Genomic DNA, 72,089 nt, shown 5'->3' with positions numbered 1-72,089 from the left:
AGTCTATAGTCACCTACTATGTGTTATGATCTGGCAACCCCGAAGTGACAATAATCGGGACCACTCCCGGTGATGACCATAGTTTGAGGAGTTCATGTATTCACTATGTGCTAATGCTTTGTTCTGGTTCTCTATTAAAAGGAGGCCTTAATATCCCTTAGTTTCCATTAGGACCCCGCTGCCACGGGAGAGTAGGACAAAAGATGTCATGCAAGTTCTTTTCCATAAGCACGTATGACTATATTCGGAATACATGCCTACATTAAATTGATGAATTGGAGCTAGTTCTATGTCACCCTATGTTATGACTGTTACATGATGGACCGCATCCGGCATAATTAGCCATCGCCGATCCAATGCCTACGAGAGTTCCATATACTGGTTTACGCTTATTTACTTTTCCGTTGCTACTGTTACCATCACTACAAAACACCAAAAATATTACTTTTGCTTTCATTACTCTTTTGTTACCATTACCACTACTATCATATTACTTTGCTACTAACTACTTTGCTGCAGATATTAAGTTATCCAGGTGTGGTTGAATTGACAACTCATCTGATAATACTTGAGAATATTCTTTGGCTCCCCTTGTGTCGAATCAATAAATTTGGGTTGAATACTCTACCCTCGAAAGCTGTTGTGATCCCCTGCACTTGTGGGTTATCAAGACCAATTTCGGGCGCCGTTGCCGGGGAGCATAGCTCTATTCTTTGAGTTAATTGGGATTTATATCTGCTGGTCACTATGAAGAACTTGAAAGACGAGAAAAAAAAATTATCCCTCAACTACGAGGGGAGGTAAGGAACTGCCATCTAGCTCTGCACTTGATTCACCTTATGTTTTGAGTAAACTTGCGACACCTAAACCTTCTTCTGCTATTCGTTCTGATACGTCGCATGTTATTGATGATGCCACTTCTGCTATGCATGATACTTATGATGAAGCTACTTCTATGCTTGATACTACTGTGCCCCTTAGTGAATTTCTTGATGAACAAATTGCTAGGGCTAGAGAGGAAGAAATTATTGAAACTGATATTGTTGATGAAAGTGATGATGAAGATAGGCCTGTTATTCCTGAGGGTTATGTTTTTGATAAAGAAGCTTCTGCAGCTATTTTAGCTTGCAAAGATAGTTATGAAGTCAAGAGGCTATTAATTAAATGGAACAAGGAATCTCTTAGAGATAGAATGAAACCTGGCCCTGCTTTTGCTACTTCACCTATCTGTGTTGCTCATAAGGATTATGAATTCTCTGTTGATCCCGATATAATTACTTTGGTTGAATCTGATCCTTTTCATGGCTATGAATCTGAAACTGTTGTGGCACATCTTACTAAATTAAATGATATAGCTACCCTGTTCACTAATGATGAGAGATCTCGCTACTTTTATATCCTTAAAATATTTCCGTTCTCATTAAAGGGTGATGCTAAGATATGGTTTAATTCTCTTGATCCTGGTTGTATGCTTAGTCCCCAGGATATGATTTATTACTTCTCTGCTAAATATTTCCCTGCTCATAAGAAACAAGCTGCTTTAAAGGAAATATACAACTTTGTGCAAATTGAAGAAGAGAGTCTCCCACAAGCTTGGGGGAGGCTTCTTAAGTTACTTAATGCTTTGCCTGATCATCCTCTTAAGAAAAATGAAATACTTGATATCTTCTATAATGGACTAACCGATGCTTCCAGAGATTACCTGGATAGTTGTGCTGGTTCTCTTTTCAGGGAAAGAACACCGGATGAAGCTGAAATTCTATTGAATAATATGTTGGCAAATGAAAATAATTGGGCACCTCCTGAGCCAGCTCCTGCTCCAATTACTGAGCCTATTCCTAAACCAACTCCAAAGAAGAGAGGTGTTCTATTTCTCAGTCCCGAAGATATGCAAGAGGCAAAGAAATCTATGAAAGAAAAAGGTATTAAGGCTGAAGATGTTAAGAATTTACCTCCTATTGAAGAAATACATGGGCTTAATTTACCGCCTGTTGAAGAAACATATGATCTTAATCCATTACCTATTGAAGAACCTCCTGGTCTTGATAACCCGACACAGGTAGTAAAGGTAAATTCTCTTTACAGATTTGATGGAGGTGATATTCCTCACTATAAGTCTGCTAGACAATGCTTTGATGAGTTTGATAATTTAATTGTCAAACAAGAAAATTTTAATTCTTATTTTGGTAGACAATTGAAATACGATGCCGATATGATTAAACACTTGGGTGATTATATGGCTAATATTAGAGGTGAACTTAAACTTGTTAGCAAACATGCTTCTATGGTTACCACTCAAGTAGAACAAGTACTTAAAGCTCAAAACGATTTGCTTAATGAAATGAATAGTAAGAAAAATGATTATGCTGTTAGAGTGGCTACTAGAACTGGTAGAATGACTCAGGAACCTCTGTATCCTAAAGGCCACCCTAAGAGAATTGAGCAAGATTCTTAGAGAAATAATATTGATACACCTAGTTCTTCTAAAAAGAAGAAAAAGAAAAATGATAGGACTTTGCATGCTTCTAGTGAACCTATTGCTGAACCACCTGAGAATCCAAATGATATATCTATGTCTGATGCTGAAACACAATTTGGTAATGAACATGAACCTAGTGAAAATATTAATGATGATGTTCATGATGATGCTCCACCTAGTAATGATAATGATGTAGAAGTTGAACCTACTATTGATCTTGATAACCCACAATCAAAGAATCAACGTTATGATAAGAAAGACTTTGTTGCTAGGAAACATGGAAAAGAAAGAGAACCTTGGGTTTAGAAACCCATGCCTTTTCCTCCCAAACCATCCCAGAAAAAGGATGGTAAGGATTTTGAGCGCTTTGCTGAAATGATTAGACCTATCTTTTTGCGTATGCGATTAACTGATATGCTCAAAATGAATCCTTATGCTAAGTATATGAAAGATATTGTTACAAATAAAAGAAAGATACCGGAAGCTAGAATTTCCACCATGCTTGCTAATTACACTTTTAAGGGTGGAATACCAAAGAAACTTGGAGATCCATGAGTACCTACTATAGCATGCTCCATTAAAAGAAACTATGTTAAAACTGCTTTATGCGATCTTGGAGCCGGTGTTAGTGTTATGCCTCTCTCTTTATATCGTAGACTTGATGTAACACCCATGATGCGGCTATATCTACCACGTGTCGGAGCACGACTTAGAGGCATAACCGCATTGTAGGCAATGTCGCAAGAGGGGTAATCTTTACACATCCCATGTACTGAATAAGAAAAGAGGTACATAGTTGGCTTACAATCGCCACGTCACACAATAGCATAAATATAACATTATAATCATCCAGATACAAACAAGGTCCAACTATGGAACTAAAATAAAGACAACCCCAAATGCACAATGTCCCCATCACCCCAACTGGGCTCCACTACTGATCGTCTGGAAAGGAAACGTAGTATCGTCCTGAGTCCTCATCGAACTCCCACTTGAGCTCAGTCGCATCTCCTGGAATGACATCATCGGCACCTGCATCTGGTTTTGGAAGTAATCTGTGAGTCACAGGGACTCAGCAATCTCACACCCTCGCGATCAAGACTATTTAAACTTATGGGTAGGTAAAAGGTATGAGGTGGAGCTGCAGCAAGCACTAGCATATATGGTGGCTGACATACGCAAATGAGAGCGAGAAGAGAAAGCAAGGCACGGTCGAAAATCTATGATCAAGAAGTGATCCTAGAACAACCTACGTTCAAGCATAACACGAGACCGTGTTCTCTTCCCGGACTCCGCCGAAAAGAGACCATCACGGCTACACACGTTGTTGATTCATTTTAATTAAGTTAAGTTTTAGGTTTTCTACAACCGGACATTAACAAATTCCCATCTTCCCATAACCGCGGGCATGGCTTTCAAAAGTTCAAATCCCTGCAGGGGTGTCCCAACTTAGCCCATCACAAGCTCTCATGGTCAATGAAGGATATTCCTTCTCCCAGGACGACCCGATCAGACTCGGAATCCCGGTTACAAGACATCTCGACAATGGTAAAACAAGTCCAGCAAGACCACCTGCTGTGCCAAAAAATCCCGATAGGAGCTGCACATATCTCGTTCTCAGGGCACACCGGATAAGCTAAGCGTACGGGAGCCAACGTAACCCAAGTTGCCAAGGGACGGCCCCGCACGGTGCTCTGGGTTGGACCAACACTTAGAGAAGCACTGGCCCGGGGGTTTAAAATAAAGATGACCCTTGAGTCTTCGAAACCCAAGGGAAAAAGGCTAGGTGGCAAATGGTAAAACCAAGGTTGGGCCTTGCTGGAGGAGTTTTATTCAAGGCGAACTGTCAAGGGGTTCCCATTATAACCCAACCGTGTAAGGGACGCAAAATCAAGGAACATAACACCGGTATGACGGAAACTAGGGTGGCAAGAGTGGAACAAAACACCAGGCATAAGGCCGAGCCTTCCACCCTTTACCAAGTGTATAGATGCATTAAAGTAAACAAGTTATAATAATGATATCCCAACAATAATCATGTTCCAACAAGGAACAAACTCCAATCTTCACCTGCAACTAGCAACGCTATAAGAGGGGCTGAGCTAGCTGTAACATAGCCAAACAATGGTTTGCTAGGACAAGGTGGGTTTGAGGTTTGACATGGCAATATGGGAGGCATGATAAAGCATGTGGTAGGTATCGTAGCATAGGCATAGAAATAGAGCGAGCAACTAGCAAGCAAAGATAGAAGTGACTTCGAGGGTATGGTCATCTTGCCTGCAAAGTTCTCCGAGTTGACGTAAGATTGATCCTCGTAAACGTTCTCAATGGGTTCCTCAATCATGTACTCGTCTCTCGGCTCTACCCAAGCAAGAACACAAGCAAAGGGATACACAATCAACCACGGTGCAATGCGCAAGCAACATGATGCAAAACATGTCATGATATGCGGGATGTGATATGCAATGCATATGCATGCTTCGGAAAGGAAAGATAGAACGAGGCCTCAACTTGGAAAACCAAGAGTGCCTCTGGAAATATGAGTTGATTTCAGTAAAAATCGATATAAAGATCACCGGAATCGGATGCACGGTTTGCAAATGGCAAGCAAAACAATGATGGCACAAAGCTGCATTTAACAGCACGAGGCCATCTAAATGCATCAAGAAAAATAAGCTACTGCACTCTAACATAGCAACAAAGCACATGGCAGTGATCCACTCAAGATGCTTGAAAAAAGACGAACACTGAGCTACGGCTAAATCACACGATAGCAGGTTCAAACAAGCATGGCAAAAGTGCAAAACATATCAGGTTCACAGACTTAGTGAAATAACCAACATGTCATGATTTACCATCAGGAAGCAATGTTTAGAGCAAGATAACAACATGCTACAGGAACATATCATGGCAAAGCAAGGCATGGCATGAAACTACACAAAGCATATAACAAAAGTCCCTTACTGACCATAAGCCAAAAGGGATCAGAAAATACAATGGCACCCATGTGAACATAGCAAGTTTCGTTAACAGATTCAGACTTAGCAGAAAACTGGAACATGGCAAAACAGAAATACGTAGGCATGTTTACGAGCTCGATGCACTCACCACAAGGCATTGCATGACAAACTAAGCATACACCCAGCAAGTAGACATGATAAATAAGCTAACCATGGCAATAACACACTCATAGCATGCATGGAACAACTACTACAACCTCGGCAAAATTGATTAACACGTAAACAATCTGCCAGGAACATTTTATAGCAAAAGTAGAGCTAGATTGAGTCATGCTAGGGTGCTCCATAATTGCAAACAAAGACATGGATGGATAGAGCTTAACAATATCTCAAAATCATCCTCACTGAACATGCTCAAAAGAGGCATGGATCACTCTGTAGCAACATGAATACATGGCATAAAAATATCATCAGGGAAATGACTTAGAAGAATTCTAAGTCCCTGAAATCAGCAACATTACGAGAGCTACTTTGCATGCTTGTGCTAGTCACCACAATGATCACAAAAATACATGGCATACACCCCTGTAAATATTGCATGGCATACAACAAAACACATGTAGGGCTCAAGATAATAGGAGGCACACATTAAACATGGCAAAAATGACAAATGTCCATAATATGTTAAGAATCTGAAACTAACATCACATAGCACTCTTGCAACAGCATTTAGGGCATCAAGATGAACTCAAATGAACATGGTGCAATGGAATTAAATGAAGTGCGCATCCAGACGAACAATTTGGTATGCTACACGCCCAAAACGGAGCCACGGATGCAAAGTTATGATGCGATGAAAACTGCTAAAAATACTGGGAACTTGGGCAGAAAACGAGTCAACCTCTAGGGTTCGTCCCAGAACTAGATCGGCACGCGAACCGAGGCATGGCTCGAGCTCGCCGGAGAGGAACAATGTCCGCCGGAGAAGAGGGGGGCCGGCAAGGGGGCGCCGGATCCGTCCTTGCCGCGGTCGGATCTGGCCGGGGCGGCGCGGTTGGGTCGAGGCGGCGGTGCGGCGTGGTCGAGGCGGCGGCGGCCAGACGAGGAGGCGGCGGTCGCTGGGCGGCAAGGAGGCGGCGCGAGGCGGCGGGGCGCGCGCGCGGGCTCGGGTGGGGGCTGCCCTGGGCTTGGGTGGGCCGGCGGCGATGTGGGCGCGGGAGGCCACGTGGCGGCGCTGGATTGGTGCGGAGCGGCGGCGGCGATGTGTCCGGCATGGACCGGATGTGTCAGGTGCGCGGAGGGGAACGGGGCTAGGGTTTTGGGTGGTGTTTGATCCGGGATTTCGGGGGAGATGCCTATTTATACATAGAAGGAGTTAGGAGGCTCCAAATTGAGCACGGTTTTCGGCCACACAATCGTGATCGAACGACCGAGAGGATGGAGGGGGTTTGGATGGGTTTTGGGCCACTTTGGAGAGGTGTTGGGCTGCAACACACACGAGGCCTTTACGGTTCCTCAGTTAACCGTTGGAGTATCAAACGAAGTCCAAATGGCACGAAACTTGACATGCGGTCTACCGGTAGTATACCAAGGCCGCTTGGCAAGTCTCGGTCCAATCCGAGAACGTTTAACACCCGCACATGAAAAGAGGCAAAAGGGGACACTGGAGGACATAGGAGCGCCGAAATGCAAAACGGACAACGGGGAAAATGCTCGGATGCAAGAGACAAACACGTATGCAAATGCGATGCACATGATGACATGATATGAGTTGCATGACAAAGACAAAATGCACAACGAAGACAAAACCCAACAACAAGGAAATATCATAACTTAGTGCCGAAAATGGCAAGAGTTGGAATACAAATATGGCAGGTTACATATGGGGCGTTACAACACTCCACCACTACGAAAGGATCTCGTCCCGAGATCTAGGACTGGAAAAACTCCGGATATTCGGAACGGAGGTGGTCCTCACGTTCCCAGGTGGCTTCACGGCAGAATGATGTGACCACTTCACTTTCAGGAATTTAATAGACTTGTTGCGAGTCTTGCGCTCAGTTTCTTCAAGAATAGCAACGGGATGCTCATGATAAGACATGTCTTCTTGGAGATCAATCTTTTCAAAGTTGACGGTGCGGTCAGGAGTCTTGAAACACTTTCGGAGCTGAGACATGTGAAGCACGTCGTGCACGTTTGCAAAGTTGGATGGAAGCTCAAGTTGATAGGCGAGATCGCCTCTTTTGCCAATGATCTTGAAAGGACCCATGTATCTAGGGGCAAGCTTCCCTATGATACCGAAGTGACAAGTACCTTTCATTGGAGAGACACAGAGGTAGACATGGTCTCCGATCTCGAAAGCCAACTCACGATGCTTGCTATCATAGTAATGGCGCGATTGCGCGGCTTTGAGATTTTCACGAATGACTTTGCACATTTCTTCAGCCTCTGTGATCAAGTCATTGCCAAGAAGTTGGCGTTCACCAGTCTCTGACTAGTTAAGAGGAGTACGGCTCTTTCTGCCATAGAGAATCTCGAATGGGGCCATGCCCGAACTCACTTGGAAGCTGTGTTGTTGTAGGAGAACTCGGCATATGGAAGACAATCTTCCCACTTCATACCGAAAGAAATGACACAAGCCCTGAGCATATCTTCAAGAATTTGATTGACTCGCTCGACTTGGCCACTGGTTTGAGGATGAAAAGCTATGCTGAAACAAATGTTGGTGCCCATGGCCTTCTGGAAGGAATCCCAAAACTTAGAGGTAAAGATGCTTCCACGATCTGAAGATATCAACTGCGGAATGCCGTGCAGAGAGACAATCCTGGAGGTATATAGCTCCGCCAACTGAGTTCGATGATAGATTCTTTGATAGGAAGAAAATGAGCCACTTTAGTGAGCTTGTAGATGACAACGAAGATAGCATCATTGCCACGCTTGGACTTGGGAAATCCAGTCACAAAGTCCATCTCAATATGGTCAAACTTCCATTCTGGAATGGAAAGAGATTGGAGGAGACCAGCTGGTCATTGGTGTTCTGCTTTCACTCTTCTGCAGACATCACATTCATTCACGAACTGAGCAATCTCACGCTTCATTCGAGTCCACCAATACGACTGCTTGAGGTCATGATACATCTTTGTACTTCCAAGGTGAATAGAGAGGAGTGAATTGTGAGCCTCGTTCATAATGACTTTACGAAGGTCACCCTTAGGAACAACAATGCGATCCTCGAAGAATAGAGTATCCTTGTCATCAAGGCGATAGCACTTGTACTTGGGTTGGCTCTTGGCAATCCCAATCTTCAACTTTTTCACCATAGCATCAAGAAGTTGAGCCTCACAAATCTGATCTTCCAAAGTAGGGGAGACTTGGAGGTTGTCAAGGAATCCTTGAGGAACAACTTGGAGATTAAGTTTGCGGAAAGCTTCACAGAGCTCTGGTTGGTAGGGCTTGAGAATCAAACTGTTGCAGTAAGCCTTCCTACTCAATGCATCAGCAATGGCATTGGCCTTGCTTGGTGTATATTCAATACTCGGATATACTCTTGAATCATTTTGACCCAACGAGTCTGCCTGAGGTTGAGGTTGGGCTGAGTGAAGATGTACTTGAGACTCTTATGATCAGTGAAGATGTCCACTTTCCTTCCCAACAAGAGATGTCTCCATGTTAAAAGAGCATGGACAACTGCCGCCAACTCGAGGTCATGAGTGGGGTAGTTCTTTTCGTTGGGCTTCAACTGGCGAGAGGTATAGGCCACAACTTTCTTCTCTTGCATTAACACAACATTGAGACATTGAAGGGAAGCATCACAGAAAACCTCGAATGGTTTGGATTCATCAGGAGGAGTCAGAACTGGAGCTGTGACTAACTTCTCTTTGAGGGTGTTGAAAGCGATGTCACATTCAGGCGACCAGACATACATCACATGCTTCTGGAGAAGGTTGGAAAGAGGCTTCGCGATCTTAGAGAAATTCTCAACGAACCTTCGACCATAGCTTGCGAACCCAAGGAAGCTGCGAAGTTGCTTCACATTCTGAGGTGGTTCCCAATTCACAATTGCAGACACCTTCTCAGGATTAACAGCTATGCCCTTGGAAGAGATGATATGCCCAAGGTAGAGAACCTCATCGAGCCAAAACTCGCTCTTTGAAAACTTCGCATAGAACTGATTTTCTCTGAGTTTATCCAGCACCAATCTCAAGTGCTTGGCATGATCCTCCTTGTTCTTGGAAAAGACCAAAATGTCATCGAGATAGACCAAGACGAAGTCATTTGTGTGTGGGTTGAATATGAAGTTCATCATGCGAGAGAATGTTGGAGGAGCGTTTACAAGTCCGAAAGACATGACAGTGTATTCATATGAAGCATAGCTTGTTTCTGAATGCTGTCTTGGGGATGTCTTGTTCACGAATGCGAATCTGATGATAGCCCATACGGAGGTCAAGCTTGGAGAATACTTGAGCACCTTTGAGTTGTTCAAAAAGCTCGTTGATGTTGGGAAGTGGGTACTTGTTCTTTATGGTCTTCTTGTTCAATGGACGGTAGTCGACACAAAGTCGGTCCGTTCCATCCTTCTTCTTGACAAAAAGAACACCACAACCCCATGGAGAAGAACTTGGTCGGGTGAGACCCATACGCTCTTGAATATCGAGTTGTTTCTTCAGCTCCTTCAACTCTTCTGGTCCAAGCTTGTAAGGACGTTCACAAACAGGTTCCGTGCCAGGTTCAAGATCAATGACGAATTCAACTGGCCGGTGAGGAGGCATTCCTGGAAGCTCTTCTGGAAAGACGTCTTGATATTCACAAACGACTGGAATATGAGAGATGGCATCCAACTCGCCCTTCTCATTAAGAGAAAATAGTCGAATGGTATCATCACGAGCGGCAAAGACGATCACATCCTCAGATGAGTGTGTCAATTGAATCTGCCTGGCAGCACAATCAAGCTGAGCCTTGTGCTTAGAAAGCCAGTCCATTCCGAGAATTAGATCAATATCCGAGTCACCAAGGACCATTGGAGAAGACAGAAACTTTTAGTCGCCCATCGTGATAGAAACATCCGGGACCATCATGGTAGCCCTCATAGACTTGGCCGGAGAAACCACTCCCATAGGTTTACCCAACATTTCCGAAACGAAGTCATGCTTTGAAACAAATGATCTTGACATGAAACAATGCGATGCACCAGTATCGAAAAGGACTTTTGCAGGAGTAGAGTTAACTGGAACGTTACCCATAATCACTTCTGATGAGTCCTCTGCCTGAGCTGCGTTCATCAAGTTGACCTTAGCATGCTTGGGATTATTGCTTGACCACTGCGGTGCTGGAAGATCTCACAGGAGGAGGAGGAGGAAGACGCCTCTGGTTAAAACATTTGTTTGCATAGTGACCCTTCTGCTGACACTTGTTGCACTTGACCTCTGAGAGCGGACGGTGATACGGAGCACTTGATCTTGGAGCATGAGACGAAGTCTTGTTCTGAAAGCCTAGGTTGGGTGGGTGGGAAGATCCATTGCCACCTTTGCTCTTCTACTGATAAGGCTGACAGAGCGGAGGAGGAGGAGGCAACCAATACTTTTGCTACTTAGCTGCCACTTGAGTTGAAGAAGAAGACGGAGTTGCATCCCTGACTCTCTTCTTGGAAGCATCGCACTTGAGCTGAGCAGTCTCTTGCTTCTGTGCCACGTTGTAGAACTCATCGTACTTCTTTGGCTCAAAAAGCATGAGAGCTAGTTGCAGATCTTCTGTGAGGCCACCTCTGAACTGATAAATTATGCTCTTCTCGTGAGGGACGTCTTGCTTAGCGAAACGAGCGAGCTTCTGGAACATGATGTTGTATTGGTAAACAGACAAGCTGCCTTGCTTCAGATTGCGGAACTCCTCACGCTTGCTCTCAACAACACTCTGAGGAATGTGGTGAGCTTTGAAGTCTTGGCGGAATTCATCCCAGGTAATCACACGACCTCCCTGGAATCTTTGTATTGCTGATACCACTCTGCAGCTTGGTCTTTGAGTTGGAACGAAGAAAACTTGACAAAGTCCTCAGGCCTGACGTTGCTGCACTCGAAATGTTTGTAGATATCCACGAGCCAATCATCAGCGTGTGTTGCCTCGACATAGTTACTGAAGGTCTTTGGCTAGTTTGCGAAGAACTGGTTGAGTGTAGCAAACTGATTCTGATTGTTGCCATGGCCTTGATTTCCTTGGTTGCGCTCTTACAAGAGTTGCATAAGCATATCCGTGTTGGCGTTGGTAGCGGACATCACAGCTTGCCATGCCTCCGGAGGTGGAGGTGGTGGTGGCGGATCCGGATTCTGACGCGTTGGAGGAGCCATCCTGAAGAGGGTGACATCCGTTCGCATCTTGAAAGACATATGTTCAAGCTGAATCAAATGGATCGAAATTGCAACATATAGTCTTAACATCCGAACAAGAATGAATGAATGAATTCCAAATTAAATGGTCACACTTCCATAAATTGAGAAGCCAGTTAGATAGAGGTAGAAGAATAAAACAACAAGGTACAGATATGAATAAATACTTGGTAAGGATTACCCAATCACAAACCAAATCTGCGGAAGAAATACTAGAGCTACATGAATTCCCACCTATGAAACTCCCGAAATTTTCCGGTTATGCAATCAGGTGTTGGGGATACAGGGGAAGCATAATATCTCACCCAAAACTAGCAAATCCTACATCCAGCTATATCCATCCTTCAACGCATAACCAAGAAACCTTCGGAAATCATTTACCTCAACCTTCGAAAAGCATCCGTTATACGAGTTATGGCAATACTCCCAAACTCCTGCCCCGGTACTTGGTGGCGTCGAGGTTATCTCACCAACAACTGCATAAAAGAGATTTTCGATGTCAGCGAAACTCGGGTATTCCAGAACTGCAACGATAAAATTGTGACGAGAACACCTCGGAGCTCAACTCCCCGGGACACTGCCACAACCCCTAAATGTCAGGAGGCACCAAGAACAATGTTCTTGCCACAAAAGCATCGGAACGATTCCAAGATACCCGCGTGATCCTAAAATTTTTTTAGTGAAATTTGAGAAGAGAAGAGTCAAAACTCTACGTCAGGATGCCTCACCAGAGCGACGAAGGGACCGAGGAGTAAAAGAATCCTACTCTCCGATATATATAATCCTATAAGACTCAAAACATTTTTCTAGACTCAACAACGCCAACGATTCAATCAAGCAGGGGCTCCTAAGTCGGGGAAGGCTCTGATTACCAACTTCCCGTGCACACCCGGGAGCAACTTCCCGGTCGGTCACCCATCCTAAAATTACTCCAAGCTGAGCACGCTTAACTTTGGAGTTCTATCCGAATGGGCTTCCGGAAAAGAAGGAATTCCTTATTGATATGAGTAGTCTATCATCCCTCTTAATCCAGGCTATCACATACACGGGCCACAGGAACGTTCCCTCTTGGCACATACGTTTGTGCATCCAGTCCGGTACATGTGCCATGCCGGGTGCCACGACGAGTCACAAACATCATGAACAACATGACCGCGCACCTGTCTGCAAACATCCGTGTAACCGCGAGGGTTGGCTCTAATACCAACTTGTAACACCCACGATGCGACTATATCTCCCATGTGTCAGAGCATGACTTAGAGGCATAACCGCATTGTAGGCAATGTCGCAAGAGGGGTAATCTTTACACATCCCATGTACTGAATAAGAAAAGAGGTACATAGTTGGCTTACAATCGCCACGTCACACAATAGCATAAATATAACATTACAATCATCCAGATACAAACAAGGTCCGACTACGGAACCAAAATAAAGACAACCCCAAATGCACAATGTCCCCATCGCCCCAACTGGGCTCCACTACTGATCGTCTGGAAAGGAAACGTAGTATCGTCCTGAGTCCTCATCGAACTCCCACTTGAGCTCAGTCGCATCTCCTGGAATGACATCATCGGTACCTGCATATGGTTTTGGAAGTAATCTGTGAGTCACAGGGACTCAGCAATCTCACACCCTCGCGATCAAGACTATTTAAGCTTATGGGTAGGTAAAAGGTATGAGGTGGAGCTGTAGCAAGCACTAGCATATATGGTGGCTAACATACGCAAATGAGAGCGAGAAGAGAAAGCAAGGCACGGTCGAGAATCTATGATCAAGAAGTGATCCTAGAACAACCTACGTTCAAGCATAACACGAGACCGTGTTCTCTTCCCAGACTCCGCTGAAAAGAGACCATCACGGCTACACACGCTGTTGATTCATTTTAATTAAGTTAAGTTTCAGGTTTTCTACAACCGGACATTAACAAATTCCCCATCTGCCCATAACCGCGGGCACGGCTTTCAAAAGTTCAAATCACGAGCTCTCACGGTTAATGAAGGATATTCCTTCTCCCAGGACGACCCGATCAGACTCGGAATCCTGATTACAAGACATCTCGACAATGGTAAAACAAGTCCAGCAAGACCACCCGCTGTGCTGACAAATCCCGATAGGAGCTGCACATATCTCGTTCTCAGGGCACACCGGATAAGCTAAGCGTACGGGAGCCAACATAATCCAAGTTGCCAAGGGACGGCCTCGCACGGTGCTCTGGGTTGGACCAACACTTAGAGAAGCACTGGCCCGGGGGTTTAAAATAAAGATGACCCTTGAGTCCGCGAAACCCAAGGGAAAAAGGCTAGGTGGCAAATGGTAAAACCAAGGTTGGGCCTTGCTGGAGGAGTTTTATTCAAGGCGAACTGTCAAGGGGTTCCCATTATAACCCAACCGTGTAAGAGACGCAAAATCAAGGAACATAACACCGGTATGACAGAAACTAGGGCGGCAAGAGTGGAACAAAACACCAGGCATAAGGCCGAGCCTTCCACCCTTTACCAAGTGTATAGATGCATTAAAGTAAACAAGTTATAATAATGATATCCCAACAATAATCATGTTCCTGTTGGGAACGTAGTAATTTCAAAAAATTTCCTACGCACACGCAAGATCATGGTGATGCATAGCAACGAGAGGGGAGAGTGTTGTCCATGTACCCTCGTAGACCGATAGCGGAAGCGTTATAGCAACGCGGTTGATGTAGTCATACGTCTTCACGGCCCGACCGATCAAGCACCGAAACTACGGCACCTCCGAGTTCTTGCACACGTTCAGCTCGATGACGATCCCCCGACTCCGATCCAGCAGAATGTCGGGGAAGAGTTCCGTCAGCACGACGTCGTGGTGACGATCTTGATGTTCTACCATCGCAGGGCTTCGCCTAAGCACCGCTACAATATTATCGAGGATTATGGTGGAGGAGGGCACCGCACACGGCTAATATATCTCAAGGATCAATTGTTGTGTCTTTGGGGTGCCCTCTGCACCCGTATATAAAGGAGCAAGGGAGGAGGGGGCCGGCCCTAGGAGGGGGTGTGCCAAGTGTGGAGTCCTACTAGGACTCCCTAGTCCTGGTAGGATTCCACCTCCCATATGGAATAGGAAAAGAGGAAGGGAAAAGGAGAAGAAAGGAAGGGGGAACCCCCCTTCCCTAGTCCAATTCGGACCAGACCAAGGGGAGGGGTGCGGCCACCCTTGAGGCCCTTTTCCTTCTTTCCCGTATGGCCCAATAAGGCCCAATACGTATTCCGTAACTCTCCGGTACTCCGAAAAATCCCGAATCACTCGGAACCTTTCTGATGTCCGAATATAGTCGTCCAATATATCAATCTTTACGTCTCGACCATTTTGAGACTCCTCGTCATGTCCCCAATCTCATCCGGGACTCCGAACTCCTTCGGTACATCAAAACTCATAAACTCATAATATAACTGTCATCGAAACCTTAAGCGTGCGGACCCTACGGGTTCGAGAACAATGTAGACATGACCGAGACACGTCTCTGGTCAATAACCAATAGCAAAACTTGGATGCTCATATTGCCTCCCACATATTCTAGGAAGATCTTTATCGGTCAGACCGCATAACAACATACGTTGTTCCATTTGTCATCGGTATGTTACTTGCCCGAGATTCGATCGTCGGTATCTCAATACCTAGTTCAATCTCGTTACCGGCAAGTCTCTTTACTCGTTCCGTAATACTCATCTCGCAACTAACTCATTAGTTGCAATGCTTGCAAGGCTTATGTGATGTGCATTACCGAGAGGGCCCAGAGATACCTCTCCGACAATCGGAGTGACAAATCCTAATCTCAAAATACGCCAACCCAACATGTACCTTTGGAGACACCTGTAGAGCTCCTTTATAATCACCCAGTTACGTTGTGACGTTTGGTAGCACACAAAGTGTTCCTCCGGCAAACGGGAGTTGCATAATCTCATAGCCATAGGAACATGTATAAGTCATGAAGAAAGCAATAGCAACATACTAAACGACCGGGTGCTAAGCTAATGGAATGGGTCATGTAAATCACATCATTCTCCTAATGATGTGATCCCATTAATCAAATGACAACACATGTCTATGGTTAGGAAACATAACCATCTTTGATTAATGAGCTAGTCAAGTAGAGGCATACTAGTGACACTTTGTTTTTCTATGTATTCACACATGTATTATGTTTCCGGTTAATACAATTCTAGCATGAATAATAAACATTTATCATGAAATAAGGAAATAAATAATAACTTTATTATTGCCTCTAGGGCATATTTCCTTCAGTCTCCCACTTGCACTAGAGTCAATAATCTAGATCACATCGCCTTGTGATTTAAAATCAATAGTTCACATCACCATGTGATTAACACCCATAGTTCACATCGTCATGTGACCTACACTCAAAGGGTTTACTAGAGCCAGTAATCTAGTTCACATCTATATGTGATTAACACCCAAAGAGTACTAAGGTGTGATCATGTTTTGCTTGTGAGAGAAGCTTAGTCAACGAGTCTGCCAAAATTCAGATCTGTATGTATTTTGCAAATTTCTATGTCTACAATGCTTTGCACGGAGCTACTTTAGCTAATTGCTCCCACTTTCAATATGTATCCAGATGAAGACTTAGAGTCATCCAAATCAGTGCCAAAAACTTGTATCGATGTAATCCTTTTACGATGAACCTTTTGTCACCTCCATAATCAAGAAACATATCCTTATTCCACTAAGGATAATTTTGACCGATGTCCAGTGATCTACTCCTAGATCACTATTGTACTCCCTTGCCAAAAATAGTGTAGGGTATACAATAGATCTAGTACATAGCATGGCATACTTTATAGAACCTATGGTTGAGGCATAGGGAATGACTTCCATTCTCTTTCTATCTTCTGCCGTCGTCGGGCTTTGAGTCTTACTCAATTTCACACCTTGTAACACAGGCAAGAACTCTTTCTTTGACTGTTCCATTTTGAACTACTTCAAAATCTTGTCAAGGTATGTACTCATTGAAAAAACTTATCAAGCGTCTTGATCTATCTCTATAGATCTTGATGCTCAATATGTAAGCAGCTTCACCGAGGTCTTTTTAAAAAAAACTCCTTTCAAACACTTCTTTATGCTTTACAGAATAATTCTACATTATTTCCGATCAACAATATGTCACTCACATATACTTATCAGAAATGTTGTAGTGCTCCCACTCACTTTCTTGTAAATACAGGCTTCACCGCAAGTCTGTATAAAACTATATGCTTTGATCAACTTATCAAAGCATATATTCCAACTCCGAGATGCTTGCACCAGTCCACAGATGGATCGCTGGAGCTTGCATATGTTGTTAACACTTTTAGGATTGACAAAACCTTCTGGTTGCATCATATACAACTCTTCTTTAAGAAATCCATTAAGGAATGCAGCTTTGTTTATCCATTTGCCAGATTTCATAAAATGCGGCAATTGCTAACATGATTCGGACAGACTTAAGCATAGATAGAGTGAGAAACTCTCATCATAGTCAACATCTTGAACTTGTCGAAAACCTTTTTGCGACAATTCTAGCTTTGTAGATAGTAACACTACTATCAGCGTCCGTCTTCCTCTTGAAGATCCATTTATTTTCAATTGCTTGCCAATCATCAGGCGAGTCAACCAAAGTCCATACTTTGTTTTCATACATGGATCCCATCTCAGATTTCATGGCTTCAAGCCATTTTGCGGAATCTGGGCTCACCATCACTTCTTCATAGTTCGCAGGTTCATCATGATCTAGTAGCATGATTTCCAGAACAGGATTACCGTACCACTCTGGTGTGGATCTTACTCTGGTTGATCTACGAGGTTCAGTAATAACTTGATCTGAAGTTTTATGATCATCATCATTAACTTCCTCACTAATTGGTGTAGGTGTCACAGAAACCGTTTTCTGTGATGAATTACTTTCCAATAAGGGAGCAGGTACAATTACCTCATCAAGTTCTACTTTCCTCCCACTCACTTCTTTCGAGAGAAACTCCTTCTCTAGAAAGGATCCATTCTAAGCAACGAATATCTTGCCTTCGGATCTGTGATAGAAGGTGTACCCAACTGTCTCCTTTGGGTATCCTATGAAGACACATTTCTCCGATTTGGGTTTGAGCTTATCAGGATGAAACTTTTTCACATAAGCATCACAACCCCAAACTTTAAGAAACGACAACTTTGGTTTCTTGTTAAACCACAGTTCATTTAGTGTCGTATCAACGGATTTAGATGGTGCCCTATTTAACGTGAATGCAGCTGTCTCTAATGCATAACCCCAAAACGATAGTGGTAAATTGGTAAGAAACATCATAGATTGCACTATATCCAATAAAGTATGGTTATGACGTTCGGACACACCATTACGCTCTCGTTTTCCGGGTGGCGTGAGTTGTGAAACTATTCCGCATTGTTTCAAATGTACACCAAAGTCGTAACTCAAATATTCTCCTCCACAATCAGATCATAGGAATTTTATTTTCTTGTTACGATGATTTTCAACTTCACTCTGAAATTCTTTGAACTTTTCAAATGTTTCAGATTTATGTTTCATTAAGTAGATATACCCATATCTTCTTAAGTCATCTGTGAAGGTGAGAAAATAACGATATCCGCCACGAGCCTCAACATTCATCGGACCACATACATTTGTATGTATGATTTCTAATAAATCTGTTGCTCTCTCCATAGTACCGGAGAACGGTGTTTTGGTCATCTTGCCCATAAGACACGGTTCGCAAGTACCAAGTGATTCATAATCAAGTGGTTCCAAAATTCCATCAGTATGGAGTTTCTTCATGCGCTTTACACCGATATGACCTAAACGACAGTTCCATAAATAAGTTGCACTATCATTATCAACTCTGCATCTTTTGGCTTCAACATTATGAATATGTGTATCACTACGATCGAGATCCAACGAACTATTTTCATTGGGTGTGTAACCATATAAGGTTTTATTCATGTAAACAGAACAACAATTTATTCTCTTACTTAAATGAATAACCATATTACAATAAACATGATCAAATCATATTCATGCTCAACGCAAACACCAAATAACACTTATTTAGGTTCAACACTAATCCCAAAAGTATAGGGAGTGTGCGATGATGATCATATCAATCTTGGAACCACTTCCAACGCACATCGTTACTTCACCCTTAACTAGTCTCTGTTTATTCTGCAACTCCCGTTTCGAGTTACTAATCTTAGCAACTGAACTAGTATCAAATAGTGAGGGGTTGCTATAAACACTAGTAAAGCACACATCAATAACATGTATATCAAATATACTTATGTTCACTTTGCCATCCTTCTTATCCGCCAATCACTTGGGGTAGTTCCGCTTCCAGTGACCAGTCCCTTTGCAGTAGAAGCACTTAGTCTCAGGCTTAGGACCAGACTTGGGCTTCTTCACTTGAGCAGCAACTTGCTTGCCGTTCTTCTTGAAGTTCCCCTTCTTCCTTTTGCCCTTTTCTTGAAACTAGTGGTCTTGTCTACCATCAACACTTGATGTTTTTCTTGATTTCTACCTTCGTCGATTTTAGCATCACGAAGAGCTTGGGAATCGTTTCCGTTATCCCTTGCATATTATAGTTCATCACGAAGTTCTACTAACTTGGTGATGGTGACTAGAGAATTCTGTCAATCACTATTTTATCTGGAAGATTAACTCCCACTTGATTCAAGCGATTGTAGTACCCAGACAATCTGAGCACATGCTCACTAGTTGAGCAATTCTCCTCCATCTTTTAGCTATAGAACTTGTTGGAGGCTTCATATCTCTCAACTCGGGTATTTGCTTGAAATATTAACTTCAACTCCTGGAACATCTCATATGGTCCATGACGTTCAAAAAGTCTTTGAAGTCCCGATTCTAAGCCGTTAAGCATGGTGCACTAAACTATCAAGTTGTCATCATATTGAGCTAGCCAAACGTTCATAACGTCTGCATCTGCTCCTGCAATAGGCCTGTCACCTAGAGGTGCATCAAGGACATAATTCTTCTGTGCAGCAATGAGGATAAACCTCATATCACGGATCCAATCCGCATCATTGCTACTAACATCTTTCAACACAATTTTCTCTAGGAACATATCAAAATAAACATAGGGAAGCAACAACGCGAGCTATTGATCTACAACTCGATTTGCAAAATACTACCAGGACTAAGTTCATGATAAATTTAAGTTCAATTAATCATATTACTTAAGAACTCCCACTTAGACAGACATCTCTCTAGTCATCTAAGTGATCACGTGATCCAAATCAACTAAACCATGTCCGATCATCACGTGAGATGGAGTAGTTTTCAATGGTGAACATCACTATGTTGATCATATCTACTATATGATTCACGTTCGACCTTTCGGTCTCCATGTTCCAAGGCCATATCTATATATGCTAGGCTCGTCAAGTTTAACATGAGTATTCCGCGTGTGCAACTGTTTTGCACCCGTTGTATTTGAACGTAGAGCCTATCACACCCGATCATCACGTGGTGTCTCAGCACGAAGAACTTTCGCAACGGTGCATACTCAGGGAGAACACTTCTTGATAATTAGTGTGAGATCATCTTAAAATGCTACCGTCGAACTAAGCAAAAATAAGATGTATAAAAGATAAACATCATATGCAATCAAAATATGTGACATGATATGGCCATCATCATCTTGCGCCTTTGATCTCCATCTCCAAAGTACTGTCATGATCTATATCATCAGCGACGTGACACCATGATCTCCATCATCTTGATCTATATCAATGTGTCGTCACATGGTCGTCTCGCCAACAATTTCTCTTGCAACTATTGCTATCGTATAGCGATAAAGTAAAGCAATTATTGGGCACTTGCATCTTATGCAATAGAGAGACAACCATAAGGATTTTTCCAGTTGCCGATAACTTCACCAAAACATGATCATCTCATACAACAACTTATATCTCATCACGTCTTGACCATATCACATCACAACATGCCCTGCAAAAACAAGTTAGACATCCTCTACTTTGTTGTTGCAAGTTTTAGGTGGCTGCTACTGGGCTTAGCAAGAACCGTTCTTACCTACGCATCAAAACCACAACGATAGTTTGTCAAGTTGGTGCTGTTTTAACCTTCGCAAGGACGGGGCGTAGCCACACTTGGTTCAACTAAAGTTGGAGAAACTGACACCCGCCAGCCACCTGTGTGCAAAGCACGTCGGTAGAACCAGTCTCGCGTAAGCGTACGTGTAATGTCGAACCGGGCCGCTTCATCCAACAATACCGCCGAACCAAAGTATGGCATGCTGGTAAGCAGTATGACTTATATCGCCCACAACTCACTTGTGTTCTACTCATGCATATAACATCAACACATAAAACCTGGCTCTGATACCACTGTTGGGAACGTAGTAATTTCAAAATATTTCCTACGCACACGCAAGATCATGGTGATGCATAGCAACGAGAGGGGAGAGTGTTGTCCACGTACCCTCGTAGACCGATAGCGGAAGCATTATAACAACACGGTTGATGTAGTCGTACGTCTTCACGGCCCGACCGATCAAGCACCGAAACTACGGCACCTCCGAGTTCTTGCACACGTTCAGCTCGATGACGATCCCCCGACTCCGATCCAGCAGAATGTCGGGGAAGAGTTCCGTCAGCACGACGTCGTGGTGACGATCTTGATGTTCTACCGTCGCAGGGCTTCGCCTAAGCACCGCTACAATATTATCGAGGATTATGGTGGAGGAGGGCACCGCACACGGCTAATATATCTCAAGGATCAATTGTTGTGTCTTTGGGGTGCCCTCTGCACCCGTATATAAAGGAGCAAGGGAGGAGGGGGCCGGCCCTAGGAGGGGGTGTGCCAAGTGTGGAGTCCTACTAGGACTCCCTAGTCCTGGTAGGATTCCACCTCCCATATGGAATAGGAAAAGAGGAAGGGAAAAGGAGAAGGAAGGAAGGGGGAACCCCCCTTCCCTAGTCCAATTCGGACCAGACCAAGGGGAGGGGTGCGGCCACCCTTGAGGCCCTTTTCCTTCTTTCCCGTATGGCCCAATAAGGCCCAATACGTATTCCGTAACTCTCCGGTACTCCGAAAAATCCCGAATCACTCGGAACCTTTCTGATGTCCGAATATAGTCGTCCAATATATCAATCTTTACGTCTCGACCATTTTGAGACTCCTCGTCATGTCCCCAATCTCATCCGGGACTCCGAACTCCTTCGGTACATCAAAACTCATAAACTCATAATATAACTGTCATCGAAACCTTAAGCGTGCGGACCCTACGGGTTCGAGAACAATGTAGACATGACCGAGACACGTCTCTGGTCAATAACCAATAGCAAAACTTGGATGCTCATATTGCCTCCCACATATTCTAGGAAGATCTTTATCGGTCAGACCGCATAACAACATACGTTGTTCCATTTGTCATCGGTATGTTACTTGCCCGAGATTCGATCGTCGGTATCTCAATACCTAGTTCAATCTCGTTACCGGCAAGTCTCTTTACTCGTTCCGTAATACATCATCTCGCAACTAACTCATTAGTTGCAATGCTTGCAAGGCTTATGTGATGTGCATTACCGAGAGGGCCCAGAGATACCTCTCCGACAATCGGAGTGACAAATCCTAATCTCGAAATACGCCAACCCAACATGTACCTTTGGAGACACCTGTAGAGCTCCTTTATAATCACCCAGTTACATTGTGACGTTTGGTAGCACACAAAGTGTTCCTCCGGTAAACGGGAGTTGCATAATCTCAAAGTCATAGGAACATGTATAAGTCATGAAGAAAGCAATAGCAACATACTAAACGATCGGGTGCTAAGCTAATGGAATGGGTCATGTGAATCACATCATTCTCCTAATGATGTGATCCCGCTAATCAAATGACAACACATGTCTATGGTTAGGAAACATAACCATCTTTGATTAACGAGCTAGTCAAGTAGAGGCATACTAGTGACACTTTGTTTGTCTATGTATTCACACATGTATTATGTTTCCAGTTAATACAATTCTAGCATGAATAATAAACATTTATCATGAAATAAGGAAATAAATAATAACTTTATTATTGCCTCTGGGGCATATTTCCTTCAGTTCCAACAAGGAACAAACTCCAATCTTCACCTACAACTAGCAACGCTATAAGAGGGGCTAAGGAAGCGGTAACATAGCCAAACAATGGTTTGCTAGGACAAGGTGGGTTAGAGGTTCGACATGGCAATATGGGAGGCATGATAAAGCATGTGGTAGGTATCATAGCATAGGCATAGCAATAGAGCGAGCAACTAGCAAGCAAAGATAGAAGTGACTTCGAGGGCATGGTCATCTTGCCTGCAAAGTTCTCCGAGTTGACGTAAGATTGATCCTCGTGAACATTCTCAACGGGTTCCTCGATCACGTACTCGTCTCTCGGCTCTACCCAAGCAAGAACACAAGCAAAGGGAGACACAATCAACCACGATGCAATGCGCAAGCAACATGATGCAAAACATGGCATGATATGCGGGATGTGATATGCAATGCATATGCATGCTTCGGAAAGGAAAGATTGAACCAGGCCTCAACATGGAAAACCAAGAGTGCCCCTGGAAATATGAGTTGATTTCAGTCGAAATCGATATAAAGATCACCGGAATCGGATGCACGGTTTGCAAATGGCAAGCAAAACAATGATGGCACAAAGCTGCGTTTAACATCACGAGGCCATCTAAATGCATCAGGAAAAATATGCTACTGCACTCTAACATAGCAACAAAGCACATGGCAGTGATCCACTCAAGATGCTTGACAAAAGATGAACACTGAGCTACGGCTAAATCACACAATAGCAGGTTCAAACAAGCATGGCAAAATTGCAAAACATATTAGGTTCACAGACTTTGTGAAATAACCAAAATGTCAGGATTTAACATCAGGAAGCAATGTTTAGAGCAAGATAACAACATGCTACAGGAACATATCATGGCAAAGCAAGGCATGGAATGAAACTACACAAAGCATATAACAAAAGTCCCCTACTGACCATAAGCCAAAAGGGATCAGAAAATACAATGGCACCCATGTGAACATAGCAAGTTTCGTTAACAGATTCAGACTTAGCAGAAAACTGGAACATGGCAAAACAGAAATACGTAGGCATATTTACGAGCTCGATGCACTCACCACAAGGCATTGCATAACAAACTAAGCATACACCCAGCAAGTAGACATGATAAATAAGCTAACCATGGCAATAACACACTCATAGCATGCATGGAAAAACTACAACAACCTCACAAAATTGATTAACACGTAAACAATCTGCCAGGAACATTTTATAGCAAAAGTAGAGCAAGATTGAGTCATGCTAGGGTGCTCCATAATTGCAAACAAGGACATGGATGGATAGAGCATAAAAATATCTCAAAATCATCCTTACTGAACATGCTCAAAAGAGGCATGGATCACTCTGTAGCAACATGAATACATGCCATAAAAATATCATCAGGGAAATGACTTAGAAGAATTCTAAGTCCCTGAAATCAGCAACATTACGAGAGCTACTTTGCATGCTTGTGCTAGTCACCACAATGATCACAAAAATACATGGCATACACCCCTGTAAATATTGCATGGCATACAACAAAACACATGTAGGGCTCAAGATCATAGGAGGCACACATTAAACATGGCAAAAACGACAAATGTCCATAATCTGTTAAGAATCTGAAACTACATCACGTAGCACTCTTGCAACAACATTTAGGGCATCAAGATGAAACTCAAATGAACATGGTGCAATGGAATTAAATGAAGTGCACATCTAGACGAACAATTTGGTATGCTACACGCCCAAAACGGAGCCACGGATGCAAAGTTATGATGCGATGAAAAATGCTAAAAATACTGGGGACTTAGGCAGAAAAGGAGTCAACCTCTAGGGTTTGTCCCAGATCTGGATTGGCACGTGAACCGAGGTGCGGCTCGAGCTCGCCGGAGAGGAACAGTGGCCACCGGAGAAGAGGGGGGCCGGCGAGGGGGTGCCGGATCCGGCCTTGCCGCGGTCGGATATGGACGGGGCAGCGCAGCGCGGTCGAACCGGCGGTGCGGCGGGGTCGAGGCGGCAGCGCGGCGCGGTCGAGGCGGCGGCGGCCAGACGAGGAGGCGGCGATCGCCGGGAGGCGAGGAGGCGGCGCGAGGCGGCGGGCTGACGCGGGCGGCGGGGCGCGCGCGCGGGCTCGGGCGGGCCTGCCCTGGGCTCGGGCGGGCCGGCGGCGATGTGGGCGCGGGAGGCCACGTGGTGGCGCAGGATTGGTGCGGAGCGGCGGCGGCGATGTGTCCGGCATGGACCGGACGTGTCCGGCACGCGGAGGGGAACGAGGCTAGGGTTTAGAGTGGTGTTTGATCCGTGATTTCGGGGGAGATGCCTATTTATACATAGAAGGAGTTAGGAGGCTCCAAATTGAGCATGGTTTTTGGCCACGCGATCGTGATCGAACGACCGAGAGGATGGAGGGGGTTGTTTGGGCCACTTTGGAGAGGTGTTGGGCTGCAACACACACAAGGCCTTTACAGTTCCTCGGTTAACCGTTGGAGTATCAAACGAAGTCCAAATGGCACGAAACTTGACAGGCGGTCTACCGGTAGTATACCAAGGCCGCTTGGCAAGTGTCGGTCCAATCCGAGAACGTTTAACACCCGCACACGAAAAGAGACAAAAGGGGACACCGGAGGACATAGGAGCGCCGGAACGCAAAGCGGACAATGGGGAAAATGCTCGGATGCAAGAGACGAAAACGTATGAAAATGCGATGCACATGATGACATGATATGAGATGCATGACAAAGACAAAATGCACAACGAAGACAAAACCCAACAACGAGGAAATATCATAACTTAGTGCCGAAAATGGCAAGAGTTGGAATACAAATATGGCAGGTTACATATGGGGCGTTACAACACTCTATCACTACGAAAGGATCTCGTCCCGAGATCTAGGACTGGAATAACTCCAGATATTCGGAACGGAGGTGGTCCTCGCGTTCCTAGGTGGCTTCACGGTCCGAATGATGTGACCACTTCACTTTCAGGAATTTAATAGACTTGTTGCGAGTCTTGCGCTTAGTTTCTTCAAGAATAGCAACGGGATGCTCATGATAAGATAGGTCTTCTTGGAGATCAATATCTTCAAAGTTGATAGTGCGGTCAGGAGTCTTGAAACACTTGCGAAGCTGAGACACGTGAAACACATCGTGCATGTTTGCAAAGTTGGATGGAAGCTCAAGTTGATAGGCGAGATCGCCTCTTTTGCCAATGATCTCGTAAGGACCCACGTATCTAGGGGCAAGCTTCCCTTTGATACCGAAGCGACGAGTACCTTTCATTGGAGAGACGCGGAGGTAGACATGGTCTTCGATATCGAAATCCAAGTCACGATGCTTGCTATCATAGTAACTCTTCTGGCATGATTGCGCGGCTTTGAGATTTTCACGAATGACTTTGCACATTTCTTCAGCCTCTGTGATCAAGTCATTGCCAAAAAGTTGGCTTTCACCAGTCTCTGACCAGTTAAGAGGAGTGCGGCACTTTCTGCCATAGAGAATCTCGAATGGGGCCTTGCCCGAACTCGCTTGGAAGCTGTTGTTGTAGGAGAACTCGTCATATGGAAGACAATCTTCCCACTTCATACCGAAAGAAATGGCACAAGCCCTAAGCATATCTTCAAGAATTTGATTGACTCGCTCGACTTGGCCACTGGTTTGAGGATGAAAAGTTGTGCTGAAACGAATGTTGGTGACCATGGCCTTCTGGAAGGAATCCCAAAACTTATAGGTAAAGATGCTTCCACGATCTGAAGATATCAACTACGGAATGCCGTGCAGAGAGACAATCCTGGAGGTATATAGCTCTGCCAACTGAGCTGCTGTGATAGATTCTTTGATAGGAAGAAAATGAGCCACTTTAGTGAGCTTGTCGATGACAACGAAGATAGCATCATTGCCACGCTTGGACATGGGAAATCCAGTCATGAAGTCCATCTCAATATGGTCAAACTTCCATTCTGGAATGGCAAGAGGTTGGAGGAGACCAGCTGGTCGTTGGTGTTCTGCTTTCACTCTTCTGCAGACATCACATTCATTCACGAACTGAGCAATCTCACTCTTCATTCGAGTCCACCAATACGACTGCTTGAGGTCATGGTACATCTTTGTACTTCCAGGGTGAATAGAGAGGAGTGAATTGTGAGCCTCGTTCATAATGATTTTATGAAGGTTACCCTTAGGAACAACATTGTGATCCTCTAAGAATAGAGTATCCTTGTCATCAAGGCGATAGCACTTGTACTTGGGTTGGCTCTTGGCAATCCCAATCTTCACCTTTTTCACCATAGCATCAAGAAGTTGAGCCTCATGAATCTGATCTTCCAAAGTAGGGGAGACTTGGAGGTTAGCAAGGAATCGTTGAGGAACAACTTGGAGATTAAATTTGCGGAAAGCTTCACAAAGCTCTGGTTGGTAGGGCTTGAGAATCAAACTGTTGCAGTAAGCCTTCCTTCTCAATGCGTCAGCAATGACATTGGCTATGCCTGGAGTATATTCAATACTCGGATTATACTCTTGAATCATTTTGACCCAACGAGTCTGCCTGAGGTTGAGGTTGGGCTGAGTGAAGATGTACTTGAGACTCTTATGATAAGTGAAGATGTCCACTTTCCTTCCCAACAAGAGATGTCTCCATGTTAAAAGAGCATGGACAACTGCCGCCAACTCAAGGTCATGAGTGGGGTAGTTCTTTTCGTTGGGCTTCAACTGGCGAGAGGTATAGGCCACAACTTTCTTCTCTTGCATTAACACAACATTGATACATTGAAGGGAAGCATCACAGAAAACCTCGAATGGTTTGGATTCATCAGGAGGAGTCAGAACTGGAGCTGTGACTAACTTCTCTTTGAGGGTGTTGAAAGCGAGGTCACATTCAGGCGACCAGACATACTTCACATACTTCTGGAGAAGGTTGGAAAGAGGCTTCACGATCTTAGAGAAATTCTCAACGAACCTTCGACAATAGCTTGCGAGCCCAAGGAAGCTGCAGACTTGCTTCACATTCTGAGGTGGTTCCCAATTCACAATTGCAGACACCTTCTCAGAATTAACAGCTATGCCCTTGGCAGAGATGATATGCCCAAGGTAGAGAACCTCATCGAGCCAAAACTCGCACTTTGAAAACTTCCTCATGTGAGATAGACCAAGAGGGGGGCCGGCGAGGGGGCGCCGGATCCGGCCTGCCGCGGTCGGATCTGGCCGGGGCGGCGCGACGCGGTCGATGCGGCGGCGCGGCGGGGTCAAGGCGGCGGCGCGGCACGGTCGAGGCGGCGGCCCGACGAGGAGGCGGCGGTCGCCGGCTATGCGGGCGGCAGCGAGGTCGTCGGGCGGCGAGGAGGCGGCGCGAGGCGGCGGGCTGACGCGGGTGGCAGGGCGCGCGCGCGGGCTCGGGGGGGGGGCTGCCCTAGGCTTGGGTGGGCCGGCGGCGATGTGGGCGCGGGAGGCCACGTGGCGGCGCAGGATTGGTGCGGAGCGGCGGCGGCGATGTGTCCGGCGCGGACCGGACATGTCCGGCGCGCGGAGGGGAACGAGGCTAGGGTTAGGGTGGTGTTTGATCCGGGATTTCGGGGGAGATGGCTATTTATACATAGAAGGAGCTAGGAGGCTCCAAATTGAGCATGGTTTTTGGCCACGCGATCGTGATCGAACGACCGAGAGGATGGAGGGGGTTTGGATGGGTTTTGGTCCACTTTGGAGAGGTGTTGGGCTGCAACACACACGAGGCCTTTACGGTTCCTCGGTTAACCGTTGGAGTATCAAACGAAGTCCAAATGGCACGAAACTTGACAGGCGGTCTACCAGTAGTATACCAAGGCCGCTTGGCAAGTCTCGGCCCAATCCGAGAACATTTAACACCCACACACGAAAAGAGAGAAAACGGGACACCGGAGGACATAGGAGCGCCGGAACGCAAAACTGACAACGGGGAAAATGCTCGGATGCAAGAGACGAACACGTAAGCAAATGCGATGCACATGATGACATGATATGAGATGCATGACAAAGGCAAAATGCACAACGAAGACAAAACCCAACAATGAGGAAATATCATAATTTAGTGCCGAAAATGGCAAGAGTTGGAATACAAATATGGCAGGTTACATATGGGGCGTTACACTTGATTTGAATAAGTTGACATCTACTGAAATATCTTTGCAAATGGCTGATAAATCAACTACTATACCTGTCGGTATTTGTGAGGATGTGCCTGTTGTGTTTGCAAACATTACTATTTTAACGGACTTTGTTATTCTCGATATTCTCGAGGACAATAGTATGTCTATTATTCTTGGAAGACCTTTTTTGAATACTGCAGGGGCTGTTATTGATTGCAACAAAGGCAATGTCACTTTTCATGTTAATGGTAATGAACATATGGTACACTTTCCGAGGAAACAACCTCAAGTTCATAGTATCAACTCTATTGGAAAAATTCCATCGATTATATTTCGAGGTTTTGAATTTCCTCTTCCTACTGTCAAGAAGAAATATGATATTCTTATTATTGGGGATGTGCATATCCCCGTTGAGGTAACATAGTGTTATTCGAAATTTCTCCGGTTTCATGTTATTCGGAATGAGTTTGTTAACAAGACCTGATCAACCTTGTTAGTGGATTCCTTTTGATGAGCATGAGATGGATGAAACTCGAAGCACAAACTTCTGTACCCTCTTTATACTTTCTGTTATCTAGTTGAAATAAAGTAAAAATAGTATTTTTCTGTCTGTTTTCTGATTTATCTGTGCAATATAAAAATACCCCGAAAATAAAAGTCCTCCAAATGCCATGCCAATTTAATATGATTTTTTCGGGAATATTTGAGGATTTATGGTACAAAAACACTACGGGGGGAGCTGCCACCTGGCCATGAGGGTGGAGGGCGCGCCCCCCTGCCTCATGGGCCCACGGTGGCCCTCCTCCACTTATTCCTGCACCCATCCTCTTCTTCTTCCTCCCAAAAACACGAATAACCAGCTCAATCACGAGTTCTAGCTCCTTTGCTGTGATTTTCGATCTCCTTGCTCAAAGCACCTCTCACAGATTGTTCCTTGGTATGTGACTCCTCCATTGGTCCAATTAGTTTGTGCTCTAGTGTTTTATTCATTGCAAATTTGTGCTGCCTAGGTGACCATGTTCTTGAGATTTCATGTTAAATTTATATGGTTCCAATTAGTTCTAATGCTTGATATAGGCTCTAGGCACTTGTAGGAGTAGTTGCTATCAATTTGGTTGAGTTTGGTTCACTTTTGTTTCAAGTTACTAAAAAATTTAGAAATTTTTCAGAGGAAGCAATATGCTTAGGAAAATGTTCCAAGGTGGTTCTTCAAGGAAGCAAGGACCCAAGCTTGCAATGCGTGATGCTGATGAGGAGCCCCCAAGGGACGCTCCAGTGCGGCCTTGTGAGTGGCCATCAGAAAATTTTATGGATCGAACGGGAATCAAAGAGGAATTTAACGCATATTTGCGTAACGCCGATCTTGTGGACATTGAGGCAGACAAATGCCCTCAGTATCATGATCTCACTAGTTCATTTGTGAGGAGGTCTGAATATTCATCTTCGCATAATTCTCCGACAGCCATGTTTGATCTTTACGACAAATCTTATACCATGGACTTAGATGATTTTACTTTTGCTTGCAAACTTCCACAATGGGGTAGTGCTAGTGATCCCCGTAAATCTGAATTTAGAGATTTTCTTGCTAGTATAACTGTAGGGGAATCTAGAGATATAGCACAAGCTACCATAGGGAGCATTCACTTTCCTGCTATACATTATTTTGCTCTCTTCATAGGTAGGTGCATAAATGCTAAGGATGAAGCATGTCACATGTGTGTCCCTGACCTTAGCATTCTCAGGAGTGCTGTGTTAGGAGACCAATCTTATCATATGGGAGCCATTGTAGCACATAGGTTGCATCATAATAGATATAATGGAGATTTCTTTGGAGGAATTTATGCGACCCGCTTAGCTAATTTTCTTGAGGTGGACGTTCGTGAGATGATATGGAGTTGCCTCCTACTTATTTAGATTTTAATTCTATGGCCTCTCACCAGTTTGTCGAGAGGAATGAATCACCTCTCGTGTATCGACTAATCTTTGATAAATGGCGTGTTGTCCGTATTACTCTCCCTGCTCCTGCCTTCTTTGATTATCAGGCAAAACAAAGATATATTATTACCAGAGAGGAGGCAGATGAGTACGAGAGGAGAGCGGAGGCAACTCCACGCCACGCTGCAACTCAGGCGGCGATAAACGCTGCATCTCAGTACGACCCCAGCTACACCTACGGGTATCAGCCAGGCCATCCCTGGCAATGAACCAACTTAGACCAAAAGCCTAAGCTTGGGGGAGTACGTATTTCCCATCAACATTACATTTATGTTCACACACTCATTTCTAGATGTCGGTGCTCATACTCTTTCGCTGTAATATCCATGCTAGTTTATTTTCTTTTTCCTGCCTTCTTCTTGTGTGTTTGTTAAACTTTAAGAAAAACCAAAAAAAATTAGTAGTAGTTTACTTTTCTTGCTGTAGTAGTAATAATTAAAAGAAAACCCAAAAAATATTTCCCGTTCTTCTTTTGCTTGTTGGGAGCTTTCCCGTGTAAATAGTTCTATTTCTTTTCTTTTCTTTGGGGGTCGGTAGGAGAAGACCATGATTAAATTGTTGAAGTGGCTCTTATATGCATTATTGTTGATTTAACCAAGAGCCCATATTGCCTTGTCTTCTCCTGTTTATTGAATGCTCGCAGATTCCAGCTTAGTCCAATGCACGTGCACTCTTATTATTATTCACATCGTTCGGTCATGCAAGTGAAAGGCAATTATGATGATATATGATTGACTGACTGAGATGAGAAAAGCTGGTATGAACTCAACCTCTCTTGTCTTTGTAAATATGATGAGTTCATCGTTCTTGATTCAGCTTATTATGAATAAACATGTTTGCAATAACAATTAGAGATCATAGTTGCTCGTGCCATGCTGGATTAGCTATGAGTTATAATGGTTTACCTTGCGTGCCAACATGCTATTAAAATGGTTATGATGTGGTATAGTGGGCTGGTATCCTCCTTTGAATGATTTAAGTGACTTGACTTGGCACATGTTCACACATGTAGTTGAAACAAAATCAATATAGCCTTCACGATATTTATGTTCAAGGTGGATTATATCCTACTCATGCTTGCATTCAATGTTTATTAATTTTAATGCATGTTCATGACTGTTGTCGCTCTCTAGTTGGTCGCTTCCCAGTCGTTTGCTAGCCTTAACTTGTACTAAGCGGGAATACTACTTGTGCATCCAATCCCTTTAAACCCCAAAGTTATTCCAGATGAGTCCACTATACCTTCCTATATGCGGTATCTACCTGCCGTTCCAAGTAAATTTGTATGTGCCAAACTCTAAACCTTCAAATAAACATTCTGTTTTGTATGCTCGAATAGCTCATGTATCAACTAGGGCTGCCCTTATCTTCCATGTTAGGCAGGTTATTCTCAAGAGGAGTGGACTCCGCTCCTCACTCACGAGAAAATGGCTGGTCACCGGGATGCCCAGTCCCATGCTTTATGCAAACTAAGTCAAAATAATTGCAAACAAAACTCCCCCTGGGACTGTTGCTAGTTGTAGACACTCGTTGTTTCGAGCAAGTCATGAATTGATGCTTGTTGGTGAGGGGGGTATAAACTTTACCATTCTGTTTGGGAACCGCCTATAATGTGTGTAGCATGGAAGATATCGCCATATCTTAGTTGTTATGTTGACAATGAAAGTATGCCGCTCAAAATATTATTTATCTCTATTTCAAAACCGAGCTCTGGCACCTCTACAAATCCCTGCTTCCCTCTGCGAAGGACCTATCTATTTACTTTTATGTTAAGTCATCACCCTCTTATTAAAAAGCACTAGCTGGAGAGCACAACTATCATTTGCATTCATTACTTTTAATTTATATTGGGTATGACTATGACTGGATCTCTTTTACCATGAATTACAATGTCTAGTTAGTCCTTTATCTTTAAAGGTGCTCTGCATTTATGTTTTGCGGTCTCAGAAAGGTCTAGCGAGATACCATCTTGTTATATCATATTATGATTGTTTTGAGAAAGTGTTGTCATCAGAGATTTATTATTATCGCTCGCTAGCTGATTATGGTATTGATATGAGTAATCATGAGATCTGAGAATTATTGAAAACGTAGTTAGTTACAATCTTTGCTGAAAACTTGAATGTTGTCTTTACATATTTACAACAACAAGAGCAAACAGAGTTTGTAAAAGTTTTTGTTTATCACTTTCAGTTTGTCAACTGAATTGCTTGAGGACAAGCAAAGGTTTAAGCTTGGGGGAGTTGATACGTCTCCGTCGTATCTACTTTTCCAAACACTTTTGCCCTTGTTTTGGACTCTAACTTGCATGATTTGAATGGAACTAACCCGGACTAACACTGTTTTCCGCAGAATTGCCATGATGTTGTTTTATGTGCAGGAAACAAAAGTTCTCGGAATGACCTGAAACTCCACGGAACATCTAGTTAAAAATAATAAAAAATCCTTGCCAAAGATGAACACCAGGGGGCCCGCACCCTGTCCATGAGGGTGGGGGGCGCCCCCCCCCTACCTCATGGCCCCCCTGGAGCTCCTCCGACGCCAACTCCAACTCTATATATTTGCTTTCGGGGAGAAAAAATCATCGCGTTTTACGATACGGAGCCGCCGCCAAGCCCTAAAACCTCTCGGGAGGGCTGATCGGGAGTCCGTTCGATGCTCCGGAGAGGGGGGTTCGTCGTCGTCATCATCATCAACCATCCTCCATCACCAATTTCATTATGCTCACCGCCGTGTGTGAATAATTCCATCGTAGGCTTGCTGGACGGTGATGGGTTGGACGAGATCTATCATGTAATCGAGTTAGTTTTTTTAGGGTTTGATCCCTAGTATCCACTATGTTCTGAGATTGATGTTGCTATGACTTTGCTATGCTTAATGCTTGTCACTAGGGCCCGAGTGCCATGATTTCAGATCTGAACCTATTGTGTTTTCATGAATATATGTGAGTTCTTGATCCTATCTTGCAAGTCTATATTCACCTACTATGTGTTATGATCCGACAACCCCGAAGTGACAATAATCGGGACCACTCCCGATGATGACCATAGTTTGAGGACTTCATGTATTCACTATGTGCTAATGCTTTGTTCCCGTTATCTATTAAAAGGAGGCCTTAATATCCCTCAGTTTCCATTAGGACCCCGCTGCCACGGGAGGGTAGGACAAAAGATGTCATGCAAGTTCTTTTCCATAAGCATGTATGACTATATTCGGAATACATGCCTACATTACATTGATGAATTGGATCTAGTTCTATGTCACCCTATGTTATGACTGTTACATGATGAACCGCATCCGGCATAATTATCCATCACCGATCCAATGCCTGCGAGCTTTCCATATACTGGTTTACGCTTATTTACTTTTCCGTTGCTACTGTTACCATCACTACAAAACACCAAACATATTACTTTTTCTTTCATTACTCTTTTGTTACCATTACCACTACTATCATATTACTTTGCTACTAAGTACTTTGCTGTAGATATTAAGTTATCCAGGTGTGGTTGAATTGACAACTCAGCTGCTAATACTTGAGAATATTCTTTGGCTCCCCTTGTGTCGAATCAATAAATTTGGGTTGAATACTCTACCCTCGAAAGCTGTTGCGATCCCCTACACCTGTGGGTTATCATGCGCCGCCACAAGGCGGGATCCCTCCAGGACATTGTCAAAATATAGCTCGGGCGTGCGGTGCTCCTTGCCCTGAGGCGGTTCCTCGGTCGCGAGTTTGACGGCATTCATCTTCGCCCACTGCAATTTGATGCGGGCGAAGGCCATCCGCGCACCCTTGATGCAGACCAACCGCTTGATAACGTCAAGCTGGGGCCAGGCATCGACCAGCCGCTTCACGAGCCTGAAGTAGCTACTGGGTATTGCTTCGGCAAGCCACAGCTGGATTACTAAATCCTTCATGGCTAGTTCGGCCACCCTATGCAACTCGACCAACTGTTTTAGCTGGTCGCTAAAGGGCACCAGATGTTCTGGCGCAAGGTACTGCAACCAAAACAGCTTCTCCGTTGAGCTCCCCTCATTGGCTCGGAAGAATTCCACAGCATCAGAAACACTGCGCGGCAAATCCACAAACTCCCCTGGAGAACTCCAAATCCGGGTTAGTAAGAGGTACCTCTTCTTCACATATTTGCTCTGCATAATGAAGGCCTACCCGCCGCAATCTTCTTGGCCTCTTGAATCTCCTGGAGAGCGCCCTGGGATTCAACCCGGGCATCTTGTGTGCTTTGGCGAGCCTTGGCGAGTTCGGTCTCTCGAGCCGCAATATCGCGCTCCAAGGACTCGCACTTCTTCACGGCATCCTAGAACTCTTGCTGGATCTCACCGACCCTGGCCTCATGCTTTTCGCAGGCGGCTTGTTCCTTGGCAGCTTTCTCCCCGGCCTTGGCCAGCGCCTTTTTAAGGGCCTCGACCTCGGTCGTCGCTCCTACAAATATCATGGCACTATGATCAATACACATCATTTATTCTTTCTAAATATACAGCAGGTCATTACATACCTTGCTTATCCTCTAGCTGCTTCCTTGCTTGGCCGAGCTCCTTCTCGGTTCGCTCCAGTCTCTGCTTCAGTCCGGAGACTTCAGCAGCGTGGGAGGTCGCAGTCAGTAACGACGCCTGCTTAAATCACATAGACGCATATGGTTAGTCTCCGGCGAAGATTCTTTGATCCTCTTTCCGTCTTTTCTTTCCGAACATCGAACAGAGTGTCAGGGGCTACTGTCTATACTATGACATTCTTTTCACATAATTGTGTTGCTTACCTCAAAGACTGTTAGAAGGCTTGTGCAGGCTTCGGTCAGTACGCTCTTCACGGACTGAATCTTCTCAATCACCGTACCAATGAGGGTACGGTGTTCCTCCACAATGGGAGCGCTTCACATCGCTTCAAAGAGAGCATCCGGTGCCTCTGGTTGGACAGAGGTCACCGGCAGAATAGGCACACCTCCTTCTTTCGAAGGTGGCTGCTCGCTGGATTCCGGAGCTGTATAGGTCTCCGGAACCGTATTCGGCTGGGGGTCGAACTGAACATGGCCCCCATCGCTAGTCTCCATGGGGATTTGCTCCCCCATGTGTTCGGCGGTCGAGGCTTCACCCTCTGGCGCCGCCCTGGCGGCCTCCTGCGTCTCCCCCTGGCCTGGGATACTTCGGGACAACACCTTGGTGTCATCCATGGCCCTGGGAGAGGAGGCCACCAGAAGGGACCCGCTGTCCATCACCTTCGGCTCCAGCAAATTCCCCGAAGATGAGGATCGCTCGAGGTCGGATCGGGACAGACTGCAAGTGCATGATTCAACAAGTTAAAACTACGGACTAAAGAAGCTGAATACATGGATATATGATACGTCCATTTTGCATCATGCTTTTATATCGATATTTATTGCATTATGGGCAGTTATTACACGTTATATCACAATACTTATGCCTATTCTCTCTTATTTTACAAGGTTTACATAAGGAGGGAGAATGCCGCAGCTGGAATTCTGGGCTGGAAAAGAAGCAAATATTAGAGACCTATTCTACACAACTGCAAAAGGCCTGAAACTCCACGAAATAATAAAAAATACTGAGCGGAAGAAATACCACAGGGGGGCCACACCCTGGCCACGAGGGTGGGGGGCGCGCCCTACCCCCTGGGCACGCCCCTGCCTCGTGGGCCCCCTGTTGGTTCTCCGGTGACCATCTTCTGCTTTATGGAGTCTTTCGTCCGAAGAAAAATCATAAGCAAGCTTTCGGGACGAGACTCCGCCGCCACGAGGCGAAACCTTGGCGGAACCAATCTAGGGCTCTGGCAGAGCTGTTCTGCCGGGGACACTTCCCTCCGGGAGGGGGAAATCATCGCCATCGTCATCACCTACGCTCCTCTCATCGGGAGAGGGCCAATCTCCATCAACATCTTCACTAGCACCATCTCCTCTCAAACCCTAGTTCATCTCTGGTATCCAATTCTTGTGTCTAAGTCTGGGATTGGTACCTGTAGGTTGCTAGTAGTGTTGATTACTCCTTGTAGTTGATGCTAGTGTTGGAAATATGCCCTAGAGGCAATAATAAAATGGTTATTATTATATTTCCTTGTTCATAATAATTGTCTATTGTTCATGCTATAATTGTGTTATCCAGATATCGTAATACATGTGTAAATACATAAACCACAACATGTCCCTAGTGAGCCTCTAGTTGACTAACTCGTTGATCAATAGATGGTTACGGTTTCCTGGCCATGGACATTGGATGTCATTGATAACGGGATCACATCATTAGGAGAATGATGTGATGGACAAGACCCAATCCTAAGCATAGCACAAGATCGTATAGTTTGTCTGCTAAAGCTTTTCTAATGTCAAGTTTCTTTTCCTTAGACCATGAGATTGTGCAACTCCCGGATACTATAGGAATAATTTGGGTGTGCCAAACGTCAAAACGTAACTGGGTGGCTATAAAGGTGCACTAAGGGTATCTCCGAAAGTGTCTATTGGGTTGGCATGAATCGAGACTGGGATTTGTCACTCCGTATGACGGAGAGGTATCTCTGGGCCCACTCGGTAAGACATCATCATAATGAGCTCAATGTGACTAAGGGTTGGTCATGTGATGATGTGTTGCGGAACGAGTAAAGTGACTTGCCGGTAACGAGACTGAACGAGGTATTGGGATACCGACGATCGAATCTCGGGCAAGTAATGTACCAATTGACAAAGGGAATTGTATACGAGATTGCTTGAATCCTCGACATCGTGGTTCATCTGATGAGGTCATTGTGGAACATGTGGGAGCCAACATGGATATCCAGATCCCGCTGTTGGTTATTGGCCGGAGAGTTGTCTCGGTCATGTCTGCATGGTTCCCGAACCCGTAGGGTCTACACACTTAAGGTTCGATGTCGCTAGGGTTATTAGGAGGATCTGTATGTGATTCCCGAATGTTGTTCAGAGTCCCGGATGAGATCCCGGACGTCACGAGGAGTTCCAGAATAGTCCGGAGGTGAATATTTATATATGGGAAATCATCATACGGTCACCGGAAATATTCGGGGGTATGCCGGTATTGTACTGGGATCACCAGAGGTGTTCCGAGGGTCCACCTGCCCCGGAGGGCCTTATGGGCTGTAGGTGGAAGGGAACCAGCCCCTAGTGGGCTGGGCGCCATCCCACCCTCGGGCCCATGCGCCTAGGGTTTGCGGGGGAAACCTAAAGGGGGGCGCAACCCTTGCTTGGGGGGCAAGCCCCTCCCCCTTGGCCGCTGCCCCCCCTCTAGATCTCATCTAGAGGGGGCGGCCCCCCTTCCCCCTTCTCCCTATAAATAGAGGGGCGAGGGGAGGGCTGCAGCACCACATCCAAGGCGCAGCCCCTCCCCTCCCCAACACCTCTCCTCCTCCGCGTGAGCTTGGCGAAGCCCTGCCGGAGAACTGCCACTCAATCACCACCACGTCGTCGTGCTGCTGTTGGAGCCTTCTTCCTCAACCTCTCCCTCCTCCTTGCTGGATCAAGGCGCAGGAGACGTCACCAGGCTGCACGTGTGTTGAACGCGGAGGCACCGTCGTTCGGTGCTTAGATCGGATTCCGCTGCGATCTGAATCGCTACGTGTACGACTCCTCCAACCGCGTTCTTGCAACGCTTCCAACTCGCGATCTTCAAGGGTATGAAGATGCACTCCCCTCTCTCATTGCTAGTTGCTCTATAGATTTATCTTGGTGATGCGTAGAAATTTTTTTAATTTCTGCAACGATCCCCAACAGCTAGTTGGTTTATTTGGTGGAAGATCATATGTTTAGATCTTATATGCATATTAATACCCCTCTGATTATGAACATGAATATGCTTTGTGAGTAATTACGTTTGTCCCTGAGGACATGGGAGAAGTCTTGCAATTAGTAGTCATGTGAATTTGGTATTCGTTCGATATTTTGATGAGATGTATGTTGTCTCTCCTCTAGTGGTGTTATGTGAACGTCGACTACATGACACTTCACCATTGTTTGGGCCTAGAGGAAGGCATTGAGAAGTAATAAGTAGATGATGGGTTGCTAGAGTGACAGAAGCTTAAACCCTAGTTTATGCGTTGCTTCGTAAGGGGCTGATTTGGATTCATATGTTTCATGCTATGGTTAGGTTTACCTTAATACTTCTTTTGTAGTTGTGGATGCTTGCAATAGGGGTTAATCATAAGTGGGATGCTTGTTCAAGTAAGAACAGCACCCAAGCACCGGTCCACCCACATATCAAATTATCAAAGTACCGAACGCAAATCATATGAACGTGATGAAAACAAGCTTGGCAATAATTCCCATGTGTCCTCGGGAGTGTCTTCCTTTATATAAGAAATTGTCCAGGCTTGTCCTTTGCTACAAAAAGGATTGGGCCACCTTGATGCACCTTATTTACTTTTATTACTTGTTGCTCGTTACCAATTATCTTATCACAAAACTATCTGTGACCTATAATTTCAGTGCTTACAGAGAATACCTTGCTGAAAACCGCTTATCATTTCCTTCTGCTCCTCGTTGGATTTGACACTCTTACTTATCGAAAGGACTACGATAGATCCCCTATACTTGTGGGTCATCAAGACTCTTTTCTGGCGCCGTTGCCGGGTGTAAGTGCATCTAGTGCCACCCCTAGTTGGTTTTGGAGTATTGATGACAAACCTGGTTGATGGACTAATGTGTTTGTGAGAATTGCAGGATAACACAGGTAGTAGTCCCTAGTTTATTCGATTTACCTACCGGAGATGCCCCCTAAAAATGTGCGAAGACATTGAAGACAATGGTGGTATGTGAAGATATTCACATTGAAGACTATGACATGAGAAGACATCGCATGAAGACTGTGGAGCACGAAGACTTAGTTGTTTCATTGTTTCCTTTTATTCTTTGTTGAGTCATAGGAACCACCGCACTGCTAAGTGGGGTCCAAGTGAACAAAGTCAGAGTGACTGAAGTGATGCTCAACCAAATCCTATGTCTTTGAGTGAAGACAATGAGAGCAAATCTTATCCTGAGTCGGATAAGTCAGCTTTACTTGTAGCCCAAGTCAAGCTACCGCGTGTGTTTGAAATCTGACCAATGAGACATGTGTCAGTTCCTTAGTGACCCAGGGTCATTTCAGACAAATCAGGTCGGGTTGCCCAGTGGCTATAAATAGCCCACCCCTACACCATAAATTTGTGGCTGCTCAGAGTTAGTGCACGACTTTTGTCATTTGAGAGCAACCCACCTCCGAAGCATTTGAGAGAGATCCTTGCTAGGACAAAGCCCAAAACAACCAGAGCCAAAGAGTGTTAGGCATCACTGAAGTCTTTCTGTCTGCGTGATCTGAAGACTTGTTACACTTGAGGACTGTGAATCCTCCAGCCGGTTAGGCGTCGCGTTATGAGCATCCAAGAGACATTGTGGATTGCTAGTGAACAAAGTCTGTGAAGGTTTGGAAGTCTACCTTGAAGACTTACGAGAGTGATTGGGCGAGGACTGGGTGTCCTTAGCTCAAGGGGAATAAGGTGAAGACGCGGTCTTCTGAGTTAAATCTCAGCCTCCCTAACCAGACGTACAGTTGTCACAGCAACTAGAACTGGTCGAACAAATCGCTGTCTTCTCCAAGCTACTAGTTCTATCTCTTCCTTCTCTTTACTTACTGTTTGTCTTCGTGAATTCATTGCCTGCTTGCATTATCTGTTTGACTTCACTGTGTGACTACTTGTTCTAATTGGCTTCATACTATCTTCCATCCTGATCCATACTACCTAGCTGCTATTAGTCTTCGTGCATTCACTTCATTGAATACTTGAATATGGCTTGTCTAGTGTAGTCTACCTTACGCTGCATATTAATAGGTTCATTTCTATCGTTTGCATTCGAAACCCCCATGATTTGAAGACTTCCATAAAAATCGCCTATTCACCCCCTCTAGTCGATATACAGCTCTTTCAATTGGTATCAGAGAAAGGTACTCCCTTGTCTGTGTGATTCGGTTTAACCACCTAGAGTTTTAGCTATGTCGACTGCAGGCATAATCAAAGTCTCCGCTGCGTGCCCCGTCTTCGATGGCACTGAATACCCCTACTGGAAGAACAAGATGCATATGCACCTTGAAGCCATTGATGTCGACTTCTGGTATGTCGTCAAGAATGGCGTTCCCAAGACCGGTGAAGGTGTCACCCCTGCTGATGTCAAGAAGTTCGTTCAACTGGATTCCACTGCCATGAACATCATCTGTGGTCATCTGACCAAAGGACAGTATGGCCGTGTGAGTGCTCTGGAAACATCGAAGCTACTTTGGGACTGGCTCTCCAAGGTCAACGAAGGCATCTCAACCCAAAGAGATCAAAGGATCAATGTCCTTCGCAACCTCTTCAACCGCTTCAAGAGACACGACAATGAGAATGTCCAGCTCACATTCGATCGCCTCGCTGACATCACAAATGAGCTTCAGGCACTTGGCGCCACTGAGATCGCCAAGCATGAAATCGTCAAGACACTCCTGAGATCACTTGACAGCTCGTTTGACACCCTAGCCCTAATGATTCAAGAGCGCCCTGACCTCAAGACTCTCGATCCGTCTGACATACTTGAGAGGCTCAACACACATGAGTTTCAGCTATCTGAGAAACGAGATATCTATGGTCCCAACTATGGCCGAACTCGTGCTTTGAAGGCAAAGGCTGTTTCCTCATCTGAAGGAGAATCTGACTGCAGTTCTGGTGATCCTGAAGACATTGGAAAGGAGCTTGCTATGCTTGTGAAGAAGTTCCAGAAATTCACTAAGAAGAAAGGCTTCACAAAGTCTTCATGATCCAGCTCAAGAAATGATGAAGCTTCTACCCATGACCACAAGAAGAGAACATGCCACAAGTGCAAGAAACCTGGTCACTACATCTCTGAGTGTCCACAGTGGGACAATGAGAAGAAGAAGAAAAGCAAGGAGTATGATTCTGATGACAAGAAAAAGAAGAAATCCTCAAAGTCTTCTTCCAAGTCTACATCGAAGTTGTCGGCGTTGTAGGAACGGGGGTCCCCAGACTTGCCTGCCTGTGGCCTGCGGCGTGGCTCAAGTGGGGGCCCAGTGCGGCCCATCTTCATCAGCTCAAGCTCAAGACCCTCACGAGGGGCCAAGCCTCACGGGGTGGATGACAGGAAGCTTCCTCAGAGGTAGCCTCATCAGGCAAGCTCGTGAGGAGGCGGAGAGATCAAGGCAGGGGTACCTCGCGAGGAGCCCGTGACGCAAGCCATGACGATCGAGACCAGGCGGGCGCCATGCGAGCGCCGGCCTGCGCAGTGTCCTTGTTTCCCCTTTGGTGCAAAGGGGGCAAGCACAGGCCAAGGCATCGGGCAAAGGTTGCCATTCCGGTGCAACGAGACCAAGACCAACAGAGCGGCAGGATGGAGGTCACTGTGGAGCCCAAGACGGCGTCATCACCAATACTTTTGGCAGCCGAAGACCACCTTTGGTCAGGATAACTTGTACTAGATGTTCCCCTTCAAAATGGCCAATTGTTGGTGCCCTTCCCGCTCATTATTTTGGGGAGAGGCCCAGGGCCTCTATAAATAGAGCCAGCCACCACAGAGTAGAGGAGAGAAGGAAGGGACCGGAAAAGAGAGATAGAGAGAGAGAGAGGCGACTGAACTCACCCTAGTAGTTCATCGCACCAGCTCAAGAGCACCTCTCGCGAGGCTGTTCTTCCCTTGTACTGTTCATCACCAGCCCTAAGGCAATCCACCACACCACACACTGGAGTAGGGTATTACACCACAACGGTGGCCCGAACCAGTACAAACCTCGTGTCCCTTGTGTTGTTCGTTGTTTCCAACTTAGATCACGCGAGGAGATTGGGCGTAGATCGCTAGGGGAGAGATCTCCGCGCGCACCCCAGTGTTCGAACCTCAAGGGTCTGCTGGAACCCGAAATCCGACATTTGGCGCGCCAGGTAGGGGTGCACCGGAATCCTTCTTCTTCCGCATCGCGTTCCGTTGCCTCGCCGTTCAGATGTCAGGTGACCCGGCCGCCAACGCCGACCGCTGGGCAGCGTGGCTCGCCCACACTGTGGCACCAGCCCAGGGCGACCTCAACCTTGCGCCTCAGGCAGCCCGCGCTCCGCAGGGCGCTGCGGGGCGCGGGCGACGCGGCCAGACGCCGCCTGCCCTCACCCCACGGCAGGTGCGGGCCGCAGCAAGGGCCTCAGACCATGCCGCGGCCACAGCGCCGTACACCCGACGGGAGCAAGCGAATTCCAAGGCCGCACTCACGGTGGCCCGAGAGCTGCTACGGTGCCGACTGCTGGAGGGCGGCCGCGACATGTTGTTGGAGCGAGTAGCCGAGCTCCTGGACGCCGCCGCCTCAGGAACACCTCCTTTCTGCGTCCAGCTGCCACCCCAGACCCAAGGCGGGCCGCATGGTGGCATCGTGCGCACGCGCTCAACTTCCAACGGACTCCAGGGCCCGTCCAGCGCCAACACCTCTGCCGGCACCGGGAAACAAGTCACGCCAGCCCCCTCTCAGGCCGGCGAAGGGGTGCACGCTACGGCCTTCGGCCTCGGCGAGCCGCCACGCCATCACCCCCAAGATGGCGCTCCAAGCCAGGCTACGTGGCATACAGGATGCTACGGCGAGGCGCACGGGGCAGTGGCCCAGAAGCTTACGTGCCCCGCATGGTGGATCAGGGGTGCACACTGGAAGAAGATCATGGCTCATTCCTCGGGCCAGGCTGGAGCAAGGAGACGCCAGGAGCTGAGCTCTTTCAGGAACCCCAGGAGAACCTCGACGACCGCACCGTCAGCGGCAACTATCGGGTACCACTCATCCCTCAGGAGCAAGCTTATGCTAACCATGGGTCGCAGGAGATACAGGTCACCGTAGCAGGTGGCTACCCCAATTCTGCAGCCTCATACCCCTCAGGAGGAGGGTGCAGGGGGCTGCAGGAGAGGGGCCGAGATTCAGGTTCGTCCCCACAGCGGTCGGAGGAAGGCGCTCTCGAGAGGTAGGCCCCCTATCGGGGAGGTGCCCCAAGGCCTGCCCCGGCAGGGGACCCGTGGTCGTCGGGGGAACCACTGGAGACCGCTCTGCCTCATTGGCGTCGTCCTGGTTTCCGGTCGCTGTCGATGGCGGCAGAGTGTGGCGCAAGGTGGGGCCCTCGTCTGGCGATATGAAGCAAGGCCGGTACCTGTGAAGAAGGCCCAGTGCCTGTGAAGCTCGCCGCCCGTGACACTCTCACGTAATAATGAGTGTGGTTGTACACGCCCCGGAGGCTCCGGAGAGCCACCCTCGGGCCTCGGGGGCTCCCGCCCACGCCCAATGGCAGCACTTAGCTCCGCGCTGGTGAGAAGATGTCGAAGACTAGACTAGGTGCCGGACGCGGCCTTTTGCTTTTGCCTTTCCCTGTTGACAAGTTCTTCGATTTGGACTTAAGTTGGATTTGAGCTTGATGCTTGCGTGTGTTTGGGGGAAGGGGTGTTTAGTCTCGTTTGAGCAATCTCTCGTGTTCTGGTTTTGGCTTTGTGTCCAAGGTGAACATCGGCTGCCCCCCCCCCTCGTGAGCCCCTCGTGAGCTGGGCTGGGCCAGGCACATTCATAACCAGGACCGCCGTTACCGCACCCTTTCCGGAGGTTTTCATCGCGGGATCCACAAGTTAATCAGAAGACACTCGAGGTGCAGCGGCCCCCGCAAGCCCGCTCGGGACTCGGAAGGTACACACGTCAGTTGACCCACCACCGGGCCAGTGGCTAAGTTCACACGCAACATTATGCTTACCAGGGTACTAATTGCAAACCTTTACATGAGGGGCTTCCCCTCCCAAAATGCTCTAACATCCTTTAGGGCCAAGCCCAAACTTTCTTTGTGCAGGTTAAACAACAGTGACGTGCGGTCAGTCAGACATATCACTCATCGCGTCTCAGGCATCCTCGGAGGCATCACTGGCGTCATCGACATTGCCACCGCCGCCGCCAGCATCTCCATCAGCGCCAGGCTCGTCCACAATGTCGTCATCAGACGCAAAGAACCTGACGAGGGCGTCCACATTGTCCTCCACCCACCGCGCCAGGTCGCCCCGAACGGCAATGGGCACGGGTGCGATGGCAGCATCGAAGTCGAAGTGGGGGTCCCTGTCCTGCAAATGGCTGAAGACGCGGGAGAAGGCGCGCCCAAGAAAGGCTCGGCTCCTCTCTTCGACAAGACAACGGGACCTCTTGGATTGGTTCTCCAGAAGCGTCACCACATCGGTGAAAAATTGGAGGTTGCCAGCGTAGTTGACCTCGTGCGGCTCCTTAGCGGCAGCCTCGCAGATATAGCCCAAAGCTGTGTTGGCCCTCTCTCTGAGCGTTTGAAGCATGGGGGCTTGCACATGCTCCAAAACCCGCCGCCGACGGATCTCGTCCTTATTCTGCTGCGCGATGGCCTCGGCGTCATCAACCCTCTGTTGGAGAAGAAGCTGCTCGGCCCGGGAAGAGGACAGCTCCGCCTGCGCCGTGCTGAGGGCGGCTGCGGAGGAGTCCGCATACCGCGTCACTTCGGTCAGTTTGGCCCTGAGGGCTGCGGTCCTGCCCTCGGCCTCGGCCTTGATCAGCCCCAACCTCGTCTCGTATTCACTCTTGAAGGCCGAGCGAGCTTCCGCCACGCGGCGATCGACTTCTTCCTGGGCCCGGGCTTCACGCGCGGCAACGTCATCCTCTGCCCGGGCCACCAGGCGCTCCCTTGTCTCCAACCGCTCAAGGTCAAGGTTATGCTCGGCGGCCTCCAGCGTCAGCGCCTCCTCGCGCTTCAGAAGCTCCGCCCGGTCAACAGAGGCCACCCCCATCGACTTAAGGGCTGCCTGGCGCAGCTCCACTTGCTGATCCAGGGGGTTGCTCCAGGCTTGGAGCTCCTGTGCGCGCTCCTCCGCATCCTTGCACCGTCGGTCTGCCTCCTGAGCCTCCTCAACGGCCTGGGAGCAGGCCTCCCACGAAGCTGCCAGCGACGCTTCAGCCTTCGCGTTTTTGAGATCACGTTGGTGACATGTGAGGGCGATGGCTACCTTTAGTTTGTGCCTCTCCTCAGCAAGGCGCAAGCCTTCGGCCTCGAGGCACGCATCCTCATCAGCAAGCTCTGCCCCGATCTGGCTCACCGCATCCGCCACCCTTCGGAGGAACTCTTCGCGAAGGGCGCATCGCTCCCAGACGCGCCTAAGCACGTCATCCGCATCACCCTCTTCCACCGGAGCATGCGGAGGGCCCCGAGGCAGCAAGCCCCCTCCCGGGGCGGAGCTGGGGGCTGGTGCCCTAGCCATCGCCGAACGGACCTCTCCGGGAATCCGGCCTGGCATCGGTCCACCCACGGAGGAGGAGCCGAAGACAGACTTCAGCCATTCACCATCTATGATCAGAGGAGGAACCCGGGGCAAGCCGGATGTGCCCCAAGAGGACTCATGGAGAAAGGACAGCGGGCGCGCAGGCTCGAGGTGCCCTATGGAATGGACCACTCCACCAACTGGTCTGGCAGCAGGGGTGCCGCTCGAGATCGCCGAACCCAGGGCCGGCGGAGAAGGCGAAGCTTGGCGGAATGGCTCCCGGGCTGACTCGGCAAGTTTCGCAGGGCAGGGCCTGAAAGGGCCACAATCAGTCGCAGGGATAGCAAAGTAAATGAGCAAGGAAAGAAGAAGACTTACTTGTCCATGGCAAAGTACCTCCTGCGCTTCAACAAGCGGCAAGGGCCGTCGTTGCCACCCAAGGCCTCCTTCCTCTTGCGGAGGGCCTCGAAGTCTATGCGAACCGACCTAAGCACCCGGCGCAGGGGTCAGCCCCTGGTGTAGAAGAAGCATCAAGATGATCAGTGCTGGAGGAGTCAGCCTGGGGGGCGCCGTCAGGCGTCGCCTCGCGAGGAACGGCTGGGGGCTCGGGAGCCCCGGCCTCAGGAACCATAGGCCACAACTCCGCACCAGCCACCGCTCCAGGGCGGGCCTCGGGAGATGCCACCGTTGAGGCTTCTCGCGGCATCGGCACCACGACATCGAGTGCCTCAACTCTCGCTGGTTCTCGTCTCCCCGCCCTGTCGCCCGAGGAAGGACCACTGTGGGCGGCAGGAGAAGCAACCACGGTGGCTGGGTTCTCGGGGGGCCCCGTGAAGCCAGCCGGGCGTAGTCCCCACTCGTCGAAGCCGGGCATCTGCCTCACAAAATCGGCCCTGCCGGAGCAAAGATACAAGAGGACACCATTACTCCAAAGGCTGCCTGGGGAAGGATCGCCAGTCAAGACCCTGAGCACCGTCTGCAGCACTTCAGGCGCCAAGTCCTCCTCCTGAAGCCGCATGCGGTCTCTATGCCCCGGAAAGTCCCACATCTGGCAAGAGTGGCGCTGAAGAGGAGCAATGCGACATTGGAGGAACTCCTTCACCACCTTGGGTGCTGTCACATTGAGCGCCCTCAAACTCTAGAAGCGGCGCCAGACGAAGGCGAGCCGGGGGCTCGCGAGCACCTCATGGTCCCAACCCGCGTGAGGAACATCAAGCAAGGTCAGGTGCGAGAGCAGAGGATTGGGCACTCCGACATCCATGTACATCCACCGCTCTCTGAACCTGGCCTCAGGAGAAGGAAGGCTGAAGTCGATCCCTGAAGCGGCCGTCTCTGGCACGGCGAAGAAGCTCACGCACCTTGAGCACTGAGTGGGGTCGCTTAGGCGCAAGGAAAAGAAGTGGCGCAGCAGGGCAATGGAGGGAGGAATGCCTATCATCACCTCGCAAACAAAAGCAAAGATAGCTAGAAGGGTAATGGACTCCGACCCGAGGTGCATCATACGGATCTGATAAACGGGAGAGCACCGCATTGAAGAAGGCGGAAAAGGGGGGAACCAGACCCGCCCATAGGGCATCAGCGAAGAATCGGACCTCTGTGACGATCCTATCAAGGGAGACATGGGACACAGGCCAGGCCGTGGTTCTACCGCACTCGTTGAAGATAGTTGCAAGGGCGGAGCGGACCTTGTCCAAAGCTTCTGGATTGAGTATGATCGACCGGGCGACGGCGGGGGTCACCACTGGAGGTGCGCGGGGCGAAGGCGCGGGCTTCTTTCCCCTTCCTTTCTTCATCGGTGCCATAGCGGTGAAGAGGAGGAAGAACTCGAGCCGGATTGGCAGCGGAGGTGGAGCTCAAAGAACAAGGAAAGGTAGGAGGTGGGCGAGCAGCGGAAAGGAGGAACAACTGTGTGCAACTACGGGTACGCTTAGCCGGGCGCGTAACAAGGCGTTGTGGGGAAGCGCAGTCGCCCACGTCCAATCAATCGCTACATGGCGCCCAAGGCCGCAGGCTGTTAGGGCCCGCAGCGCTTCGCGCTTGCCCCTTCGCTTCCCTGCTAGGCCAAGCCCGGGCACGCCTTGGGCCCGGGGGCTACTGTCGGCGTTCTGGGAACGGGGGTCCCCAGACTTGCCTGCCTGCGGCCTGCGGTGTGGCTCAAGTGGGGGCCCAGTGCGGCCCATCTTCATCAGCTCAAGCTCAAGACCCTCGCGAGGGGCCAAGCCTCGCGGGGAGGACGACAGGAAGTTTTCTCAGAGGCAGCCTCATCAGGCAAGCTCGCGAGGAGGCGGAGAGATCAAGGCAGGGGTACCTCGCAAGGAGCCCGTGACGCAAGCCATGACGATCGAGACCAGGCGGGCGCCGGCCTGCGCAGTGTCCTTGTTTCCCCTTTGGTGCAAAGGGGGCAAGCACAGGCCAGGGCATCGGGCAAAGGTTGTCATTCCGGTGCAACGAGACCAAGACCAGCAGAGTGGCAGGATGGAGGTCACCGTGGAGCCCAAGACGGCGTCATCACCAGTACTTTTGGCAGCCGAAGACCACCTTTGGTCAGGATAACTTGTACTAGATGTTCCCCTTCAAAATGGCCAATTGTTGGCACCCTTCCACTCATTATTTTGGGGAGAGGCTGTAACGTCCCGAGACCGATATGCCAGGTGTCGTCCAGTTATTCTCTATTGTTGCCTTGTCGTTGCTTGCGTGCCATTCATTGCATATCATGTCATCATGTGCATTTCATTTGCATACGTGTTCGTCTCATGCATCCGAGCATTTTCCCCGTTGTCCGTTTTGCATTCCGGCGCTCCTATGTCACCCGTTGTCCCTTTCTACCTCTTTTCGTGTGCGGGGGTTAAACATTTCCGGATTGGACCGAGACTTGTCATGCAGCCTTGGTTACTACCGGTAAACCGCCTGTCAAGTTTCGTGCCATTTGGACTTCGTTTGATACTCCAATGGTTAACCGAGGGACCGAAAAGGCCTCGTGTGTGTTACAGCCCAACACCCCTTCTACGTGGCCCAAAACCCACCTAAAACCCCTCCATCCTCTCGATCGTTCGATCACGATCGCGTGGCCGAAAACCGCACCTCATTTGGACTCTCCTAGCTCCCTCTACCTATAAATATGTGATCCCTTCCGGATTTCGCAGTCTAACCCTAGATCCACTCCTCCACCGCGCATCTGGACGCGTCCTCACCGCGCCGGACATGTCCACCCCGCCGGACACGTCGCTCCGGCCAATGGGAGGCCGCCACGTCATCGCCGCCGCCGCCTGCAACCAGTCCCGCGCCGCCACATCATCGGGGGCGCCCACATCACCGCGCGGGCCCGTCAGGCCCATCTCCAGCCCGCTCCGGACCGCGCCGGGCCGCCGGATCCACCCACGCCTCGCCTGCAACCACCGTCCCCGAGCGCCCTGTCCGCCGCCGTGCCGGACGTCGCCGGAGGCCGCGCACCTCGCCGGCCAGATATCGCCGCCGTTCCACCTCGGCATCTGTGCCCCCGAGCAAGTATCGTCGCCCGGCCAGCCCGCAGTGCTGCTTCATGGTGCCTCCCCGCCGCCCCGACCTCCCTGCTTCCTTACCGCTGCCCGGGCCACCGGATTCCGCCGCCGGAGCTTGGAGCTCCGCCCGTCCGTTCTTCCCCGCGCCGTCAAAGCCCGAGCCAAGCCCTGCCATCACCGGATCTGGCAAGTGGCTGGCTGGATCTGCCCGTTCCCATCGCCGGCCGGCCGAACCTGCTGCAGTGCTCGCCGCCTTGCCTCCCGTCGCCGGCGCCGCCATGGCCTCGCTCGGATCCTGCCGAGGAGGACGATGAGGGTCCGCTCGTGGGCCGCCTCCCCCCCCCCTGCGCTCCTGGACCGCATGGGCCGGCCCAGCTTCCCCGGCCCAGTGCAGCGCCAAGGCCGGCCCGATCTGCCTCCTTCCCCTGTCCTGGCCCAAGGCCCATGGTGAGCCGCCTGTTATCCTTCGCCCATGGCGCCCCGTAGCTATCCAGCGCTCACTCTTTTTCCTCAGTTTCACTAAGTCCCAGTATTATTTTGCATTTTTCATCATGTCAAAACTCATCATCCGTGGCTCTGATTCGTGCATGTAGCATATCAAAATCTTTGTCTCAACGAGTACATAATTTCATCTCATTGCATCATTTTCATTTGAGCTCATCTTTATGAGCAAAATGCTGTTGGAAGAGGGCTACGTGATGAATTTGTCAGAACTGTTTCAGCAAATAGCATTTTGTCATTTTTGCCACGATTAATGTGTGCATGCTATGATCCTGAGCTCTACATGTGTTTTGTTATATGCCATGCCATCTTTACAGAGGTGCTTGCCATGTATTTTTGTGATATTTGTGGTGACTAGCACAAGCTTGCAAAGTAGTGTAATCGGTAATGCTGATTTCAGGGACTTAGAATTTCACTAAGTCCATGCCCTGTCATTATTTTTATGCCATATGTTCATGTTGTTTCCTAGTGATCCGTGTCTCTTTTGAGGATGATCAGTAAGGATGTTTTGTTAACATTGTGGTGCTATATCCATCCATGTCTTTGTTTGCATTTATGGAGCACCCTATCTTGAGTCAATCGAGTCAACTTTTGCTATATCGTGAATCCTGGCAGATTGTTGACATGTTTAGCGATTTTGCCGAGGATGTTGCTATTGATCCGTGCATGCTATGTTGTTGTTCTTGCCATGTCTAGCTTCTATGCTATGTATTCTTGATGGGTGTATGCTTAGTTTGTCATTCCATGCTCTATAGTGAGTGCATCGAGCTCGTAAACATGCCTACTCGTTAACTGATTTGCATGCTCCAGTTTTTCACGAAGTCTGAGATCTGTTTATGTTTTTGCCATGTTCACATGCTTGCAATTGTATTTTCTGATCCCTTTTGGCTCAAGGTCACTAAGGGACTTTTGTTAAGTGCGTTGAGTAGCTTTATTCCATATCTTGCTTTGCCATGTTAAGTTCCTGTAGCATGTAGTTTTCATGCTCTAAAGTGTGCTTCCTGATGATAAATTCCAGACTTGTGTTAATTTCACTGTCTGAAACCTGTTATCATTTGCACTTTTGCCATGCTTGTTTGAACCTGTTAATGAGTGAATTAGCTGTAGCTCAGTGTTCATCTTTTGTCAAGAATCATGAGTGGATCCCTGCCATGTATTTTATTATTATGTTTGAGTGCTGTAGCATATTCGTCTCGATGCATTTAGATAGCTACTTGCTGATTATCGCAGACCGGTGCCATATTTGTTTTGTTTGCCATTTCCAAACCGTGCATCCGATTCCGGCGATCTTTATATCGATTTCAACCGAAATAACCTCACCTTTCTAGTGGCACTCTTGGATTTCCATGTTGAGGCCAGGTTCAATCATTCCTTTCCAAATCATGCATATGCACCGCATCCCGCATCCCGCATATCATACCATGTTCATGTGTTGGTTGTTTACTATGTTGTGTGCTTCTTTCCGGTGTTGCTTCTTCAGGTTGGTTCCAATAACGTCGCGTTTGTGAGGACCCATTCGACTACGTCCGTTTGTCTTCTTCATGGACTCGTTCTTCTTCCTTGCTGGATTTCAGGCAAGATGACCATACCCTCGAAATCACTTCTATCTTTGCTTGCTAGTTTCTCGCTATTTTGCTATGCCTATGCTGCGATACCTACCACTTGCTTATCATGCCTCCCATATTGTTAAGCCAAGCCTCTAACCCACCTTGTCCTAGCAAACCGTTGTTTGGCTATGTTACCGCTTTGCTCAGCCCCTCTTATAGCGTTGTTAGTTGCAGGTGAAGATTGAAGTTTGTTCCTTGTTGGAACATGGCTATGTTGTTCCTTGTTGGAACATGTTTATATGTTGGGATATCACAATATCTCTTATTTAATTAATGCATCTATATACTTGGTAAAGGGTGGAAGGCTTGGCCTTATGCCTGGTGTTTTGTTCCACTCTTGCCGCCCTAGTTTCCGTCATATCGGTGTTATGTTCCCGGATTTTGCGTTCCATACGTGGTTGGGTTATAATGGGAACCCTTGACAGTTCGCCTTGAATAAAACTCCTCCAGCAATGCCCAATATTGGTTTTACCATTTTCCACCTAGCCTTTTCTTTCCCTTGGGTTCTGCAGACTCAAGGGTCATCTTTATTTAAACCCCCCCAGGCCAGTGCTCCTCTGAGTGTTGGTCCAAACTAGAGCCCTGTGCAGCGCCTCCTCGGGGAAACTCAAGGTTTGGTTTTAGTTGTATGGAGAGCTCATCTGAGTGTGCCCTGAGAACAAGATATGTGCAGCTCCTATCAGGATTTGTCGGCACATTCGGGCAGTGTTGCTGGACTTGTTTTACCATTGTCGAGGATGTCTTGTAACCTGGATGTCGAGTCTGATCGGAATGTCTTGGGAGAAGGAATATCCTTCGTTGACCGTGAGAGCTTGTGATGGGCTAAGTTGGGACACCCCTGCAGGGATTTGAACTTTTGAAAGCCGTGCCCGCGGTTATGGGCAGATGGGAATTTGTTAATGTCCTTTGTAAAAAACCTAAAGTTTATCTTAATTAAACTACATCAACCGCATGTGTAACCGTGATGGTCTCTTCTCGGCGGAGTCCGGGCAGTGAACACGGTGTTGGAGTTATGTTTGGCGTAGGTTGTTCTAGGATCACTTCTTTATCATAGTTGTTCGACCGTGCTTTTGCCTTCTCTTCTCGCTCTCTTTTGCGTATATGTTAGCCACCATATATGCTAGTCGCTTGCTGCAGCTCCACCTCATACCTTTACCTTACCCATAAGCTTAAATAGTCTTGATCGCGAGGGTGTGAGATTGCTGAGTCCCCGTGACTCACAGATACTTCCAAAACCAGCTTGCAGGTGCCGTTGAACCGTGCAGATGAAGCAACCAAGCTCAAGGAGGAGCTCTATGAAGATCGTGTTCGTTATGTTGTTTCGTTCTAGTTGATCAGCAGTGGAGCCCAGTCGGGCGATCGGGGATCTGCGTAGCATTTGGGGTAGTCTTCTTTTATTTTGGGTTCCGTAGTCAGACCTTGATTGTATCTGATTGATGTAATGCTTTATTCATGTAATTGTGTGAAGCGGCGATTGTAAGCCAACTATGTATCTCTTTCCCTTATGTATTACATGGGTTGTGTGAAGATTACCTCACTTGCGACATTGCTTTCAATGCGGTTATGCCTCTAAGTCGTGCTTCGACACGTGGGAGATATAGCCGCATCGAGGGCGTTACAGAGGCCCAGGGCCTCTATAAATAGAGCTAGCCACCACAGAGTAGAGGAGAGAAGGAAGGGACCGGAAAAGAGAGATAGAGAGAGAGAGGCGACTGAACTCACCCTAGCAGTTCATCGCACCAGCTCAAGAACACCTCTCGCGAGGTTGTTCTTCCCTTGTACTGTTCATCAGCAGCCCCTGAGGCAATCCACCACACCACACACTGGAGTAGGGTATTACACCACAACGGTGGCCTGAACCAGTATAAACCTCGTGTCCCTTGTGTTGTTCGTTGTTTCCAGCTTAGATCATGCGAGGAGATTGGGCATAGATCAGTAGGGGAGAGATCTCTGCATGCAACCCAGTGTTCGAACCTTAAGGGTCTGCCGGAGCCCGAAATCCGACAGAAGTCTTGATCACAAAGGAAGAGTTCATCTGGTAAGGCTCGTGCTTTCGTTGGCAAGGAGATGGATTCAGAGGAGGAGTCTGCTTCTGAGGAGGCGGAGGTGGAGTCTGAGGAGGAGTCCGACTCTGGCGTTGCAAGTCTGGCTCTAGCTACATCCTACGTTGCCAAGTCCATCTTCAACACTAAAGACAATGGTTCCGTCACCAACGCTGATGCTAACAGCAAGGATGACTCTGCTCCCACCTACTGCTTCATGGCACGCGGTGCCAAGGTAAAATCACGTGATGCTTACTTTCAAACATCCAGTGAAGATGACTCTGATTGTGAATCCAAACCTAGCTACAAAACGCTTGCTAAAATTGCAACTGAACAACAGAAAGCTATGGAACATATTCAAAAACTGTTAGACAAAAGCGATGACCTATTGGACGCGGAAATGACCCAATCTCAGTCCTTAATTGAAGACATTAAAAATCTTCATGTTAAGTACGAGGAACTTGAAAGTCGTCATGAAACGCTCTCAACTACTGATGAAAATCTTTCCTACGATTATCTTCAAAGGAAGCAAGAACTTGAGAAATTGAGAACGATTCATGAAGATCTTCAAAAGGAGAACGAGTCACTCCGCGCTCAACAGATCAGTCCCACTCGGGAAGGATTTGAACCACCATGTCTAAAATGCATTGAGAGTGATAACGCTAAATCTGTTGCTGAATGTTCCACTGCTGCTATTGTTGCAATATCTTCAACTACTGATGTGGTAACTAACCCCTCTGCTGAGGATACCACTACTATTGTTGATGAAAATGCTAGGTTAAAGACATTGCTTGAAACAGGGATGTACAAAATCCTCAAAGGGCATCAGACATTATGTGATGTCCTCGAAAAGTAGATTCTGAACCAAAACCCTAGGAAAGAGGGTGTTGGGTTCGAGAGGAAAATGAATGTTGATGGTTCTTACTGGAAGCCTGAGCAGTACCCCAAAACCACATGGGTTGCTGCAAAGGAACCTTTAGTGAATCTGTCCACCTTATATGGCTTCACTTGTGCTAACCCTATTATCATTGATGAATCCTTTGATGCAAACTATAAACTGTTTAAGAATCAAAATGGTGAAGTGTTTGCGAGGTATATTGGTACTAACTGCGGGAATGGGTCACCTATGAAGAATATCTGGGTACCCAAAAGTTGTCTTGAGAATCTTCCTATGAATGTCATCATGACACCACCTGGGAAGAAGACAAACCCCAGACCAAAGGCTTCATATGGTCCAAAGGCTTCATACAGACAGAGGACTCACCTGAGTCACCCTAACGCCAATGTTTTGCAGGGAAATCATACTCAGACCCATGAATATGAGCGTGTTTCCTCAAACCGCTATGTTCATAGAACAAAGAACTTTTCTACTTATTCTTATGAGTATTATTCTCCTCCTACAAGGCTATTTGCTAGGGCTCCAAAGCCTAAATTCTTAGATGCTGCACTTAGACTCATTGCTTCGAAGCCACCCCTGAAAATGTGGGTGGTTAAGAAAACTTAACTCTCTTTTATAGGGAAAGGTCTCCAGCCGGAAATCAAAGGCGTCCGATGCTATTGTTGGGGACCTAAAACATCTAGTAGGGCGCAAGATAAAATGCCCAAATGGACTTATTATGTATCTTGTTCCTGAATCGCTTGCCATTCATCCTATCATTCCTAACTTGGATCTAAGCTTTCGTCATCCGCTTGCTCGTCAAATGTTTATGCTTCACAATTCTCTTCATGAAGCCTATCCCCCTAACTGCACTATAGGGTATGACACCAAAATCTTCAGAATGGATTATGGACAGCGGATGCACTAACCACATGACTGGTGATCGAAGTCTTCTGATGGATTCAACACTACGTCCATCAGATAAGAGTCACATCACATTTGCTGATATTGGTAAAAGCAAGGTATTGGGTCTAGGTAGAGTTGCAATCTCAAAGGATCAGCACATGGATAAAGTCATGCTTGTTGAACCCCTTGGTTTCAACTTAATCTCTGTCTCAATGCTTTGTGACTTAAACATGATTGTGATATTTGGAAAATATCGTTGCCTTGTACTAATGGAATCTGACAAGTCTCTAGTCTTTGAAGGATATCGGAAAGATGATCTGTATATGGTAGATTTCTCAGCAGGACCACAGATGGTCGTATGTCTTCTAGCAAAAGCTTCAGAGTGTTGGCTCTGGCATCGGAGGCTAGGGCATGCTGGCATGCGGAACTTGCACACTATTGCAAAGAAGAAGCACGTCATAGGCATCGAGGGCGTCAAGTTCAAGAAAGATCATCTATGTGGTGCCTGTGAAGCTGGGAAGATGACAAGGGCCAAGCATCCCTCAAAGACAATCATGACGACATCTCAACCCTTCGAGCTGCTACACATGGACTTATTTGGCCCTACTCATTACTCTACTCTTACTACCACTGCTTGCCTCTATGGTTTCGTCATTGTTGATGATTATTCAAGATATACCTGGGTGCATATAATCCTCTACAAGAATGAAGTGTAGCATTTCTTCAGACGCTTCGCCAATCGTGCCATGACGAACTATGGCGTCAAGATCAAGCATATCAGAAGTGACAACGGCACAGAGTTCAAGAACACCGGCCTCGACCTTTACCTGGATACATTGGGCATCACTCATGAGTTCTCTGCTCCATACACACCTCAGCAGAACGGCATCGTGGAGCGCAAGAACAGAACTCTCATCGAGATGGCTCGAACGATGCTTGATGAGTACAAGACTCCAAGAAAGTTCTGGCCAGAAGCCATTGATACTGCATGCCACGTCATCAACCGTGTTTATCTTCACAATCTTTTGAAGAAGACATCCTATGAACTCCTAACTAGTAAGAAGCCAAACATTAGTTACTTCAGAGTTTGGTGATAGGTGCTGGATCAGGGATCCACATCACACTTCAAAATTTGCACCGAAAGCACATGAAGGTTTTATGCTTGGTTACGGAAAGGATTTGCACTCCTACAGAGTCTTCAACCTCTTTCACTATAAAGTGCTTGAAACTGTGGATGTGCGGTTCAATGAGACTAATGGCTTGCAAAGAGAGCACCTGCCAAATGTGCTAGATGAAGTACCTCCTAGTGAATCAATCAAGCTCATGGGAATTGGAGAGATCATACCTTCTGAGGCTCAGGCTGAAGACGAATTTATCATTTCTGCACCTAATCAATCTATAGACAATGCTCAGCCTGAAGACAATCCTCCAAATGATGACAATGATCAGCAAGAGCAAAATCATCGTCCAGTTCATCCTCGTGTTGCAAATGAAGTACAAGTTGAGATGATAATTGATAGCATCAATGCACCTGGTCCACTCACTCGTTCAAGAGCAACACAACTGGCAAATTTCTGTGGGCACTTTGCATTTGTCTCAATCTCTGAACCCAAGAAAGTTGCTGAAGCCTTCATGGAACCTGAATGGATTCAAGCTATGCAAGAAGAGCTTCAACAGTTTGAGCTGAACAATGTGTGGGAACTGGTCAAGAATCCTGATCCTCGCAAGCACAACATCATAGGCACCAAATGGATATATCGCAACAAGAAAGATGAGCATGGTCAGGTTGTCAGAAACAAGGCTTGTCTCGTTACTCAACGATACACCCAAGTGGAAGGGATTGACTTCGATGAAACGTTTGCGCCGGTGGCTAGGCTTGAAGCCATTCGCATACTGCTAGCCTATGCCAACCATCACAGCATCCTTCTGTATCAAATGGATGTGAAGAGTGCTTTTCTCAATGGCAAGATTGAAGAAGAAGTGTATGCCACACAACCACCTGGCTTTGAAGACCCAAAACATCCTGATATGGTATACAAGCTCAACAAGGCACTGTATGGCCTCAAACAAGCCCCTCGTGCTTGGTATGACACACTCAAAGACTTCCTGAAGAGAAAAGGCTTCAAACCTGGTTCCCTAGATCCCACACTCTTCACGAAGACATATGATGGTGAACTGTTTGTTTGCCAAATCTATGTGGATGACATTATCTTCGGCTGCACTGACAAAAGATACAGTGATGAGTTTGCTCACATGATGCAAGAGCAATATCAGATGTCCATGATGGGTGAGCTGAAGTTCTTCCTTGGTCTTCAAATTCGTCAGCAACGAAATGGCATCTTCATATCTCAAGAGAAATACCTCAAAGATTGCCTAAAGAAGTTTGGAATGCAAGACTGCAAAGGATACACGACGCCGATGCCAATCAAAAGTCATCTGAGTCCCGACGCCAATGGTAAAGATTTCGATCGAAAGGTATACCGCTCCATGATTGGTTCTTTACTTTATTTATGTGCATCTAGGCCAGATATAATGCTTAGTGTTTGCATGTGTGCCCGATTCCAAACGGCACCAAAGGAATCACATCACTTAGATGTGAAGCGAATTCTTCGATATTTGGCTTACACCCCAACACTAGGATTATGGTATCCAAAGGGCTCAGAGTTTGATCTAGTTGGATTCTCAGATGCTGATTATGCTGGTGACAAAGTTGATTGCAAGTCCACATCAGGCACATGTCACTTTCTGGGACGATCACTTGTCTGTTGGTCTTCAAAGAAGCAGAACTGTGTATCTCTCTCAACTGCTGAATCTGAATACATTGCTATTGGATCTTGCTGCGCTCAGCTTCTCTGGATGAAGCAAACTCTCAAGGACTATGGTGTCCATCTGAAGCATGTTCCACTCTACTGCGACAATGAAAGCGCCATCAAGATCGCCAACAACCCAGTTCAGCACTCGAAGACAAAGCACATTGAAATTCGTCATCACTTTCTCAGAGATCATGTCATGAAAGAAGATATTGATATCATTCACGTCAACACAGAAGACCAGCTGGCAGATATCTTCACAAAGCCCTTAGATGAGAAAAGGTTTTGCAAGTTGCGGTGTGAGCTAAATATCTTGGAATCCTCGAATGTCCTGTGATTAGGCACACATCCTAACACTTATGCATGTTGATGACTTAGATGTGCAACACAAAAAGTAATGTATATCTTCAATCAATGAAGACTTACACTCTGAGTGTGAATACATTAATGCGGAATTTGACTTCGGAGCGCCACGATAATTGTGCGTCGTGTCTGGGTCTAATACTTCCTATAAGGTGGGTAACGCCACCACCAAACATTTGTTTGAAGAGTTTCTCTTGGCGTTACTTTTGCAAAGTCTTCACATTTGATTTATCTTCAACCTTGATTTGACTTCGTGTTTGTCTTCACTATGTCAATTTGGTCTTACTCAGATATATATATATTTATATACTTGTGTTCTGTCCTCTACAGCATTCACTTATAGCTATGTCTTCTTGTTTGAATCTTTTGGTCTAACTGAATGTGATCAAACCCTAACCTCTCTATGCTTCTACCTCAAACTCTATCTATCCAAATCATATGCATTTTGTTGAAACTGCCGAATGTCTTCTCTGCGTCCATGTCAGCAGAAGATATAGAGACAAACATTAAATCTGTTTTAAATGCTCAATCCTTATTGCCTGAAACCCGGAGAAGCCGGAACGACCACCCCGACAGTCCAGGTGGGCGTGGGAACATGGAACAACTTCCAATGTGTTGCATGTTCGCCACGTGTCCTTCAAATGTGAACTGCCAGGGGCACCTGTGTAATTGCGATGTGTTGTCCCTTTCCTTATAAATACCCATCCCATCATGGTCAAAATCTTTCTCCCACCTCGCACAAACCCTAGCCCCACCGCTAGCTCATGACAACCCCGGCGACGAAGCGCTTAGCTGCCGTGACCTCGTCGACGCCATCCTCACGCCGGCCGCGAACCTCGTCATCTCCGCCGCCGCCGTAGGTGCCCTCCGTCGCCAAGTTAGGGCACGGAAGATCGAACTGCTCGGCATCCTTTCTACTCCGTCTAGCAGTTCATCGTGTGGTAATTAAAACCCTCTTTTTACTGTCTTTTTGATCTGTTAGATTCACCTTTTCTTACCAAAAGTAGTTTCTACTTCCACAAATTTGAATCTATCCTATTCTACATCTCATATCTTGCTGAATATATTCACTTATGCTTTACAACAAGTTAGATTCCTCACTTGTACCTATTCTTGGATTCGTACAAATCTGGAACCAATTCTCACCAAATAAGTGAATGTCTTCGCGCTATGAGGTCAATGTCTTCAAACTGATTTATCTTCAAAATCTTCTGAGAATGCATATGACCTCTTCCCCATCCCTCGCATCTCTAATGCTATCACAGGTACATGTCTGTGGAAGAATCCCTTGGTTCTCATAGTCTGCATTCATTTGCAGAATTCTTATAGAGTCACATCAATTCTCCCGAAGCCAGTTCTTGTCTGACCAGCTAAAGGAAGTATTTGATAGCTTTGAAGCCATTCAGTTTGAACTATATGGCAACAGAAAAGTCTGCAAGGAAGGGAGGCAGACAACGTCGTGGGGGAACATCAAGAGATTTGCCACCTGATCTCTATGAGTTGTACAAGACAGATCCAGAAGAGGATTACAATCAAGGCAAAACATGAATCCAATGGATTTGCAGATACAGGGTTGAACGATGGTTCAAGTACAGATTCGTCACCCAGGAATATGCTGAAAAGAATGCCATCAAGTGACCCTGGGGAGATATTCTCTACAGAAATCTTCCTCCTAGGAACAAAACTGAAGCAATTGCTCAAGGCTTCTATCCTTGCATGGTCTGTGGACCACAGCCTGCTGACACCGACCCATCATCACTGCTATGGTGTCGTGAAGACAATCTGTTTAAATGCAACTACAAGTTTGCCAAGGACTCAGCCGTGAAAAACAAGAAAGCATTTGGACTCGACTTCAACCCCGGTCCATCTGCTCCTCGGGCTGATGGAACCCGTGATGCTGAACCCAATCTCGTCGGGCCCTTCTACAACCTCGACGGTCTTCTCACTCACATTGTCATTCAGGGGGCAGCCTTGGATCAGTCTAGAGATGAAGCTAATTCTGATGAAGCTCCTGCTCCACCGAAGCCTCAAAAGCTGAAGAAAACAAAGGCTTCGAAAGCTGCTGCTGCACCAAGTGCTTCGCGTGCGAAGCCACTGGCCACTGCTCCTCGTGCAGCAAGTGTGCATTCTGAAGATCTCTCTCGCATCTCCAAGAAGAAAGAGAAGCCTCAAAGGAAAATTGTCAAGAGTTCTGGTCAAGCACTGACCCCAGCTGCTGTTCTGAGGAATGAGAACAAAGCCATTGATCTGTCAAGTGACGACGATCTTGGCGATGATGCTCTCGAGATGCTAATAAAGAGCAAGCAAGAGGCGGAAATCTTCAATGATCTTCCCATCTTCGATGTGGAAATACTGAACAAGTTCATTGATGATTGGTTTGATAGCCCCAACCTCAGTTTTGATGATCTTCAACTCCCAATTGGCCTCAGTATCTCCTTCCATGGAGCCATTGCTCCTGAGCTGGCTCTAGCTCAGCAAATTGTTGAACGGAAGCACAAGATTGACTATGAAAAGGCCCAATTCAAGAAGCATATGGACAAGCTCAGTGTGACAGATGTCAAAAACTTCAAGCAAATGATGCATGAGCTTAAGGAGGCATTTCACAAGAAACATGAAGAAGCTAAAGGTTCAAGAGAGCGCATGAAACATCTCGCTGCCAAATGTGTTCAAGCTTACAATGAAGCTGAGAAGCGCAAGGCACTTGGGCGTCCTGGCATCGACCCCAAGATGGCTGCCAAGAAGAAGAAGCCTACTATGGCCCCAGCTGAGCATCAAGGCGGGAAGAACCTCGCATTGTCTTTCCCGCCAGCATGACAGGCTTAAAGCCTAAGGTCCCCACAGTTGCTTCAGAACTCAAGAAGACATAGTCTGCCAAAGCCGAAGCCAGAAAGCGCAAGAACAAGAACACCACTGATGATGTGCCACCTACCAAGAAAATAAAGACTAAGAAAGTTCGGGCTGCTCCCACAGAGCCCCTTGTCATCGAGCCAATTTCAGTTGCTCGTCCTGCGTCTGCTCATCAAGAGCATCGATTGATAGTGCACGAGTCTGCTACCACAGAGGCTCCTGAAGCTCAAGAAAATCCAGGTGCTGACCACACCGAAGCTGAAGACATTGGTCCCCAAGACAATATTGCTGATGATGAAGTCCTTCCTCAGATCGAGCACCAACTGGTATCATCGCCTGTTCTCACGAACAGCGAACTCATCAGCATTGGTCGTCCTCTGATGCTAATTGCACAGGATGCCTCATGGGCTGATCACCCTCAAGTTTCCACCCGTGAAGAAGAATCTCCAAGTACTCCCCCAACTCAAGTCACCTCTCCGGTGCTTCATGATGACGACTTTGTGAGCCATCCAACTCCCTCTCCACAAGCGTCGCCCGCATTTCGCAGGCTTCGTAAAGGTCCAAGGCCACAAGTCGCTCAGGCGAGCGTTCCAGAAGAAGAAGAGCAACACCAAGTGTTTCCTGATGCCTCTCCATCTGTGAACGTCTCTGTGTCATAAGCCAATGCGGCTAAAGACATCCCGGCTGCATCAGCCCATGAACAAGAAGAAACAAGACGAGAAGAAGAACATGCTGCTACACCCCCGTCCAACCCAGAAGTTGTTCTCGAGGAGAACGTGTCCGACCCTCCAGCTACTCGAGTGGAGGTCAATAACATTGAGGCGGCCACCAACACCAACACTGAAGCCAATGACGTTGTCATGGCTGAAGCAAATATGGCGCCTGAAGCTAATGTGGTGCCTGAAGCCAATGTGGTGCCAGAAGTAAATGCACCTGAAGTCAATGCTGCACCTGATGCGAATCTGCAGCCTGAAGTCAATGCCACTGCCACTTTCACTGCTTCTGTACCGCCTCCTAGGCCACACACCATCGAGCAAGCATATGATCATGGTCAGTTGGTCACTATTAGATGGCCCATTCTGGTTCCTCCACCTGCTGCTGGTCCTCAATTTGACTATCATGTCGAGCACAGGCCTCGGGTCCAGAAGCCTAAGCCAAGGTTGCCAAGATTTCCAGGTACTGCAACTTCCCCAGGATCTTTCAATGTGAATGGCTTCATTGCACACAATACCTTCCTCGATAGTGCCAAGAACCCCTACTCCAAGCCAAGAATATCATCTGATCGGTTCTGGAGCTATCAGCAGCGTAGCTACTATTCATGTGTTCGATATGATCAAGGGCGCATCTTTCCCCATATGCGTCTAGACTACGAAGCCATTGCTGGACTGCCCTGCCTAGAAGAAGCCCTTGATTGTTTCAGAGATGTTGGTCTGCTGAAGTTTGTAACTGATAAAGAGCATTGGAATGAAGAGCTTCTGCTACAATTCTATGCAACCCTCCACATTCACGGCTACAACAGGGATCCGAGGACTTGGATCCTTGAGTGGATAACAGGCAATGTCCATCATGAAGCCAAAGCTCTTGACATCATTGAGCTAACTGGCCTGCCCACTCCAGGTGAACTATATGAACCTGGTTGTCAGCTTCACCGAAATGCTTTCGAGAGCATCTTCCAGAAGCCTGAACCCAATATCAGCCAAATGCTGATCATGATGAAGCCTCTGCCTCGCGACGCTGAATATCCAAAGGAATTCTTTGTTGAAGACCTAGAGTATCTGCCCCGCACCATCTATCATATCATCCGGCGAACTCTATGGCCTATCAAAGGGCATTCTCCTGCAGTGAAGCTTGAAGGAGGAATGAAGACATTGGTTTTCTACATTCTCAATGGCATCAGCTTCAATGCTCAAGACTTCTTCATCAAGCAATTGGCTGCATTTGGTTTTGATATCTTTGGTCTAAAGTTCTACGCTCCATGGGTTATGTGCCTTATCAAGCTTCATTCAACTGTCAAATATCAGCCTTCTGCACGCAACCATTTGATATTCTTGCCAGAGGTTGATATGTCTGTCGAAGCCATCTACCCTGAACCTGCCAAGGAGGCTGTTTATCTTCACAACGTTGATCGCCAAAGCTTTGCAGGAGTTCAGGTCGTCACTCGTGTTTATCCTTTGGCTGGCAATACCCGTGCACCTCACCGTGCCCATACTGAAGCCACTGATAGCACCATTGCTCAAAGGCCTCGTAAGCGTTCTCGTGTTCTCAATGATCGAGAGCTTCTCGTTGCCCTGCATCAAAAACAAGATAAGCATCATGACTGGCTAAAGCGTCAGATGAAAAGCCTCTTGGTGGATGTTAATCACATTCGTAATCTTGCCACCAAGAATGCCTTTGTCGCTCATGAAACCTGTAGGAGATCTTGGAAGAGTTTGACTTTGCTCAGTGCTGAAGCTGATCTTCAAGATGATGGCTTCACTGAAAGATTCAAGTTTGATTCCACTCCTCCCAGAAATGTTGTACTGCGACGAACTCCCTCACTCGAAGACTCTGAATACTCTTCCTCCGCAGCAACAGTTGATGCCAGAGTCATTGATGACCAAGATGATGCTACTTCACCACCTCCAACTTCGGCATGTATCGACACTGCACCAAGTTCTTATGCACCACCAAACCTCAACGACGACCCTACTGCTTCACCTACTCCTCATGGGAACGAGTAGAGGCTCTATGTCTTCAAACCTTTTTGGTCCTTACTGACAAAAGGGGGAGAAGCATATGAGTTGATAGTCTTCAAGCGGGTCCATATGGGTGGTTGCTATACTTTTGCCAAGCGTTTACAACTCTCGCTTTTGATACATTTGGTTCTTTAAGTTGTAACACTTAAACTTGATGGTCGTCTGCTACTTTTTCTGCTATTTTGTGATGCGATGATAAATTCCGCATGTGTGATGATAAATCCCACACTAAGCCATATTGTAGACATTCCATTTTTCATTATGCATATCATAATATTGATTACATCTTTTATGCATGATGAATTGTTTTCATAAGTTGAAGAGGATCTCCACAAGTACAACCTGCCATGTGCATTTGCATTCCAAAAGCAAAAATACTTATATGCACATCTTCAGGGGAAGCCTTTTGCTACTTATGAAGACAATACCTTAATCCTTTACAATTTCACATACTTTTATCCCCGTTGAAAACTTCAACCAGTTTGTCATCAATCACCAAAAAGGGGGAGATTGTAAGTGCATCTAGTGCCACCCCTAGTTGGTTTTGGAGTATTGACGACAAACCTGGTTGAGGGACTAATGTGTTTGTGAGAATCGCAGGATAACACAGGTAGTAGTCCCTAGTTGATTCGGTTTACCTACCGGAGATGACCCCTAAAAATGTGTGAAGACACTGAAGACAATGGTGGTATGTGAAGATATTCACATTTAAGACTATGATATGAGAAGACATCGCATGAAGACTGTGGAGCGCGAAGACTTAGTTGTTTCGTTGTTTCCTTTTCTTCTTTGTTCAGTCATAGGAACCACCGCACTGTTAAGTGGGGTCCAAGTGAATAAAGTCAGAGTGACTGAAGTGATGCTCAACCAAATCCTATGTCTTCGAGTGAAGACAATGAGAGCAAATCTTATCCAGAGTTGGATAAGTTAGCTTTACTTGTCCCAAGTCAAGCTGCCGCGTGTGTTTGAAATCTGACCGTTGAGACACGTGTCAGTTCCTTAGTGACCCAGGGTCATTTCGGACAAATCAGGTCGAGTTGCCTAGTGGCTATAAATAGCCCACCCCCTACACCATAAATTTGTGGCTGCTTAGAGCTAGTGCACGGCTTTTGTCGTTTGAGAGCAACCCACCTCTGAAGCATTTGAGAGAGATCCTTGCGAGGACAAAGCCCAAAACACCCAGAGCCAAAGAGTGTTAGGAATCACTGAAGTCTTTCTGTCCACGTGATCTGAAGACTTGTTACACTTGAGGACTGTGAATCCTCCAGCTGGTTAGGCGTCGCGTTCTGAGCATCCAAGAGTCACTGTGGATTGCCGGTGAACGAAGTCTGTGAAGGTTTGGAAGTCTACCTTGAAGACTTACGAGAGTGATTGGGCGAGGACTGGGTGTCCTTAGCTCAAGGGGAATAAGGTGAAGACGCGGTCTTCTGAGTTAAATCTCAGCCTCCCTAACCAGACGTACAGTTGTCACAGCAACTAGAACTGGTCGAACAAATTGCTGTCTTCTCCAAGCTACTGGTTCTATCACTTCCTTCTCTTTACTTACTGTTTGTCTTCGTGAAGTCATTGCCTGCTTGCATTATCTGTTTGACTTCACTGTGTGACTACTTGTTCTAATTGGCTTCATACTATCTTCCATCCTGATCCATACTACCTAGCTGCTATTAGTCTTTGTGCCTTCACTTCATTGAATACTTGACTATGGCTTGTCTAGTGTAGTCTACCTTCCGTCACATATTAATAGGATCGTTTCTATCGTTTGTATTCAAAACCCCCATGTTTTGAAGACTTCCATAAAAATTCCCTATTCACCCCCCCCTCTAGTCAATATACAGCTCTTTCACCGGGGAGTGACGCTCCTTTGGTAGGTGGAATTTGGTAAGGAAAAGTTTATATGGTGTGCTGAAATTTACTGTCACTTGTTACTATGGAAAGTAATCCTCTGAGGGGCTTGTTCGGGGTATCTTCACCCCGACCAGTAGAGCAAAGAGTTTCTCCTCAACCAACTGAACCTACTGAAAATGAAAATATCTACTTTGAAATTCCTTCGGGTATGATAGAAAAACTGCTAGCTAACCCTTTTGTTGGAGACGGAACACTACATCCCACTGAGCACCTAATATATGTGGATGAAGTTTGTGGACTATTTAAGCTTGTAGGTGTGCCTGATGATGTTATCAAGAAGAAGGTCTTCGCTTTATCTTTGAAGGGAGACGCATTGACATGGTATAGGCTATGTGATGATATGGGATATTGGAACTACAAACGTTTGAAATTGGAATTTCATCAGAAGTTTTATCCTATGCATCTTGTTCATCGTGATCGCAATTATATATATAATTTTTGGCCTCGCGAAGGAGAAAGCATCACTCAAGCTTGGGGGAGGCTTAAGTCAATGCTATATTCATGCCCCAATCATGAGCTCCCAAGAGAAATAATTATTCAAAAATTTTATGCTCGGCTTTCTGACAACAATCGCACCATGCTCGATACTTCTTGTTCTGGCTCTTATGATGAAGACTATTGAATTCAAATGGAATTTATTGGAGAGAATTAAACAGAACTTTGAAGATTGGGATCTCAACGAAGGTAAGGAGTCAGGTATAACACCTAAGTTTGATTGTGTTAAATCTTTTATGGATACCGATGTTTTCCATAAATTTAGCACTAAATATGGACTTGACTCTGAGATAGTAGCTTCTTTCTGTGAATCTTTTGCTACTCATGTTGACCTCCCTAAGGAGAAGTGGTTTAAATACCATCCTCCCATAGAAGTAAAAGTAGTTGAACCTATTAAAGTTGAAGAAAAGACTATCACTTACAATGATCCTATTGTTCCTACTACTTATGTTGAGAAACCACCTTTCCCTGTTAGGATAAAGGATCATGCTAAAGCTTCAACTGTGGTTCGTAAAAGTAATATTAGAACTTATACACCTCCTAAGAAAGTTAAAGTTGAACCTAATATTGCTATTGTTAAAGATCTCTTGGCTGATAATATTGATGGGCATGTTATTTACTTCTGTGATGAAACTACTAGAATTGCTAAGCCTAGTGCTAAAGATAAACATAGACCTATGGTAGGCATGCCTGTTATTTCTGTTAAGATAGGAGATCATTGTTATCATGGCTTGTGTGATATGGGTGCTAGTGCTAGTGCTATACCTCATGACTTATACAAAGAAATTATGCATCATATTGCACCTCCTGAAATAGAAGATATTGATGCTACCATTAAGCTTGCCAATAGAGATACTATTTCACCAATTGGGATTGTTAGAGATGTTGAAGTCCTGTGTGGGAAAACTAAATATCCTGCCGATTTTCTTGTTCTTGGTTCCCCACAAGATAGCTTTTGTCCCATTATATTTGGAAGACCCTTCTTGAATATTGTTAATGCTAGGATAGACTGCGAAAAGAATGTTGTTACTATCGGTCTGGATGATATGTATCATGAGTTTAATTTCTCTAAATTTAGTAGACAACATCGTGAAGAGGAATTGCCGAGTAAAGATGAAATTATTGGTCTTGCTTCTATTGCTGTGCCTCCTAGTGATCCTTTAGAACAATATTTGCTTGACCATGAAAATGATATGTTTATGAATGAAAGAAGGGAAATAGATGAAGTATTCTTTAAACAGGAACCTATCCTGAAACACAATCTGCCTGTTGAAATCCTAGGGGATCCCCCTCCACCCAAGGGTGATACCGTGTTTGAGCTTAAACCGTTACCTGATACTCTTAAATATGCTTATCTTGATGAGAAAAAGATATATCATGTTATTATTAGTGCTAACCTTTCAGAGCATGAACAAGAAAGATTATTAAAAACCCTGAAGAAGCATCGCGCTGCTATTAGATATACTCTTGATGATCTTAAGGGCATAAGTCCCACTCTATGTCAACACAAAATAAATTTGGAGAAAGACGCCAAACCAGTTCGTGATCACCAACGACGGCTGAATCCTAAGATGAAAGAAGTGGTAAGAAAGGAAATACTAAAGCTTCTTGAGGCAGGTATTATTTATCCCGTTGCTGATAGTCAGTGGGTAAGTCTTGTCCATTGTGTCCCTAAAAAGGGAGGTATTACTGTCGTTCCTAATGATAAAGATGAATTGATCCCGCAAAGAATTATTACAGGTTATAGGATGGTAATTGATTTCCGCAAATTAAATAAGGCTACTAAAAAGATCATTACCCCTTACCTTTTATTGATCAAATGCTAGAAAGGTTATCCAAACATACACATTTTTGCATTCTAGATGGTTACTCTGGTTTCTCTCAAATACCTGTGTCAGCTGATGATCAATCAAAGACCACTTTTACTTGCCCTTTCGGTACTTTTGCCTATAGACGTATGCCTTTTGGTTTATGTAATGCACCTGCTACCTTTCAAAGATTCATGATGGCTATATTCTCTGAGTTTTGTGAAAAGATATGTGAGGTTTTCATGGATGATTTCTCCATTTATGGATCCTCTTTTGATGATTGCTTAAGCAACCTTGATCGAGTTTTGCAGAGATGTGAAGAGACTAACCTTGTCTTGAATTGGGAAAAGTGCCACTTTATGGTTAATGAAGGCATTGTCTTGGGGCATAAAATTTCAGAAAGAGGTATTGAAGATAAAGCTAAAGTTGATGCTATTGAAAAGATGCCGTGTCCCAAGGACATCAAAGGTATAAGAAGTTTCCTTGGTCACACCGGATTTTATAGGAGGTTCATTAAGGACTTCTCAAAAATTTCTTAGCTTCTGACTAATTTATTACAAAAAGATATACCATTTGTTTTTTATGATGATTGTGTAGAAGCATTTGAAATACTTAAGAAAGCATTAATATCTGCACCTATTGTTCAGCCTCCTGATTGGAATTTACCCTTTGAAATCATGTGTGATGCTAGTGATTATGTTGTAGGTGCTGTTCTAGGGCAAAGAGTTGACAAGAAATTAAATGTTATTCAATATGCTAGTAAAACTCTAGACAATGCCCAGAGAAATTATGCTACTACTGAAAAAGAATTTTTAGCAGTTGTATTTGCATGTGATAAGTTCAGATCCTACATTGTTGATTCTAAAGTAACTATTCACACTGATCATGTTGCTATTAAATATCTTATGGAAAAGAAAGATGCTAAACCTAGACTTATTAGATGTGTTCTCTTGCTACAAGAATTTGATTTGCATATTATTGATAGAAAGGGAGCTGAGAACCCCGTTGCAGACAACTTGTCTAGGTTGGAAAATGTTCTTGATGACCCACTACCTATTGATGATAGCTTTCCTGGTGAACAATTAAATGTCATAAATGCTTCTCGTACTACTCCATGGTATGCTGATTATTCTAATTACATTGTTGCTAAATTTATACCACCCAGTTTCACATACCAACAAAAGAAAAAGTTTTTTCTATGATTTGAGACATTACTTTTGGGATGACCCACATCTTTATAAAGAAGGAGTAGATGGTGTTATTAGACGTTGTGTACCTGAGCATGAACAAGAACAGATCCTACGCAAGTGTCACTTCGAGGCTTATGGAGGACACCACGCTGGAGACAGAACTGCACATAAGGTATTGCAATCCGGTTTCTATTGGCCTACTCTCTTCAAGGATGCTCATAAGTTTGTCTTATCTTGTGATGAATGTCAAAGAATTGGTAATATTAGTAGACTTCAAGAAATGCCTATGAATTATTCACTTGTTATTGAACCATTTGATGTTTGGGGCTTTGATTATATGGGACCGTTTCCTGCCTCTAATGGATATACACATATTTTAGTTTCTGTTGATTACGTTACTAAGTGGGTAGAAGCTATTCCAACTAGTAGTGCTGATCATAACACCTCTATTAAGATGCTTAAAGAAGTTATTTTTCCGAGGTTTGGAGTCCCTAGATATTTAATGACTGATGGTGGTTCACATTTTATTCACGGTGCTTTCCGTAAAATGCTTTCTAAATATGATGTTAATCATAGAATTGCATCTCCTTATCACCCACAATCTAGTGGTCAAGTAGAATTGAGTAATAGAGAGCTCAAATTAATTTTGTAAAAGACTGTTAACAAATCTAGAAAGAATTGGTCCAAGAAACTTGATGATGCATTATGGGCTTATAGAACTGCATATAAAAATCCTATGGGTATGTCTCCGTATAAAATGGTTTATGGAAAAGCATGTCACTTACCTCTCGAACTTGAACATAAGGCATATTGGGCTATTAAAGAGCTCAATTATGATTTCAAACTTGCCGGTGAAAAGAGGTTATTTGACATTAGCTCACTTGATGAATGGAGAACCCAGGCTTATGAAAATGCCAAGCTATTTAAAGAAAAAGTTAAAAGATGGCATGACAAAAGGATACAAAAGCGTGAGTTTAATGTAGGTGATTATGTATTGTTATACAACTCTCGTTTAAGATTTTTTGCAGGAACACTTCTCTCCAAATGGGAAGGCCCTTACGTTATCGAGGAGGTCTATCGTTCCGGTGCCATAAAACTCAACAACTTCGAAGGTACAAATCCGAAGGTGGTGAACAGTCAAAGAATCAAACATTATATCTCAGGTAATCCTATAAATGTTGAAACCAATGTTATTGAAACCGTAAGCCCGGAGGAATACATAAGGGACACTTTCCAGAACGTTTCAGGCTCTGAAAACGAATAGGTATGTGGCACGGTAAGTAAACCGACTCCAAAACAGTTCTAATGGCAATTTTTCTCCGTTTTGGAAAATAGAAAAATAAGAAGCAGTCCGGGAAGGACACTAGGGTGGAGGGCGCGCCCTACCCCCCTGGGCGCACCCCCTGCCTTGTGGGCACCTCGTGTGCTCTCCGGACTCCGTTTTCTTGCACGATACGTATTTTGGTCGGTAAAAATCATTATACAATCTCCCGAAGGTTTTAACTCCCGTATCACGCAATTATCCTCTGTTTTCATTTCAAGCTTTGCTGCTACAGATTAGAGCAAGATATCTTCTCAAGAGTCAGTCGAGGAGAGCCGGGTGTCTCATCCGGCATCGAGATCAAGGACAAATAGCGATGCTGACCACTTTGGGCCAGCAACAGAGGAAGAGATGGAGATTGATTTGAAGAGGATAGACGCCATGGAGGAGGATCAAGAAGTCACTTCTCGCCACCGAGATGGATTCACGACGGGGGAACTATAGAGCTCGGCTATTCCAAATTCGGTTATCCCTTCCAATGTTAGATTTCTTTCTTGCGAGAATATGAAAAAGAGTGTTACTTGTTCCCCCGCAGCTATGCAACATCCTTGGGTGCAAGGAGCTTTAACCGTCACGGGTAAACTCCATAAGGAGATAATGGATCTCAAGCAGCAACTCAATAAGCTCGAGGAAGAGAATCGTACCCTGAGGAGTATCACCGCCATGAATATCACACCACCACCTCTGAAGAAAGATACATAATCACTTGGGTATGGGCACTCCCCTTGGCAACTACCAAGCTTGGGGGAGGTGCCCCGGTATCGTATCACCATCACACTCCTATCTTTACCGTTTTTCTTAGTTCAATCCTTTTAGTACTATCTTGATCTAGTAGAATAAAGTTTTTGGTATGATCTAGTTTTGAGTTTTGCTTTATGATCCCTCTA

The sequence above is a fragment of the Triticum urartu genome, chromosome 1 (assembly GCF_003073215.2).
Source record: "Triticum urartu cultivar G1812 chromosome 1, Tu2.1, whole genome shotgun sequence".
NCBI lineage: Eukaryota > Viridiplantae > Streptophyta > Magnoliopsida > Poales > Poaceae > Triticum > Triticum urartu.
The sequence above is the reverse complement of the archived record's forward strand: the minus strand, read 5'-3'. Positions refer to the sequence as shown.